This window comes from Cucumis melo, chromosome 6 (genome assembly GCF_025177605.1).
Source record: "Cucumis melo cultivar AY chromosome 6, USDA_Cmelo_AY_1.0, whole genome shotgun sequence".
Classification (NCBI taxonomy): Eukaryota; Viridiplantae; Streptophyta; class Magnoliopsida; order Cucurbitales; family Cucurbitaceae; genus Cucumis; species Cucumis melo.
Genome location: NC_066862.1, coordinates 7,721,532 through 7,773,193, shown reverse-complemented (window position 1 = coordinate 7,773,193; position 51,662 = coordinate 7,721,532). Strand labels below are relative to the sequence as shown.

The following is a 51,662-nucleotide window of genomic DNA, read 5'->3' as shown; positions in this document are numbered from 1 at the left end:
GAGTGCAATTGTCAAATAGTCCTTGAATGTGTCCTTATGCTTTGTGTATTCCATTATCCACACCCACTTCCACACTTGGGTCAATAGAAGATGAGTGGAAATAATCATTGGTAATGTGAAAATTCTACCAAAAGAAAGGTGATGATCACTATTATAATTTAAAGAAACAAAAATCAATTTTAACTCATAAATTAAAACTTTTAATTATCAATAAAATCTTTTATCAAATTATACTTTAAAGTTAAGTAAAAGTAGCTTTTAGCTTAGAAAAGCAAGGTTAAGTTTTCTCCACTAATAATTTTTCATTTGAAAGATCCTTAATAAAAAGTATTCTCCTAATATGTGTTCAATGAATTATATAAAACATATGTTATAGTAAAAAAAGAAAAATTGAACTCAGTTTGGTAAAACTGTTCTACCACTACTATTAACATTTGTTTCAGATATCAAAGTATTTTCTTGCATAATATTATTCCTTATGTGAAAATTTTTTGTTGTAATATTTTGTCCGATAATTTTTTTTTGAATTGCAATGTGGGGATTTTGCTTTCTTTTTGGATTAAGTCATTTAAGGATTATTATGATTACATTTTAGGATTGTTGTACTTGTTTATTGAACAAGTTGTTTTATGTTCTACGATCGAATTGTTCATCATTTTGTTTTTGCTCTTTGTTCACTATATTTCATTGTACTGCAAGTTCTTTTTCCTTTAGTGCAATACGTTGAAGATTCTTAGTCTTAGGGGAGCCTAAGGCTCAGCTACAAAGAAGGGGTTCTCTATCTTAAGGGAACCTAAAGATTCATCAGTGAAGGGAGTTAGTTGCTGACGTGAAGAAAAGACAATATTAAAAGGAGTTCTCATACACATTGTTGAAGCCAAAGTGTGCACCACTAATATTACCACTCTTATGGATAGCCTAAGCATGTAGAAAGTGAGAGGATGTCACACATAGGGGAGCCTAAGTACATCTGAGAGGAAGTCTTACATCTAGGAGGAGCTTAGGTGATCAATGAGTTGAGCTCTAGGTGAGTAACTGTAAGTGGTCGAGTATTGCAGATAAGTATTACATTGTAAATTGTTCGATTCTTTAATAATAGTGGATTATCCTTCCCGAGCAGGCTGCTCCCAAAATATAGCTAGTTTATTATCGAATTAGATCACTGACTTCTGTATCTCTTTCTCTATTAACTTGTTTTTTGGTATTTTATTATTACAGTTGTAGTTTTTGTTTTCTATTTGACACCCACAGTTCTATGGCGAGTCACCTTAGTGCTTTTTCATATCTAATATGTCCCTGTTCACAATATATTCAAATACCTTTTTAAACTTTAACATTCTTTATGAAAAAAATTTATTGACTAAAAGGTATATATATTTGGTAAGAAGTTGATAAAGATGGAGAGGAACCTAAAGAGTTGCCTTTGTTTAACTTAAAAAGATTTTAAATTTATCGTGGACTTCACTGTTTATTAACATCAATAGCAAACTTATTATTTCTACGCTAAACAGTTGAAAGGGTGAGATAATACAATAAAAATTATGATCGCATAAAATTGCAAATTGAAAAAAGAATAAGAACCCTCCGATCTAAACATAAGAGTAGCCATAAGCTTAGATAGAGATACGAGTCTCAAACAAATTAAATGAAAGTTTATAAGCTTAGATAGACATAAAAAGAGTAATTAATTAATTAAGTAATAATATTTTAATTAAGGGGCTGAATAAAATCAATAATTGGTTGGGACTTTTTGAAGAAATAAAAATTTGGTAAAGAAAGGGGAGGAGAAATAAAATGTTATGATAGGAAGGGAGTGATAGAGAAGCATGTGATGTCTCTTCTCATGTTATGCTATTCTTTCTTGACAAAATATGCGCAACAACTACAACGTATTACAATAACAACTGTCAAAGTTGTTATTTAAATTCTTACTTTCTTTTTTAGTCCTTCAATTCCCCTATATTTTCACTTTTCACTCCTCCCTCTCACTTTGCCTCCTCTCTCTCCATTTCCATTTTCCACCCACTTTAAAGCTAAGCTTCTTCTTTCTCTCCAACTCTCCGGCGCCTCCCATGGCCATCTTCAAATCCATCTTTCTTCCTTTTCTTTTTCTCTTCCTTCCTTTTCTTTCCGCTGATTTTGTTCCCTCTGACATTTACCTTCTCAGCTGCGGCTCATCTTCCAATTCCTCTTTCTTTAATCGCATCTTCGTCGGCGATTCATTGAAACCCGCCTCCGACTTTCTCGCCGCCGGTAAATCGGTGGTGGTTTCTGATCGAAACCCACCTCAGGATTCTCCTTCTTTGTATCACACAGCCAGAGTTTTCACCAGGGTCTCAAGCTACAAGTTCAACATCAAGAAGAACGGTACTCACTTGCTACGGTTTCATCTTTCGCCATTTTCGTCGACGGGATTCGCTTTACATTCTGCAAATTTTACTATTTCGGCTAATGGGGTTTTTCTTTCTAGTATTTCTCACGTTAACGATTCTGTAATTAAAGAGTTTATGGTGAGAATTGACACCAACGTGCTTGAAATCGAGTTCCAACCAGCTTCGAGTTCGGGTTTTGGATTCGCGAATGCAATCGAGGTATTTTCAGCTCCTAAAGAGCTCATTACCGATAATGGAGCTAAGCTTGTGGATTCTAATGGAGGTCGAGAATATTACAAACTCACATCGCAAATTTTGGAAACCAAATACAGAATTAACGTTGGGGGTCCCAAATTGACTCCATTCAACGACACTTTATGGAGAACTTGGGTGCCCGATGAGCCTTATCTGGCTTTAAAGTCGGCGGCAAAGCTCGCTGCAACTTTTCACACTCCGAACTATGAGGCCGGCGGCGCAAGCAGGGAGGTCGCGCCGGACATCGTTTATATGACGGCGCGGCAGATGAACAAGGACCACTCAATTTCGGGTGCAAAATTTAACCTCACCTGGAACTTTCCATTGGATTCTAATGGCGTGAATCACTTGGTTCGCTTGCATTTCTGCGATATTGTTAGTTCCGCTCTTAATCAATTATATTTCAATGTGTATATCAATGGCTATCCTGCATACAGGGACTTGGATTTGTCATCTTTTTCCCTTCAGCTTTCAACTCCCTTTTATATTGATTTCATTGTGGATTCTGGTAGTTCTGGGGATATTCAAATTAGTGTTGGACCGTCTGATCTAAGCAGTTCTTTGAGATATAATGCGATCTTAAATGGAGCAGAGATCATGGAAATGGTGAACGCTAAGGATATGTTTACAGAAACTGAGAAAAGGAAAAGAAATTTGTGGGTTATTGTAGGTCCTGTTGTTGGTGGATTTATTGGTTTATGTTTGATTGTTGCTGCAATTCTTGCTTTCGGATGCAAGAGGAGGAAGAAACCGAAGCCAAGGCGGGCAGAGAGCGCAGGCTGGACTTCAGTTCAAGCGTATGGAGGAGGCAGTTCTGATAGTAAATTATCAAGAGGATCAACTCTTGCATCTTTTGGGCCAAATGGATACCACAGCTTGAAGATCCCCTTCAGTGAAATTCAGTCAGCAACAAACAATTTCGACAAGAGTTTGATCATTGGTTCGGGGGGATTTGGGATGGTTTACAAAGGGGTTCTTCGGGACAATATAAAGGTTGCTGTGAAGAGAGGTGTGCCGGGATCACGGCAGGGCCTTCCTGAATTCCACACAGAGATTGCTATCTTGTCAAAGATTCGACATCACCATCTTGTTTCGCTTGTTGGATACTGTGAAGAACAGTCAGAAATGATACTGGTTTATGAATATATGGAGAAAGGTCCCTTGAAAAAACAGTTGTATGGCTCGGTTGTGTCACCATTGTCGTGGAAACAACGGCTCGAAATCTGCATTGGTGCAGCTAGAGGTCTTCACTACCTCCACACTGGTTTTGCACAGGGAATCATCCACCGCGATATCAAGTCGACCAACATTTTGCTGGATGAGAATTATGTTGCTAAAGTTGCTGATTTTGGTCTTTCGAGATCAGGGCCTCGTCTTGATGAGACACATGTTAGTACTGGAGTAAAAGGCAGCTTTGGGTATCTAGATCCCGAGTACTTTCGAAGACAACAACTCACTGATAAGTCAGACGTGTATTCATTTGGAGTAGTACTCTTTGAAGTTCTTTGTGCTAGGCCTGCTGTTGATCCATTGCTCGCTAGGGAACAAGTAAATCTCGCCGAGTGGGCACTGCATTGGCAACGAAAAGGGATGCTTGAAAAGATTGTGGATCCACATTTGGTCGGGCAAATTAATCCAAATTCATTAAAGAAATATGGAGAAACAGCAGAAAAATGTTTGGCTGACTATGGTATTGACAGGCCAACAATGGGGGATGTCTTATGGAACTTGGAATATGTTCTTCAACTACAAATCGGGCCATCAAACGAACCATCGGAACCTGTGGACATCGACGACTCCGATTTTCCAACATCCACAGCTATTCATCCAAGCAACATGAGGAGACATTCAGATGAAGGTACTGATAATTTTTCAGACATAAGTACAACCAAAGTTTTCTCACAGTTGCTTACTAATGATGGAAGATAGCTTATTAGCTTTATGATGGGTTCTAAAAAACAGAAGAAGCTTCCAAAATTACAATCTCAATAGTTATGTTCCTTCACTTACAACATATTCAGAAATAGGGTACTTACATTATACTGTAGAAAACTTACATCCAAGCCTTCTTACTATGTTCTTCTCAAGATCATACATTTCTTTTTTTTTTTTTTTTTTTTTTTTTTTTGCCATAATGTTGTGAATTCTAGAGTATTGTAAAGTTATCTCAAATTTAACGGGAAATTATAATTTATAACTTAAACCCTCTTTTCTTTTTCTTTTCCTTTTAGTTTAATTATGGATTTATCTAGTTGATGATTTGATTTCTATTTTATGTTTTTAGATTTATTGAGTTAAGCAAAGTTGTGTTTTTCAAACCACTCAAATTCTATTTTCAAAACCGTTTTCTAATTATGTTATCTCGTACATTTTAAAACAACATTTTTACGTTTTTTTTAGTGAATTTTAAATTTTAACTGCATAGTTATATTAGAAAAATAATTAAAACATTTATAGATATAATAATTCATCTTATAAGCTCAACTTTTTAAAGATTATAATACTTGTGTAATTTATTATAAATTATGTAATATTGCCAAACGATAATTAAACCACTGTTTAATCTAAAATATTAATAATTTGTTCTCAACTAATATTATAGCGTCTATGTATTTAAAGAACCTTTATTTTCTTCCTACTTATATGTTTTTTGGTTTCGTTACCTATTATTTTTTTAAAAAAAAAAAAGTAGAATTCAAGCACTTCCTTATTACATATATTATCAAACAGAGTTTGAAATTATTCTGCTTAGTGTTGCTAAACCACTGTGTGAATGCATATCTTGCCTTTTCTTTTAAAAAAAAAAAAGAAAGAAAGAAAGAAAGAAAGAAAATTTAAGTTTTAGATTTTTATGATCAATTTCTCAATCCAAAATTATTCAAAAAGAAAAATCTCGATCCAAAGCTACATGTCGGGTTAATTAAGTGGAGTGTTCTACATGTCGTTTGTGGGAGATGAAAAGAGAAACTTGGAGTGGGTATGAGAAGGTGGCCTCTTTCTTTATCTTTTCTTTTCTGTTGGGAATCTTTTGGTTTTGACCCAAAGTTGATGTTACTTCTATCCATACTTATAACTCTTTTTTATAAACTTCTACATTTATAATTTATATGTAATCAATTAAAATACATTACTATTTATACCTAGGATGATATAAGTAAAATGTGATATAACAAATGGATTCGTGTAGTAGTTTATCTTTGTCTATTACAGTACATATAAAAGGTAATATTTTTCTATGTTTCGTAAAATCTTTTTATTCATTTTTTTATATTTGAAAATAACACTATATTCCAAGTGATAAAATCAATCTTTCACGAGACCTAAATTAATGAGTAAATTTATCTTTTTTACCATTTTTTTTTTCTCGTTAAATTTAGTCAAAAGACAACTAGTATGTCATCCAATATCTTATTTGATTTAAATTCTATTTTGGGTTTTATTTAGGTTTGAACTTCTTAAAATACAATTTTGGTTCTTGCGATTATTTTTTTTTTCTAATATCTACGCACCTAATGATTTGTCTCTAAGTTATATGGTTTGAGATTTTGCTCGTACTAACACGGGTAAAGTTATAATAATAGTTTGTTAAAGTTAGAGACAAAGGTAAAGACTAAAATGATTTATTTTTTATAAAGCTCAAGTGGCGTTTGAGACACAAACTATCTTAAGATTTTAATAACCACCTTTTGTCTACACTATTTCAATTTTCATTTACTACAATATTTACTATTTGTTACCGTTCTTATTATTTTGCATTTATCATTTTTTAATTTTTTCCTACAGGATTTACTATTTCTTTTTAAACTAAAATAATTTATACCTCAAACATATACTGTTACAATTCAAACTAAAATAATCTATATTTCAAACACAAATTATTATAATCTAACTCTAATAATTTAGGACTACAATAACCAACTCCTATTTCTAAATGTCCTTTATAGACTTAAGTATATATTAGAGACTAAAATAGAACAAATTTAAAATTTTAAAGATTAATGTAGGATTTAAGCTATATGATTTATTTATAATAGTTTTAGTAGAAACAAAGATTACTAAATTTGAAGATATGTACTCATAAACTTGAATGATGTGGATAATATCTTATCTTTGCAAATATATATAAAAAAAAGAATTGATATACTATCTTAGTTATGTGATTTGCAAGATGGACTCCTCCTTGTCCTTTGGGGAAAATGCCAAAAAGTTTTCAACCTTTTTCCAAATTGGAGAAACAGTTGTCAATCTTTTCATTCATTGTGGGCTTAGCTTAGCACACATAAAAGATAAATGAAAGAAAAGTATTTTGAGATATGAAAGTTTTCTTTTAGTATAACCATTATGTTTGGAAATACATACAATCTTTTAACTTCAAACATTACTGTACACGTTTAATGGATATATTCATTTTAACATTATATCTTTATAATTTATTTATTACTTTAATAAAAATTATATAAATTCTAACTAATAATAATTGTAATTACGTTGTAAAAAATAATATTAAATTTTTATAAACTTTAAAAATGCATCATTCAAATTAAAATTGTAGTAATTATAGAGATTGGATCGTATATGATAACATTGAATGTTATAATTTTTACATTTATATAAATTTGAAAGGTTACGTATGTATATATTAAAAATATGCCAAAATTATATATTTATATATTAAAAAGCGGATATTTAATATAATTATTATGTAACAAAATTAAAGAGCCAACACGTTGTCTTTCATCTAGAGCAGGAACAGATTTATTAAGGGGTCAGTGGGACACGTGCCCCCTCACATTACCGGTTTTTGTATTTTAATATTAACTTTGAGATGGCAAATTACCATATATACAAAATAATACTTAATTTTATATAAAACAAGGTTGTAGTGTAGTGGTTGTGCCCCTTTGTAAATTTTAGTATTTGTGTTTATTATATAGTACCTTGTTATATAATTTTTTTGGACCCGTCACTGGACTAGAGCATAATTACCTAGTTGATTTAATTGGATATACATCAAGATTATTGCACCACATTGGAGGAAATTTACATCATTGATTTTGACCAACTACGAAAGTCAAAATTAACTCATAAAAAATAATTACAAAATTATTTTAAATAACAAAACCTCTAAAAGTATTTATAAATATGGTAAAATATCAAGATCTATGACGAGAATCTAAAACAAATATGTGGGAAGGTTAATTATTCTCCATCTTTCATAGGATAGTACTATATGTCAAATTGTTTTTACTATGCCCACGAAGCATGCCTTGAGAGATAGATTGTTCATTGATATTGTCTCCTATATATAGGTAGGTTATTGGTCCAACATGCCTTTGAATTCAGTTGAAAATGGCATCGGCTCTTTCTTTCCTTTACCTTAGCGTGTTTAGACTTAGGTAGAGATACAAATATGACATTGGATGGGGTCATATAGGAAAAGAATGCTCTTATAATTGGGATCAAGAAGAGAATTGTTTTGTATAATTCTAACAATTTTTCACATAGTAAATTTCTTTCTAGCGAGTTATGGTTTTTCTTTGAGTTGGGAGTTTTATAGGTAAATTCTTGTGTTTTTCACTTTCGTTTTTTTTTTTTTTTTTTTTTTAATTTCTCTATTATTATACTACTTATTTTCTACGATAGAAGTGAGAACATATTGAACCCGTAACAAACACTATTGATCGTTAAGCCTTTATACTATGTTGCTTTGTATTTTGATTCTAAAGATTTAAGCCACTAATTACTTGATCTTACATATACTATAACCGACTTTCTTAGATTAAAGACATGAACAGATAAAAAGGAAAGACAAACAAAAAAAACTATGACATTTACACTAGTTTATATGATGTCACGCTTTTATTTTATATTTTTATCGATTTTTGTTCTTCCACAAATTTTTTGTTATGAAATCAACATTCAAAGAAAAATATAAACCGTACAATAATAGAAAAATCAACACAAACTCTAAATATGGATAGGGCCTTTTGATCTTTTCAATATATTTTAATGCCACGGTATATTTCATTTTCTAATTTTTCCCTTTAAGAAAAAAGTTAATAGAATTATTGATAAATAAATTACAACTGAACTTAATGCCACATTTTGATAGTTAAAATAAATTTAGACTATTCATATTATAAAAATTTGCTTCTTTAGGTGCCATAATAGTTGACGAAGCACACCACAACAAATTGATTTGTTCATTTTCTTAAAGATTTATAATCTTAATCCACATCCCCATATTTTCTTTAAATTTTAATTGTTCTTAAAACACATGTAATTATAATTTTCCACAAATATTCAACATCCACATATTTCTTTTAAAATTAAAACCTCACCCACTCTCTTCCTATCCATATTTTAAATCTTGGTTTTAAATGATTTTTTAATGAAATTTTAGAGTGTCAATTGCTACCTATGTTGAAATTTCAATAAATCAACTAAAAAAATTGATAAACAAAATGTTTTTTACAAAAATATATATAGACTAAAATGAATCGAAATTTAAAATAAATTAACAGAATTAATATTTCAATTTAAATTGTTCTATGTCCTCAATGTTTATTTTTTAATCTTTGTGGATTAATAAAAAAAAATATTTTTAATTGCAAGGAAATTTTATTTTAAATATTAAAACTTATGAAAATAATTACAGGTTAAACGATCGTCTAACCCAAATAATTAAACGATCGTGTACCAAATTGCATTACCAAATATATTACGCTCATTGTTGAAGGGACATTTTTTGTATTTTACACGGTGGGTTCTGTACTTTTTTCATTTTCGGAATTGTTCTATACAGTGTAAATACTTTGCAACTTTTTTATATTTTTGAAAAAACCCCTATAAAAAATGAAACCACTACTTTTCCTTCCAAATCTTCATTTATTATCTATCTTTATTAATAATTTCAAAAACCAAGCAAAAGTTTGAGAACTAAAAATAGTAGCTTTTAAAGAGCTTGTTTTATAAAAGAATTCAACAAATTTACATTAGAAAAAGATGCAAATAATTGTATGAAATAGAGAAAAAATAAATTTAATTTTTTAAAATAAAAAAATAGAAGGTCAAAGAGGGATTTTTTTTTTCAAAAATAGAAAAATGTGCAAAAATGTTTACAACAATTTTGAAAAAGGAAAAACCCACAATACCACAAAGTGAAATAACAAAAATATTCCCACGATTAATCAATCACACATGTGCGGAAAAATTATTTTGTACTCAGTTTAAACAATCTTCTACCTTTTTATCAAGTTTAAACGATCTTGTACTCAGTCAAAGCGATTTTGTACGAAATATAAACGATTTTGTACCAAGTTTAAACGATCTTATACTCTTATACCAAGTCTAAACGATTTTGTATCTTTGTACCTAATCTAAACGATTTTGTACCCTTGTACCTAGTCTAAACAATTTATCCTTGTACCTAGTCTAAACGATTTTGTACCAAATCTAAACGATCTATTATTGATAGTGGTCTATCTCTATCTATTTGAGATAGACAACTAATTGTTCAAATATTTGATCATGTACCAATATCGTTTAAATTAAATTATTTCTTATTTTTTATGATAATAAATAATTACTGCATTATATAGTTTTGAACTTATAATAGTTTGAATCTATAATTATTACATTAAAAAATTCAAAGGAAATACTCATATCGAATACAGTCTTCACTAGTAGTTGTATATAGGAGGGATGAATATTAAATTAAATTATTGTTTCATATATTATACAAGTATCTGTTTCACGTATAGTGATCACGTTTTAATTTGATGTATTGGTCGAGTATTACGAAAATATGGTAGACTAGGACGAAGAAATAAAATGTATATGACATAATCTCATGAATCTAATGTTAGGAAGCCAAGATTAGTTATTCTAAAGTAATTTAGACAATAAAGATGTTAAAATTTTTGTTTGATTGTCTTCCGATGAATCTTCTATTTTGGTTTTTCTTAATTCTGTTGATTGGCAAAATTAAAGATAGACCGATTTTAGGGAAGGTTGAGATTTGAATATAAACTTAACTATTTGCATTATATTTGCCATAATTTTAGGAAATGGTCGATATTTGAAATTTGAATCCTTTAAATGATTTTCGATTACTTTTTTAATGTTTTTGCTAATAGTTAATTATTGCATTATCTTTGCCATTACTTTCGAATGATACATTCCAAAATTTCAACCATGAAGATTTGAATCATTTTTTTCGTTAATTTCTTTTTTTTTATGATAATAAACTATTATTGCATTATTTAGTTTTTGATCTATATTAGTTCAAATACATAATTATTGCATTAAAAAATTAAATAATTGGGGTTATGGTTCATTAATTTGAAGGTAAAAATCAAAATAATTAAGGGATATTGAAACCAATTGAATACGTTTAGGGATCTATCAAAGAATATAATAATTTTTTGATTTAGTTAATAATTATCATAAGTGAGCGTGTTTACAAATACACTATAATCGGACATGTGATATTTTATTTGATTTATCGATCTCATTAAATATACTATATTTGAATCTGGGCAGTTCTCATCCGTTGAGGGGCAATTTGGAACCTAGTGGGAAACTATTTCACTTAGTTTTGCCATAAATAAAAAAAATAACATTTGCTATTTTTCTATTTTCCATTCTTATATTTGCCATTAGCACGAATTTCCCTAAATTTCATGCCTTTAGATGGGCTTCAGTCAATTTGCATGTTGAGCTTGGACTTGGGTCCATTTGCTTGGTGGGCTCAAACCCACTTGTTTTGCGGCTCGAGCCTATTATTTGTTTGGCCCAATTTTTCATTTGGGGCTTGAATTGCATTGCATATGAGAAAACTTAGCTACCCAAATACAATTAAAGATATAACTGATCAAAATTTTTTGTTTAACAATGAGATCAAATGAAAAAGAAGAAAGAAATTCTTGAAGAGGAAAGGAAGAAAAATACGAAGAAGAGAAGAATAAAGAGTAAAAAAGAAGAAGAAAAAGAATGAGAAATGGTAGTAACAATAATCAAAACCAATAAAAACAAATATAGAATTTATAGAAGGGAAGGGAAGGGAAGAGAAAAGTAATGGAAGTGAATGGAATTTTCTTAAATTGATATTAATGAGGTAAATATTTAGTTTATTATATTATGGAAAAGAAAGTATTATTTGAAGGTGTAAAATAAAAAAAAGGAAGTGAAAAAGAAATGGAGAAGAATGAGGAGTGGGGGAGTGAATGGTTAATGAAAGCAATATACCAGACCACGTGGGGACCCACTTGTCCAACTCATTTTCAGACAATGTCCATCATCACCCATCCAGCTTAGCAACCTGCCACCGCACCCACTGCCACGCCACCTGTGCTTTCCTTCCCCCAAGCCCAAATTCGTAATCTTACCAAACTCCTCAATCATTTCGGGTAACAAAAACTTGTAAGCAAAAAACAGCAAAACTTTATCATTTTAATTAAATTCTTTATTTATTATTTTCTTTTTCTTTCCTTTTTCTTTTAAAAATAAAATAAAATAAAATAATTTTAAAAATGCAACCAACCTACAGCTTTCATTCGAATCGGAAATCCAATAGTGTATCTGTGTGTGTATTCGAAAACTCAATCTGAAAATTCCAATTTCCAATTCGCTTTTTTGGAGTTCAAGAAGGAATCAGATACAAAGGTTTTCGATTTTCGAGTCAAGCAAATTTTGAAACATCAACACACACCCACACACCAAATCATCATCATCATCATCATCATCATCATCTTCATCATCATCATAGTGAAGTAAAATAGATGACCGTCGCTGAAAGGTTGTTTTGATTCAATCAAACAATTTCATTCAACTCATTTTCTCCAACTCTCTGAAACATTCATTGCATTCATTGCCGCAATCAAGTTTCAGGTGGGAAAATCGGTCGTAGATTTAGGGTTAGGTTGATTGTTTTTGTTCTCAAATTCTCAAAGAAGAGGAGGAAGAGGAAGAGGAAGACTAGGTTTACGGGTTAGGGTTTTGGTTTTGCGTTTTTCTTGAAAAATGACTGACGTGATACTGCATATATACGACGTTACGAATAGCGGATCAGATAAGACCAATAATACAATTGTTAATATCAACAAGATCTTCAAGGATGGAATTGGTCTAGGCGGTATCTTCCATAGCGCTGTTCAGGTTTCTCCCTTTCTCCTTTGTTTTTCATTTTCCTTTTTTTACGTATTTACATGTTTATGTAGAGTTAGTATTGACTATTTCGATTGTTTTGTAATATTGTTTTCCTTAGATTTTATCTCCGGTATGTTTTTCAGTTTAAGATGAACAATTGGTATCTTCCTTGGTTTACATTGGCGGGAGCATATGCTTAATGATCCAGTAGTATTATTTTGTGTTGCTCTGATTCAGGTTGATATTGTTGTCTTTAGTAGCTTAAGACTTTTGAAAGATTTTGTTCTTTCTATCTTTTCAGTTTGAAATGGTTCTTGTACAGGAGATATTGGACTCTCCCCGGACCTTAAAACTCGATCTATTTGGTTCTTTCTAGATTGTGATATAGGGTCACTAATTTTATCTCTACTTAAGGAATGTGGAATTTTTTGCATTACATTGTCACTTTTCCGCTCATGTTTCAATCCCATTCTGGCCATGGATAATCACAGATTTTACTCTGAAATTCTGCACGGCAATGATAGTTTCCAAGATATTTGTTATTTCGTCTGCTTAACGTCAAACGAACTACAAGGCTGATGAAGCTTTCAGTTTCATTGTGTTGCTCACTGTGAATCATATTTTCCTACCCATAACTCCCCTACATAGAATTGTGTTTCTAAAGATTGAACAAAGTGTTGGATTAATTGTGTTATGCACTACAGGTTTATGGAGATGATGAATGGTCCTTCGGGTTTTGTGAGCAAGGAACTGGAGTTTTCAGTTGCCCCTCTGGACAGAATCCAATGTACACATATCGTGAAAGTATTAACCTTGGTAGAACAAACTGTTCAATTTTCAAGGTGAACCAGATTTTAAGAGAGCTTAGTAGAGAGTGGCCTGGAAGTTCTTATGACTTACTATCAAGGAACTGTAACCACTTTTGTGATCAGTTCTGTGAGATGCTTAATGTATCAAAGCTTCCAGGTAATGTTGTTGGAGTTCATACCATTATGATCTGTAATCATAAATCATAAGATCTTTGTTTTTGAGACAATTTCTCTGTGCATTAATGTTAATCATAAGATCTGTAATTATGATGTTTTACGGAGATAAACTCAGAAATACTCTTAAACCTATTACTCTATTAGATTTGCTTAATTTATGTTAACATGTTAGCCTTCCCACATTGGCCACTTAGTATATATCTGCTTCACCATGGTTTTAATATAATGTTTATATTGGTTCTACCTTTAAATGGAATCATTTATGATGAAGAGTGGCCTCTATTGGTCTAAAAAGCTCACTGAGTATGTATATCATTGGTCTCTTTGAGATATTGAGGCACACACTTAGGACCAACCTAGTCTTAGGTTCAATTCTGCAGCACTGCAAACAGAACATTTTGAAGGCTCACAGAATCATAAAACATGCTACAATTTTATATCCTGTGGGGATCATGACTCATAACTAAGTTTAGGGCCTATTTGAAGTATAGTTCTTATCAAATACATCTTCATTTTCTTGATATTTCATTTCTCTCTTTTAACATTAGTTTTAATTTATCACATAAACTCTTCTCTTCTCTTTTCTTCTGTGTCATAACTGATTTTAGGGCCTAGTTGTTACCTTTTTCTATTATTTTCATCTCCTCCTGACAATTGCTCGCCATTGATTTTCTTTTTCTATATTTTCCATATTTTTGTCTTTAATCTTTGTAATAAGCGGTGAAAGGTGTGAAAATAGTGTGAAATTTCAAGGATGTACTGGTTGTTTGATTAAGAAATATATTTGATCAAGATCTGAACTTGACAGTGAAGTCATAGGATATAATAGTGGAGGTAGACTTGTAGAGACTATTTATTTCTAGTTGAGATATTAGTTGCAAATATTTCGCAATAGTTCATCTGAACACTGATGGGGAAGAATTGTGGGTGTGTTGGGGAGGACTTTTTTTTCCTCTATCTGAACTACAGGATGATGATTATTTTTTCAGAGGAAAACTCTGATGATGTTTATCTTGTTGTAGGTTGGGTTAATCGGTTTGCCAATGCTGGTGATGCTGCATTGGAAGTAGCTGGAAACACTGCAGTTCGTGTAAGATTTTTACTTCATCATATAACCGCATAGCAATTTACATGTCATAATGAGACTCTTCTTTTGACTGAACAATCACGCATCATGTTGCATTTTCTAAGAGAATTTTACCAAAACCTGCATTACCTGGGTCCTTTGCATATTGGCATATTTCAAAATGTTTTCTGCTATGTAATTTGGTCAAATTTTTTGTTACCATTCAACGTCAAATGTCTTAGATCTGTGTGTTTTGGTTTTTAAGATCCTAAAAGCCTTTACAATTTAGTAGAAAATTATAAACCATAAGCAAAGAGCTTGGTAATTATAAAATATATGATGAAATGAACGTGCTTTGTTGCATTTTCCTTGGGGTGATTGCAGTTCAAACAAGCAAAGACAGAGATCATATCGGCCAGCAAAGTTGCATACCGTTTTCTTCTAGGGGCAACGAACAACGTCATATCTTCTCCAGAGTCTACTAGTAATTCAAATAGAGGAGGTACTCCTAGATTTCAAGCTGCATGGTTTAAGAATCTCATCACTACTGGTGCCAAACCATCGAGTAGTTCAGAAATAGGAAATCAAGTTGAAGGTACACAGCAGCAGCAGCAGCAACAAATCAAAGCAAATGAAGAGACACCAATATTGCTCAATTCGCGATCACAACATGATATGTGAAAGTGCATGTTGTTGTTCTGGAATATTGTTAGGTACAAGTGGAAGTCGTGTTGATGAACTTAGGTTTATTTGTTTGATTAAGTGTAAAATTTGATTTTTATTACTGGAAAAATATATTGATTTGTGTGCGTTTAGGGCACTGTCCCTTTGTTTTGCATCCGATGGTACTCTGCAGAATCCTACAAAGTCATTGCATAGGAAGTGGGCGAAAAGGTGTAAGGTTTGATCTTTTTCTATATAGAATTAGATAATGCGACCATTTCATGGTTTGTCTATTTTGCTTGAAGGTTCTGTTTCTAAGGTGTAGCTTTGTGATTTACACACCATTTTTGTACTGACCAATAATGCTTTTCGGTTAAAATATTGCCTGAGATCGAAATATCGACAAAATTTTGATTTATATGGATATTTCTGAAAAAAAAAAAAATAAACGTAGGAACAAAATTTAAATCATTAAATATACATTTTATATTATTAGACAAGTCAACATGATATCATCTATTTTTAATTTATATATTAGAGTAGTTTTATTTTAATAGTGAGAAAATACAACGGATGACGATTTATTGGAAAAACAAAGTTGATCTCATATGGTGTTCTTCCTTAACTTGGGCTTAGAGGATGGTAAATTTGACGATAAAAAGTCCATCATTGATGTAAATATTGCTACTAAATTCCACATTTTCTTCCAATTTTCAGTAACATTTCGAGTGGATATCTTGAAGATCTCAGAAGAAAACAATTTAGGGCCTTAAATAAATGACTGATCTACGCGGAGCAATAACTAAAATGAGCAAAGAATCCCATCCCAAGCAGCAAAGGCAATAAAGTTAAAAGTCATTGAAGCATTCATAACATTTCTATAATACAAATTCATATAAAACACAATTCAACAAGCCACAGGACTAAGTAACAATGATCTCAGTAAACAGGCTTGGCAAGAATGCATTAACTGCTGCTGGTCATGCCCTTAGAGCACGCACCAACACATGAACTGCACAAGGTTGGATTTGAAAAGCTTACGGTCTATAAGAACGACTCTGGGTACAAGATAACTTACAACATCCCCACAAAAACAGACAAATCTCCCGGGTAAACAGCAGGATTCAGGTCGACAATGAAGAGGCAAACAATTCTGCAAAACATGTACCAACCGAACTACTACCATTTCAAATGGTTTGGAGTAAATTACATACTCCTTCGCATTCGGTTAAGGACGTTGATTTCTTCATCCCCATCTACTGTTATCTGAAGTGATGAGACAGCCTGTGCCGCAATAATACCAGCAGAAATCTCGCTAACAGCACTGTCAACTTGCTCAAAACATAATGTGCGGTGATCTTCAGCATACGGTCCAGCTGAAACTGACCAGTAGTCATTCCTAAAACCATGCCACATTGATTCAAATCTATCGATATTAGAGGTCCAACCGGTCCCTTCAACGGAACATCTCCCAAACTCCTGCACTGGTATGCCAGGTCTTGTAACATTCATTACGTGGTCGAACTGCCCAGGGCAATCCCAAGGGTTGAGACCATCGTTCTTAAGAAGAATCTTGTATGAGTCATCCGAATCTTCACCAATCAGGACATGCAAAGCAACAGCTTCAGCAATGGCAGCACCTTCTTCATCTAGCCTTTGTTGCTCTTCCTTCTTCATTTGTTTTTTCTTTTCAAGTTCAGATATAATAGCTGCTGAAGTGGCAAGGGCTTTTTCTAATCGCCTTTTTTTCTTTTCGGCTTGTTTCTGACGATCCAACTCATCCTTCACCTGCTTCTTTTTTGCTTTCTTCACCATAGGTTGTCCTTTATTACCCATACTAGCCACAAAACTAGCCATATCTAACTAATCTTTTCAATCTCTTTTTTCAAAGAACTAGTTGTAAGTATTATATATATCCTCGTAATTGTTTTTCCATCCTTTCATCATGATACTGTAAATCTATAGTGGATCACTTTATTAAAATCTACTATATTATTTTACTACTATCCTAAACACTACACCCACTCAGGTCTGTAGGAATACCTCATTTTCCTGACAATGCAATCCCAAACAGAGACAACAGGTGACAACAGAAGAGCATACTTGTAAGAAGTCATAGAACCACCTCTCGGCACCAGTCTTCCTAGTTTTCCAGAACCTTTCCACTTATCCATTTTGTGCATATCAAATGAACCAAGAGATGCTTTATTAAATTCCAATGGTAGCGGAAAAACCCTAAACTGTCTAAAATCTTGAAACTCACATGAGCCCTTCCCTGATGACTGCGGATTGAATAGAACAAACCAGTCAATAAACTTCATTAGAGAAATGAAAAAACACAAAAAATTGCTTGTTATAAGCTCATTCAACAGCTAACTGGACAAACGTACTTGGAACATACCTTATGTGGATACTATAAAGAAAAAATAGTGCAAATTTTTGGTGAAATGATAGGAAGGAATGTTCAATAGCACTAAAAGCATATACTGCATATATAGCAATTATAGAATTGCATAGAGATTGACCGTGTGAGGCAGCCTCACAACTTAAGTTTGTGGTCCCAACCTTGCACTCTCATTCTCTTCTTTTTGCATGAAAATTCACTACCATCATCCATTATACACATATACCATACCACATGTGGTGACAATTTACACCCATGTCCCATCACCATCTAACTATGTATTTTGAACTAAACTAGTAGTAAACAAATTAGCTTTAGGTTCTGCATCTTATTGAGACTCAAGTACTCTATAGTTTATACCCATGAACAAAGGAAACATAGACGACCATCAATTCAAATTTGACTGAGACTTTGCACCCAACACCACTTGCAGTTCAACTGCTACCTATTTATGAATTGACTAAAAGCAATTGAATTAGTCTTAGGTACAACACTCTGATCAAACCATCAATTTGGGCAGGCATTAAACTAAACATGTTAGAAACCAGCAACCAAGTCTAGAAACTAAGCAATTGACAACGAGTCATTCATAGTGAGTAATGACCTCCATCAAATATAAAAACGTGAATTTTAGAACTTCTTAAACTACTCCCATAGACATTAACACCAAACCCGAATATACAGTATTCAAAATGAGGATTAAAAAACAAAACCAAGATAATTCAATCCTAATTCATCATCGTGTAAGAAATTATACACAAATTTCAAAACTTAAAAATAGATTGGGGGTTCAATCACATCTCTCTTGCCCGCTCCACTAAATTATAGTCCGGAATACCCAGATCACAGATTTTTAAAACCATTTGTTGGGCGAAGAAGTAGCAGCATAGGGAAAACGGCAACAAAATCACAGAAAAATAGATGAAAATGAATAAAACCTAAAGCATATAAGCATATAAAACACGAGTAGCAAACTAAGGATGCAATACCGGGTCATAGAAATTTGGGGATCGGATCCTGTAGCGTTGAATTCAGAAGCGATCCATAAACGTAGTGAAGAGAAGGAAAGGGAAATAGGGGAAACAACAAAGGAGTTGGAGAAGTAAAGTCGTGCAGAAGGTACATATGTGTGAGGAATACGATAAATATTGAAATTGAGGAAGAAATAAGTGAGAAAAGAGAAGCGAAACCTTTCAGAATGGTGGAAAATAGAAAGAGGTCCCCATCTCCATTATCGCGATCTACGAAGTGAAAACCCCAAGAAATTTAGGGTTCAGATTTTGCCGATTTCGGATCCACAGAGAGAGAGAGAGAGAGAAAGGGAAAGAGAAAAAATTGAGAAACGGAGTTATGTCGGAGAAATAGTAAAATACAAAAGAAAGAGAGAAAAAAAAAACTGACTTTGGTGAGAAGTGAAGATAATTCTTCACACACGAATCGAAATCCACCACGTGGCATGTAATGGCTGGCGTTGATGTAAAAGTTTGGACCATCTAAAATTATCTGGCTGACACCTTCTTGCCGGCTCGGCTCCAATCGGCTGCCCCACTTCCCTTCTTTCTTTCTTTCTTTCTTTCTTTCTTTTTCTTACGATTTTTCTCTCATGAATGAATAATAATTACACAAAATATTGTAATTTAGTAATCTACTAATATATTGATTTTCTTTTAAAGCAAATATATTGACTTCCTACCGTTTAATATGATATTTTGTTTGTCTTGTAATACGAGAAAAATTAACTATACTCCTTAGACCGATAATTTGTCAAAAAAAGAAAAAAAAGACATTAAGCGTACCAAAAAAGAAAAAAAAAAGGCATGAGTCAAAGCATTGGAACACAACTACCTTATCCGATCATTCTGTTTTTCTTTTTCTTTTAAACACTTCTAAATATGCTTGAATTTCTTAAAACTTAAACACTTAAACTTATATAGACGTAGAAATTGTAACAAAGGTATAGATTTGGATATTCAATTTACCATTTGGAGGTTCAATTTCAATCATTATATTATAGTAAGTTTGAGAGTCAAATTTTGATACAAGTGAAGATCTTTGGGTCTAACTTTTACAATTGAAAATTCCAGGAATAGTAATTACAACCATCATTATAGTTTAGGGTGATTTCTATAAGTTGGTTTTGTGGAACAACCAAGTTTTGCTTTTATCATAACCAAATAACAAAAAAAATTGACCTATTTTTAGAATATACGTATACATACACATTTATATATATTGAAACATGAGAATAAATCCAAGGTGAATAAGACATGACCTTTTTTTCTCTTTATCCTTTAATCTCATTCGGCCAATATATATAGATCTCAAAGTGCTCACTCATGGTAAGTAGCAAATGTAGGCTTTGCCTTAAAGGAACCATAAATGATAGTTTTGATATTCTATGAAGCAAGAAGTGACGTGATTCTTCCCCACTCTTTGAGTTGAGAATATAATGACACAAATCTTGGTAGGAGAACAACAATAATAATAAGAGTCTTTTTTTTATTGTGCTTCAAAGACAATTCAGGTTCTATTAGAAAAATTGCTATTTTTACCCAAATATTTTTCCATTCAAAAGTAATCTCATTTTTAAAATCTATTTTTTTCTATCATATTTTCAAAATTTTCACTTTCAGCGGAGGGACCTACGAAGTGAATGTACGAGTTTGACCCTCAAATAAATTCAAATGGCTTTACCGCTTCTCGATAAGTTATGGTTTCCTTTTCTTCTTGCCATTAAGTTAGTGTTTTCCCACCATTATAGACCATCTCTTCTCTCAAAGGCTCCTCTTTCTTTGTAAAAAAAGACTTCAATTCATATTCTAATAAATATAAAGAAGCATATTTAGAAATACAGTATGTCATGTTATAAACTCAATTCATTTGTTAAAAAACTTAATTTGTATTAGGTAAAGTATTATAAATTATATGATTTTAATGAATGATAATTATATAAATTTTGTTCACATAAATTCATACAAAAAGAACAATAGTTCATTGTAACTAAATATCAAGTAAACTATCGTTAATTGTATGATATACAGTATCAAAGTACATTTTTAAAAAACTATTTGATTTAAAATTCAATTTCTTAATCTACTATCAAACACATATCAAAAAACATGAAAACAACTCTATTTTCGTTGAATCCATCGTTTTCAAATTTTCTACCGAAAAGACCCTAATTATTTGTTCAATTTTCCAGAAACTTTGATTAATGTTCAAAGGAAAATTATTGTCATAAATGATAACTAAATTAGCTTTTTGTTGTCATCATAGGGTAATAGTTGTGAAATTCCAGTTGGTTTGATCATTGATGGAAGCTTCCCATGCATAGTAGAGTAGCTATTCATGGTCTACCTTCCATCTGCACCAATGAAAATCATCATGTTCTTCACCAGCATATTGGGTATTCATCTAGTTTTGTTCCCATTCCATCACAACAAATATGCAACTCAGAATTCCTCAACTGAATTCGCTAACGTTAAAAATAGGTAGACATAAAAAGAACAAGAGAAAAATTTTCAATAAGAGAAATGAAAATCATTTTTGGATATCAACAGCTGGAACTTGAAGCAATCTTCAAGCTAATGATGTTGTAAGGAGAAGTTACTTCTTGTTTACTTCACCTTTAAGAAGTTAAAGACTTGCATCGTGAATTAAACACGACAACTAAGGTTGTGGTCAAAATGCAATAATACCTCATTGCGTAGTCGTTTCCACTAAAGTCTTAATCAGTAGTGCTTGAGATTTCTTAAGTTTTTCTCTAATCATTATCATATAGCTTTGAATTAGATGAAACCAAAATTGGAATCTTTCATGAAATGCTTCAAGCAAGACGCATAATGGCACTATGATCAATCAAAGAAGAAAGGGATCTTCAGAGGTTAGACATTTTGGTAAAATGAAAATGGGGGAGGGTTCCTGAAAAACATTCTTTCTTCCAAATCAAAAGTATCTTGCATGTGTTCCTAAGAAACATTCGAACTTTTGACTTTTGGATTGAGTATGAGTTCCCTTTTCAAAGGCTTGAGCATCAAGGTTAGTCCCTTCTTCTTCCCCTAGAGTCATTCCTTGTATGTTTGCTAGGAGTTACCATGTGCGCTAGGGAGTGCCTGTTTAGGATTTTCTCTCAATTCCTTAGATTTCATATCATTACAACTCATTCAAAGGTTTAAAGCTAGTATTTTTTCATGAACTCAATAAAGGAACATGCTCCATTACTACGGTCATCAATAAGAATTAATAATGAAATAAATAGATTTTGAGCCAAAGAACCAAGCTGGAAAAAGTATTGATATAAATGAGCTTGGTGTTGTGGGATTGAAATACATTTTGTTTGTTGCATTAAATAAGCATTAATAATTTTAGGGGACACTCACTAGGAGAGTTCGTTTAGCTAGATGGTTCAACAGTTCTTCTTTTTATTTTTCTTTTTTCAGTTGTACCGATCCGATCTACGATCTCCTCGGATCTACCACGAACTAAGGCAAAGGCCGCCGGCCGGAAGGAAGACAAAAGAGAAAGCCGGAGAAAGTCAAGGCAAGGGGGAGGATTCCCCCAGAGGAGAAAGACCGACTTCTCAAATTCTTTGAACCGCGGAGTGGGTGATCTTTCGCGGGGCGAAGCGAGGTTCTTTCTTTTCCCGGAATTGCATTATCTGAACCCATGAATTCAGATTCCAAGATTAGGGCGCAGAAGAGGATCTCCGTTCCGCTGCGAGACCACACCCTCCTTTCTTCTCCTCTAGCTCTCTTCTTGCTTTCTTCGCTGCCTATCTGGATTTCTAGCACAAAAATTGTGCCACTTCCAAAATATCACGTCCTAGAATACAAATTCGTGCAGAAATTTAAGTTTACAATAATCGAATAATATATAATGTGTATATATATATGTATAGAACTGTTGTGCTGATACTAGCTGGTAAAGTAAGCAAAGCATACCATTGGTATCAACAGTATCAACCATACGACATTGACACCGAGAAAGGTAGGGCAAAGAATCCTACTCGGACTATTTTAACAGCATATAAGACATTTACAAACCTTGATACCTCCACTTCAAGATTATCAAAGTGAAACCTGTGATTTTGATGAGAAAATTTCTTTGAGATTCTTCTACAACTTTCATTCTCGGACAAAAAATTCTGATAAATAGCAAGACTACAACATACAAATGCAGAGCGATCGAAGAGAATCTGAAAATTTGAAGTTGGAGGCTAAAATGATTCAATAAAACACAGAATTGAAATCTAATTGAGTGGTCCCTACGAAAGGATTGTGGTCAACAAGGCAATTAGATTAGTTAAGTTAGCATCAGGAAAACTGGTGAGAAAGAACAGATAAACAAGTTTAGTGTCATGGTCATAACTTTTCAAGTGTGCAACACCATGATCTTCTCTCGAACATGGCCAACCTAAAGGCTAACTCAAGCCAATACATTCTTTTTCACGAGTCTTTTACTCTGTTGGACCTTAGGCAAGGTTCTTCCATCCTCAACTGAGCTTACTTCTTTTTTTCAGCTCATGACTTGCACTGCACATCCACTCAAACTTGTCGCACACATGAGCATCCTTTTGCTCATTCTCGATCGACCTTGTCTCAACCAAGTGTTCTCAACTTGATGCTTGCAATTTAGCTTGCTCTCGCCAATGTACATTGCCCCTTTCCATACATTTCAATGCTTTCAACCCCTCTTAACTGACTTACTCCATCTTGACCTTGCCTTTACTCTAGGGACTAGGCTAAGGTACTCTCAACAGGTTAAAACATCTTTTCTTTCATCTTAGTTCTCGACCACTGGGTTGTCCCATTTCTCGCATCAAGTCAGGACCTTACAAAGATGAGTCTTGTCTTTCACGGGGTCAATACTACTTTATCAAACTCACTTAAGGCCACCTATCATATCTTGAGTTAGGATTAGGAAGTAGCTAACACCGTGTCTGCCCCTATAGTACATTTGGAACATTTGTTCTATTGCCAAGCTTGAACATGGAAATTGACGATAAGTCACTTGCTTTCATGGAGCGCCCGCTTCAACTCCAATTCTCACAAAATCTAACAAGCTTACATCTCTCACTTCAATGCACTTAACTACAGAGTCATTTGTCCAGAATCTCGATGAAGCCCCAACTTTTGGAGCAATGACTAGGGACCCTATCTGGCCCATATAAGTGTGTTGTTGACCTTTTAAGCCCATGAACTCTTCTGATCCACTCATGCCCTATCTTAGCATTCCAATATACTTCATCATTGGTGTGTTAAACATTGTACCTTCTCCTCGATCACATCACGGTCCTTTCGTCAAGGTACTTGCTTATCTGTTTCGACGAGCTTGGTCATGAGAACGTCATAACAGCTTATATTTGGTTGAGGAAGAAACTAACCTAAAAGAGTACAACACTAAAATGTACTAGAGAGCAAAGAAAACGTTAACTCTGCCTTCACACTTCAGTTGTTATTTGAAGAAACGTTATAACTTGATCCAAATGAGAATAGAAATTAATTTCTCCATATCCATGTAGAAGTAAACAAAGGTGGATCATAGCCAGTAAGCATAAGATCATCGACAAATACAAGAATCATATGAACAGACCCTTAGATATGCAAAATCAACAACGAAATAAATGATTCAGAACACATTCCTATGTAGCCAATCGAAGTGCATACCATGCCAGCAACTTATAGAAGACAAAAACTGTTAGAATTAGCCACACAGATTGCATAACTCCTCACCAAAGTACCGAAGATCTCAATGAGATCCACTCCCAACGAATGGAGGCTCTTACCGCAGGATGGAGCCATCTAAACCTTACAAGTTTCCAAATTGAACGACGATGGACAGCTCTTGTTCGAAATTCTGCTTGAAACTAAGAATTGTTTGAGTTCCGAAAACGCTCGGTTCGGTGAGTAGGAGAAGTGGCACCGGGAAGTGAACGGCAAGCATGGGGGAACGACTTGGTGCCGTCGCCAGAGATTTCAGGCCGAATTTACAAATGGGAAATGGATCGTCAGACAAATTTTCTTCGAGGCCCAAATTTGAATCATAGGGCTTTCAGCCCATAGCGATTTTTCACGTGCCTCGTTTCTAGACGGGGGCGCTTGGGCCCAACTTGGATGGGGCGGAGTGGCCATGTCGGCCTTCAATTATAATTAATTGATATTTGATATTTTTAGTGATTAAATTTACACATATCTACAATAAAATAATAAATCATTTGAAACTTTCATCGTCTTGTTCTATAATTCATTGATCGCAAGATGGAGATCGAACTTCCGATCTTTAGGTAAGAATCTTATTACTATTGAGTTAAGCTCATTTTTTACTAAAAAAATGGATCATTTAGTCTTTAACTTTATAATTTTAAATGCAATATTAATCAAAAGAAAAGTTGTTTTTTATGTAATTTTCTATTAAAGGATTAGGTTTTCATTGTTGCATTATGGACTTCTTGATTACTTAGTAAAGTACAGGGTGTATATATATACATAAGACTACTTTAAGTATAGACAAAAGGATCCTAACAATATTAAACAGCCTGACACAAAATTTATATCCTAAACCTAAACAAATAATAATATTTAATACATTAACATTTCTTCAAACTCAAGGTAGTAGAGTAGAAACCAACTTGAGTTTATAATGTAACTGATTGAAGCAAGTAGAGGAGAGCGCCTTAGTGAAAATGTTTGTTGTTTGTCTGCAATGGATATGGATTAAAGACGGAGGGTGGAACAACTTTGTAGATGATGACAAATAAAAGTGACAATCATTATGTGCTTTGTCCGTTCATGAAGAACATCGTTATGACTATGATTGTCACAATAGAGAAGAGTGGTAGAGTTTTAGGGTGCAGAAGATATCGAAGCCATACAACCTCAAAAATAGCATCGGCAAGAACATTCATTTGTCCCAATATCCAAAAACAATCTTCAAAAGCAACTTTGCCTATATATATATATATATATACACATTCAAAGAACCCATTTGATTCCATACTTCAAAATAAACATTCTAATTCATAACAGACAAATTTTGGATTTTTAACCTATACAATTGTAGTACTAAGATTTTCCTCGTAACTCAACAATGATAATAAATACTAAATCCACTTGAATTCGTTTGACTTTGAACGTAGAAATTTACGTGGAATTTGAGGTATGAGTAAAAAGAAACTGAATTGAGTATTAAAAGACAAGGATGACGTGCACGTTTTCATGAATTCTGTTTTCCCACTAGCAAAAAGGAGAGGTTTTTATCACCACTTATGTGTAGGAAGAAAAAGGCCTAAAAGTGGTGACATGATGAAACCAAAAGCTTTGGAAGCTTTTAATGTGTTTGGTAAAAAATGGGAGACAAGATTGAGCTAAAATGGGACCTATTTTTATTCAAATCATTTCAGGCACTGAACATAGAGTACTATATGGAAAATGGATGGACCCAACATTTTTTTGATTAAATTCAATATGATAATACATACTTTTGAGCAATCTAAGGTCTAGGTCAATATATATCATCTCAACAGTTAATAATTCAATAATAAGTATTAAAAGTCATTCTACTGCAATTATTTTCTTTAAAGTTGACCTAAAAATGTTTTAAAATATTAGATATTATATTAAATTTTTTTGGTTGTTTTGAATTTAAACTCCTATACTGTTATTTTGTCCTCATTTAATATAATATCTAACACAGAATAACATATTACATAAATTTTTTAACAATAACATTTTAACAAATAATAATAATAACAGTGAAAGACCAAATAAACCTTTCTATTTTCTTTTTGACTAGTTACAACTAGCTGATTATAGAGACTAAGACTTGTAATTTATACTTTATAGGAGTATTTTCTAATTGAAAACTGAAATTTGAAAACTAAAAAAATAGTTTCCATAAATTTATTTTGGTTTTTGAAATTTAGTCTAAAGTTTATGAAAATCATGGGTGAGAGAACAAACATAATTTTTAGAAGAGGAAAAAAAGAAAACCAAATGCTTTATAGAAGAACAGTCATTTCTCTGTGTGCTTCATTCTTTGCTTTGAGGTTTATATGTCTTTTATTCACAGAAAAAAAAAAAAGCGTAAGAATTCATTTTGAACTTGGATTTAAGAATTAAGTCTATAGACTATTTATCTCGAAAATTTTTTATTTTTGTTATTTTAGAAAACAAGTTAGATTTCAAAAACTAAAAATATTTCATTTTTTGTTTTAAAAAATTAAACTTACTTCCTTCTTATTTTTCAAAATATAAATAGTCTTACTTATACGTATACTTATATATTTCTCAAGTACATTTGATAACTATTTTATTTATTTGTTGATTTTAAAAATTAATCTTATTTTCTTCAAATGATTTATATCTTTATTGAGTATAAAAGTTGAATTTTTAATGATAGAAACCTTTTAAAAACTATATATTTTTTTTATTTTAAAAATCCATTAATTAGACATTAATTAGTTTTCAAGAATTTGCTTTTAATAAGAATTTAACTGAATATTCAAGTATTTTTTTTTTTTTACGGAATTTAGGATATAACCTAAATTTCAACAACTAAAAACAATTTTATTGTCGAATGATTTTTAAATAATCGCCAAGCTGAATCTAATGTATAAAACATCGATTAACATATTGAAATCAATGGCTGGATCTCATTAAAGAAAAATAGAAGAAGAAGTACCAAAGGAAAATTTGATTTAATTTGAATCTTCTCAGAGTTCTCATCGTCGACACTCTTCTCGACGGTGAACATCATCATAAACGAAACAAACAAAAAACTCACACAAGGGTGTGAACCAAACAAAAGAAAGAAAGGAAGAAGAAGAAGAAGAAAGAAAGAAAGAAACCAACAAATAAAGCAATTAGAATTTGACAAATTGGGTCCTTAATGGAGGAAGAGGATATTATAAAATATCATTTAAAGAATTTGAAAGGACTAGTAGTGCATGAACGAAGCCTCCCACCACACTCCCGACCTTACGGGCTTTCGGTACTAATTAACAGAAATTGGTAAGCAATTTCCGAGGGGCTCCCAAAGGGAGAGTGACAATGGCAAAACGTGGGGTTGGGGAGATTCTAAGAAATTGACACGTAAAAACCCAATACCCCGAATGGAGACAACAATTTTTTTTAGGTTGATGATATGCTAAATGCAATCCGAAAAAGGGCACTTGATGGGGTTGACTCATCCCATCCCTTGCAAGTGCTTTGGTTGGGGACTAATTTTATCAAACAGGTGGAGTGCATTATCGAGAATAGATTTGAGTTTTTTAAGCCTTTTAGGTGTTCGATGAAATTAAAATAATATTGTTTTTAAGAAAAATCTAGAGATGAATTTAAAATAAAGATATCATGATGATCCAATACAGAGATGGAAGGGATAGAAAATCCCACAGAATTTGGTCATTTCTAGATTTCTTAGGCCTTTTATCGAACACATGGCGTGCAATATTTGGTTGAGTTTGTGCACAGCCTTACCCACAAACAAAACACAAAAACACTAAAACGCATTAATTAGAAAAAGGAACTTTTGTGTTTTTGCATGTGATTTAAGGCTAATCAGAACCTCAAAATAGGGATAGGTTTTGTTAATCCGAGAAACGTTTACCCTCTCCTCATTGACTCAATAATAATTCTTAAAATAATCAAAGGGAAGAAACTTTTCACCGACCTTAAATATGAAATTCCGGTGGACCCATTTCGGCACTAAACAGCTTGCTTTTGGGTCCGAAATTTCAGCATAACTCGGAAAGAAATCGGAGGAGATGGGTTTGAGGCGGCACCGGCAGGAAGAAAGTGAAAGAGAAAGAGAAAGTTGAAAGGTGTAGGTCATCCATTGCGTGTAAAGCAAAGTATGAACTCAATCTTCCTTGCACGGCTCCACTTCCAGCTCCTCACCGAAATAGAATAGAATAAGAATTTCAAAATCCACGCCATTTACATTTTTGTTTTAGAAGATTTTGGTAATTCTTTTCTAAGACCGGATTATTTACAAATGAGATTTTCTAATTTGAATGTAGTGATCTAATCTTCGTTCTCAACTAATTACGACATATTTTAATTTTTAAGGTCGGTCCTAAATTCCTATTTCAAACGGTTGAATTCTAATTATAATTTCTTACCTTTTTTTAAAACTTATATATTTTAAAGTGGAATGCACTCATATATTGCTATTTTCTTAACAACTTTGTCCCATTAAAATTTACTTTTCTTCATAGAATTTTGGGAAAGAAGTATACATTTATTGCATGAGCAATCTCATTTTTAAGTTTTGTAATGTTACCCTTCTTAGTTCTTAACTTTTAGATTTGCTTTTAACTTTCTTCCCGACTTCTAAAATATTACAATTTTAATGCTAAATCTTGAGTTTTCTTTTATATTTACATTTATAGTCTAGATTTTCATATGGTACATTTATTTTTTTCATTTTAGCTTTAAATGTTAATTAATTAATTAAAAAATTGTAATGAATTTTACTTTACTATTTTACATTATTATTATAATTAAATTTAGAATCGAGGAATTTTTTAAAAAATGGTAGATTCGATAAAATATTTACAATATATAGCAAAATTTTAGATTTTATTAATAGTATAGATGAATAAACATTGATATGCTTTTATTAAACATATTGATATACAAAAAGTTTATCATATCTATCATCGATAAAATCTAAAATTTTACGTATATAGTAAATATAATGGTTTATTTTATTATATTTAAAAATATACTTTTAAGATTTCACTTCATTATGATATTAAAATTGAAGGAAATAATATAAATTATTCGAAAAAAAACTTAAATCTCAAACTTAAAATTAACATTTTAAAATTTGTGGAGAAATTTGAAAACAAATTGATCAAGTTTTGCGGTCTAATTATATTAGATTTTGAAACTTAACAAGGAAATAGAAAGTAAAGACAAAATTTAAAGAGGAGAAAGCATTTTCTCATTTCTATTCGCACTATAATTCAATAAAGGTTTTTTTTTTTTAAAAAAAAAAAGAAAAGTATAATTGGTTAAAGTTGAATATTCAAAGGGCGAAGCAAATGACTTTCACGTGTGGGCTGTGGGTGTACCCTTTATACATTTATCCTCGCTGCATATCCATCAATCTTGACCCCATACTTCAATACTTCAATTAAATCATCCATTCCAAATACAAAATTCTATAACAAGAGATGATTTGTCTCTTTCTTTCCTTTATTATTATTTTCTTTTACAAAAAGAAAAAGAAGAAATATTGTCTTATTCATTTATATGAACAGTTACACCATCATCAATTAAACGAATGTAAGAATTCGTAATATACGCTACCCTACTTGCTCAAATAATTACATATTTTTACATAAATATTGAGTGTGTTGTTTGTTTACGTTCGGCTGACGTGTATTTTTATTTGTTAACTCAGTATAGAAATTAGGAAAAGGTAGAGTGAAACATTTGTGTACCCAATTCACTATACTCATTCTTTTACTTCTTTACTTCATACACTAAAAAGAAAAAGCTCTGAACTAAATAATATTTGGCTTTTTAATATTAGAAAAAGAAAAAAGTTACTGCTCAGGTAAAGCTTTCTTTTTCTTCTTTTCTTTTTTAAATTTTCACATAATATTGGTCCATCAAGAACCATAGTTTGATTTTGGCGCCGTCCATTTTATTCTTCGGTTGATTTCCTTCTCCAATTCTTCTAAGCCTCCCACTTCCTCTAGTTCCTGCACACCCACCATTTTGATTTACAATAAATTAATCTATTTATTAATCCAACATTTTTAAATATAACAAATTTAATAAAAAAAAATATTTACAAAATATAACCAAATTTAATATTTATCACCAATAAACTCCATAGAATTATTAATATGCATGATAACAATTAAAATTAAAGAAAATACGAAAACGTACCTTGGGACCTAAAAAAAGCCCGTATGGGACACCATTGAACTTGTCCGAATGGTGAAGCTAAAGCAAAGGAGAAAAAGAAGAAAAAAAGTCATAAGCTTCAATTTAATTAAATTTAGATTTAGTCTAAGATATGGGGAAAATGTAAGTAGTTTTAACTGTAAAGAAAAGAAATCTAATGTCACATCGTACAAACTTTTCAAACTCCATGGCATCTTATTAATTCAATTATTATTATCGGAGTTATTATTTCAACTATTATGTTGGTTGATTTAAAACCATATTTATTGAGTCGACATTTATATGTTTACTTCATCATGATATTTTTACCTTTTTCGGTCTTCTTAAATTTAGAAATGAGGACATCTAGAAGAATTTTATTTAAACCCACTTTTCATATAATTAATTAGTAGAATCTACATCTAGTGATCCAAATACGAAAAGTCATTAATGAAAAGTCAACACAGTATCAAAATTAAGATTTAAATTTATAATTAATGTATTTTCTTTCTCTCAAAGATAAATTATTTTTTTTAAAAAAAAAAATAACTTATTAAAATAACACACTCCTGTCCTGTGACTTGTGTTCAAATTTACTTTCAAAATGTCTCATTTCCTTTTTCGGTATTCTCCAATTTAACCCATCAAATGAACTAAGAGGTGATTTGAGTTCCTTGGGGAGATTTACCCCCATTTCAACAACCCATATAGTTTACAAAAATCTCAATAACTCAAACTAGAATAGTTCATACTCAAACACAGACTAACTCATTGTCTATAAATAACTAACTACTGACTATAGCAACTAACTGAGGATTGTAATCAGACGGAAGATATGCTAAAATAAAACTTTAAAATAAATAAAAGGGACTAATTAAAGTTGGAGAAACTTATCTGGGTCGAAATTAAAATTATACCTGGTGAGCAGCAGCAACCTTTCTGAAGTAAGGGACGTTGGCAATGGGACCCACAGGGAATCTTTTGTGAACGAGACCGTCGTGGACGAACATGTAGGCCATCCCAAAGACCGTAATTCCAAGACCCTGCCACAACCCGCCAGCGTGTCAAACCCCCTTTTCTCAATACCACAAAAAGGGAAAAAAAATTTCTCTAAAGGCTATTTTCGTCATTTTGACACTCTTGTTAGCACTAATCCCCAGTGATTAAACAAACATTAAACAGTTGGGAGTATGAACAAACTGAGATTCTCCAAAGATAATGAGAGAGAAATTGAGAGATTTACTGCGCCAAAGCAGAGTCCAGGAACAAGCCCTTTATGGAAGAAGCCGTAAGAAAGAAGTGCTATGGCCGGCACAGCGTTGATTATGGCGAAAATATCGTTCAGTTCGAATGGTCCTTCTCTTGGTTTATGATGCGACTGTTGTAATAATCAAAATATTCAACATCAATAATGTCAAACCCTCAACGATTTTCTCTGTTTTATTGTAAAAATAATTATATGGAACATGAGATATGGATGGTTAAATCTATAGAGAAGAGGTTTTTGATTGTTTGTTTGGTATGAAATTAAGCTTCAGAGTTGATTTATGTAAACAGAAATTTTCTCAGATGACAAAAACAGAAATCAAGAAATTATATAGTGAAGAGGGATTAGAAACCTCGTGCATATGCCATAAGGAAGAGTGCCAGAGAGCTCTATGAGCCCATCTTGCCCAGAACTCCATGCCGACCTGATTAATTGCAAATTGATTGTGAAGAATCAGATTAAAGCAAATGGAATTCATTAAGAAAAGTAGAGAAGACAGAGATGAATGGAAATTGAAAACGTACAGCGGCACCAACAGAGAGAGAAAATGTACCAAACATTTCAGAGAAAGGAATCTCTCCGCCCTACACACCGCCAAAATCAAACAACCGCAATTCAATATTCAATCAGAAGAAGACGGCGCCAATGAGAAAAACAAAACAATTAAGGTTTCTAGGTAGATAGAGGAAGAAGAAGAAGAAGAAGAAGAAGAGAGGACCTCCATTTGCCAGTAAAATCGGTAATAAACCGCCATGACAGCCATGGATGTAATTCCGAAACTAGACATAATCGCAGCAACAAGATAAGTGAAACGCTCCGATTTCTTCCTAGCTAATCTTTCGGAAACGTGAGGCGATGGGATCTGAGGAACTACAATCGGCGATTCTTCATCGGAGAGACTGTGTACCTCGCCGGAACTATTTTGATCCTCAACGAGTACGCAGACAGTGAGCAGAGTTTTTCTCCGCATCTTCCATTGGAATCTACTGTTCGGGAAGACAGAAGGTGGAAAAAGAAAGGGGGTCGGAGGTTTAAGGGAGAGATGGGAGGAAGAGAGGAAGAGATGGAATGGTTTGGGGAGTAAGGCGGCGGAGAGGGCGGCCGCCATGGGAGAGAAGAAGGGGTGAAAAGTGAAAAGAGAGTGGAAGAAGAGGAAGGTTCTCGGAGAAAGGGACGGCGGAGAGAGGGGTATAAAAATGGAGGTCGAAGGAACAGAGGCCACAAGTTTGTTTTTGTTTTTCTTTTTATTCAGTTCTGAGTGTGGGAGAAAAATTAGAATGAGAAGGAAAAAATGAGGAGCTTTGTTGGACCATCTCCTGCCCTTCTTTCCATTATATACAAAACTCAAAACAACAAAAAAAATTCCCTTTTTTTATCTTTCATTTTTAGGAAAATTTAAAATTCTCTCTTACAATTTTTTAATATTAATTATCAAAAATAGAATCGTTTATAAATATTTATACTTTCTAATAAAATCATTTGATTTATTTGTGTGTTCTTAGTGTTAACAGTTTGTCAACTTTTTTTTTTTTATTTTTTTTTAAATGTATAATATTGTAATAGTAACAATAATAATTGCTTTTGTTATTTTACTGTCAATTTTGGTTTTTTTTTTTTTTACATGAATATTTTTTATAAATGTTTATTTTGATTTTATTATTTTAAATTTAGTTCATATTCTTTTATATATTTTTAAAAATGTAATGCTTGGTTGCACCACTTTTGTGCATCCTTTAGCATTATTCACATCAAACAAATAATAAAAATATTTCATAAAAAAATAAGAAATTTTTTTAATTTTGGTTGGTTTGGTCTTTATACTTCTAAAAAGAATAGTACTTAAGTACAATTCAATATATACTCATCTTTATATATATATATCTTTCTCATCACTCACATCAACACAAATAATAAAATATTTCATTAAAAAATAAAAAAAGAAGAATTTACGACATAACATTATTTGATTGAACTATTTGATAGGATGCACGTAAATGTGATATTTGGGTTTCTCCTCCTAAATGGAAATTGATCATTTTGGTCCATTTATTTATATTTCATTTTAAATATGATCAAAATAACCATTTTTTAAAGTTTCGAGAAATGACCAAAGTTGAAAGTACAATAATCAAAATGACAAATTGAAAATATAAAGATCAAAATGAAATAGAATATCTTGAAAGTATAAAAACTGAAATTATGTGGATCAAATTAGTTTGCTAATTAGAGTCTCTTTGAATTGTCTATGAAAAAATAATAATTTTTTAAGAATACGTTTTTGAAAACAATATTTTTTTTCTAAAATGAGTTTTTAAACATTCACAAGTTTGGTTTAACCTCTCTATAAATGTTTACATGCAAAATTATGTTTGGTTTAGTTTGTCCTATACTAACAAAATGTTTATACTTATGAACTAATTTCATAAAAAAATACACAAATTTTGAATCTTCTTTTCATAAATATATTTTAAAATTAATTATACGTTATCTTGAAATTATTAATTTTTTAGTTACTTGAAAATAAACATTAATTTCATTTTTTGTATTAATTTTTTTTGAAAAATTTAATTTAGAAGCACAAATATCTTGAAATGTAAATACATAACCATAAAAAAAAAAATTGATTTCCATTAACAAAATATAAATAAGATAAATAATTATTTCGAGACAAAAAGATGTACAATTCAATCACGTCCTTCATTTATCTTTATTTCACGAACTGAATGATCACGTTCTTCATTGACGTCCTCATGATTTCTTTCAAAGATGTTAAGATAAAGTAGATTTGACTGAGAGAGAAACATTTGCTAATTTTTATATTTAAATGTGTGTTCATATACATTGAAAAAATATTTAAAGTATTTAAAAAAAAAAAACGATGGAGTGAAAAATAGATAGTAAAAAGGAATAGAATAATTAAAAGAAGAAAAATAGATATTTGGAAGAAATTTTTCATTAAACATCAAATAAACATTTATTTTAAAATTTGGTCGTTTCTCTGAAATGATTTATTTCATAATTTTATTTTTCTAAAAATCAAACAAATGTCAAACATCTCAATTTAACTTAAAATGAATTATTTTTAAAATTAAACACTTCAAAAACCAATCCAAATACACCCTTAGTCGTTAAATAATATTAAATATAATGTTTGGAAGAGCGTTTTTAATTTTTTTATCCATTTGATCTTCTTAGATCAGGTCGCTAACATAAAATCAATTTAGTAAAAGTAATTTTTTAAAATTCATTTTTATTCATTTTTTCCTATGAAAAACAGTTTAAATTTTTCTTTAAACTAAATAGTGATTAGAGTAAATTTTAAAAATAAATCTACTCTAATCAAATAACTGATTTTAGTATATTATTCGGAATTATATGAAGTAAAATAGAGAATTAGATAAAAAAAAAAAAAAACAAAACAAAATAAAACGTGTAGAGAGATGATGATATGTTAGCACTTCAAACTCTTAGTTGGATAACACTTTTCTTAATCTAGAAAATGGATCAAACCATAGTCTGTTATTAGAACATTTCCAAAAAAAATTAAATATACCAAAACCGTTTTGTCCCTCCTTGTTTATGTTTAAGTATCCTAACTAAAATTTTGTAAGTGAAATGTTTTTAATGATAACTACAACCAACCAAATGGCCATTATGTTTTTCCAGTAGTTTATAGCAATTGAACTTCAAAACAAAAAATTAGTATCTATGAGTTTAATAAATTTCAAAGTTTCAACTTCCAAATTTATATGTTAAATCACATAACTTACTTCCAATTACAATAAATTATTTTATTATCATTTTGGTTTATGGATATTCTACTTCACTTTCTAAACTTATATGCTACAAATAACTTCATTTATATACAAAAGTTATACTACGTCAAGTTTGAAATATCTATATTTTTTCTTTTCCTCCCAATTTTTTTTCTAGGTTTTGTGATTTATCGTGGAAATAATTATATGAAATTTCATAAAGTTTATTTTATACCTACTTATTTTATTTTTCTGATTTATTTTACCTTTAACACTAATATGCTAGCTCTTTTTTTTTATTTACTCAATGGTCTATTAATTTTCTTCGAGATTCCAATTTAAAATAAATAAATAAAGGTTGAAAAAGTTAAGAGTATATGCGAGAGATTTGAGTTTTGAAGAAAAAAGGAACAATATAATATGTTGATTATGTTTCCATGTTGTGCTGATGTAAAAGATTTATAAAACAAATTAACAGGATTTCTTGATTATTTATCCACACATGAATCTAGAATTTCATCATTTAAATATAGAAAGAATCGAAAATACTTAGGATTATTCCTAATTTGAATAAATAATAAATAGGATCAACGAACAAGGTGATCGCATCATCCTTCCGTTAGAAAAAGTCAATAAAATCTTAACGAGGTTTTTAAAATTTTAAAAACCAAAGTAGAAAGATATACAAAATTTAAGAAATAATGCATTTTTTTTTTTGAATTAAATAGTATTTCGCCGCGAACGTTGTTTTCTTCTAAACCTCTCTAATTGTTTTCTAATTAGTTTTAAATTAAATTAAGAGGCTATTGTGTTGTGTTGATGAGTGATCATCATTTTTCTTTTAATATATTTGCTTCCTTTATTCTTTTTTTTATTCTACATTTAGTTTTCATTATTTTTTATTATCGACTTTTAATTTTGGTTCATCTTTGATATTTGTATTTTTAGAATTGATCCTTTGTATCTTTGATTTAATTTTATTTTAGGCATCAAAATTATCCATTTTCAAAAGTTGAGAAAATAAAACAAATCAAATTTGAAAATGTAATGATTAAAAATGAACGATTCAAAAGTATAAAGATGAAAATAAAAATACAAAAAATGAGAATGAGCAAAAACTAAAAGCATATGAATCAAAAGTATTATTTAAACCTTTTTTTAAGTTAAAAGTTTGCACCTTAGTCCTTATCACTTGATGAATTTAATGTTTAGAAGAAAATTATCAATTTTCTTATCTATTGATCATTTAGTATGGTTGGTGGCTAACACATCTAACATTTAATATTGTGCTATTTTTTAATTTTTGTGTGTACTAAATTATTAACTAATTTTATCTATTTATTTATTTATTTTATAATCTATAAACCTACTAAATATAAAATTGAAATATTGGATCTTAATTAATAAAAAAAATTAATTTATATAATAATCGATGAGTTGATATTTTAAAGAAAAACTATCATGGATAACGAAAACTATTTACGAAATAGAAAAAAATTTAATTAACAGACATTTTGATGGATCGTGCTATAATTTATAAATAATTTCGATATTTTATTATTTTTAAAAATATCTTCAATAAATATATCTAAGATTCATTAAACGTAAAATTTAAATTCTAAATATCTATTAGACAATTACAAAATTTATTAATTTGTGATACACTTTAATTTTTTTTCTAACAAAAATATTTATGTATTTACTATAAATATGTGCTTTTTAAATAACTAAGTTTAAGATCTAAAACTGAATTTATAGGAATTAAAGTTTTAAAAAATTTGTAACTGGAGTTTCATAAATTTCAATTTTAAACTAAAAGAAAATTTAGTGTTTTGTTAAATCAATAATAAATTGTTTTTTACAATAATATTAAGAAAAATATTATAACTAACAAAATTATTAAAAATATTTATAAAATATAACAAAATTTTAAATTTTATAAATGAATAGACATCATTATTCATTTTGCTATATTTAAAAATATCTAAAATTTAGACATGAACAGATAATTTGAGTATGAACCCAAAAATTGCACTATTGATCATCTCTTCTAAAATATTAAAAAAAAACCCTCTAACATTCACCCAAAAATCATCACTAAAGTATTCTCAAATTTTCAATGGCATGTAAAATCTAAGCCTTCGTACAAATTGAACTTCAAACTACGAGCCGCAAACTTATACAATCATTACATATTTTTTCCTTTTACAATTTCATAAATCTGAGATAATTGAAAGTTTGAAGATATAATTGTAATTACCATCGTACTTTAGAAGAGCTTTTGTCATTTACTCTTATTTTATTTACTATTTTACTAAAATCTCAATTAACTTGAAAAACTCACCAACAAATAAGTAAGCCTACATAATTTGGTAATGAAATCTAATAGAAATAATTAACTTAAAGGTTTAATTTATATATTGACACAATTATCTTGCATTATCAATCAAATGTAGACATGAGTGTGGCTTAACTAAATAATTTGAAAACCGAAACCAACTTTATAAATTATAAACATTTGTAAAAGCTTTTATACATCAAAACAAAAATGTTTGAAAGTACAGAAAAGAAAGTCTAAGAAATTAATGAAAAGAAAAATTGAATATAAAGAACAGTGAAGAACAAACTTTAATATTATTGTATTTGTTGAATAGTGAATTGTAGTTTTATACATGAATTTGAGCACAAGAAAGGTTCAAGATTAATAGGAAAGTGTGTTGAATACAAAGATGTAGATAATGTTGATAACAATAAGTATATAATTTTATTTGTTATCCGTCAAATTATTTAATTGTAGTTAGTAAGGTGATAAATACTTTTATGATCCTCTCCAACATTTAATCGTCGAACTATAAAATATATATATATATATATACGTGATCATTGCAATATAATTTGCTTACAATAATATTGGTTTATCTAACCATATTTGTTTAAAATAAGAAAAGAAGAAAAAACTTTGGAATGATATATTAAAAAAGACCAGCCGAATGCAATCTATGAACATTCATTAATATTTTAAAGCACATAAAGTGGCAATTTCATTATTAAAAATAAATAGAGAATAAGGGCAAGATGGGGGTGGTTGAGTCTTATAGCAATAAACTTCTAAGTATGTCAAAACGCCTCTTCTATTCAAAAATTAGTTTGTGCCTAATATCATTTTAGACTATATTTAAGTATTAGATTCGATAGTTTTTCAAATTTGGGTCTAATTGTTCACACATCTCCCTCTCCTCTCCTCTATTGGGGTTGAATCAAATGTCAATGATATGATGATCAATTTCATTGAATTCAAGGATGCAGTTGAGGAAATTTAGGGATTAACGGGAAGGTTGTATCCTATCACACCTTCTAGTTTTGCCCTTATGTTTGTAATAAGGATGATCCCGATTATGTAGTTTTGTATAATATCGGGCTCGTTAATTTCTTACTTTTTTCTTATCTTTCAATTCGAAATATTTTAAGTATAACTAACTTTTGAGGACAGTAATTATTTGGTGACACTCGTTTTCTTTACCCTGGGAGGTCGGTTTCCATGATATATATCCATTAAAAAATGGGGAGTATTATACTAATTAATTAACTTATTTCCTTATTCTCAATTTCTTTCTTTTCTTCTCTATGTTTATGTACATACAAAATTGTGTTTAAATGATAAAACCCTTGAAAATATTCATAAATATCGTAGAATTTTTCTTTCTATTACAGTTATGTACGAATGTTTCACATACAAAAAGTAAATTTTTGTAATATTTATAAATAACTTAGCTCATTTGCTATTGAGATTGAACATTTGACTTTGAGGTTAATGGTAATACAAATTGATGCCAAAATCTAAACTTAGAAAAATTCATTTGACTTTCACGTAAAAGCAAGGGAAAAATTTATAACTTGAGGAAGAGAAAATCTGCAAAACAAAGAAAAGAGGCTTCAATGTGAAAGTAAAAGATGAGGAACTCCAAAATAAGTTAGAAGTTAATTATATTTCAGACTAGAATCATAAATCTCAATTTAAGTTTTAGTTACTATACATATAAAGTTATAATGATGATTAGATATGATTGATTTTTGCTCATCCTACCTCACTTAACATTATATCGAATTACACAAGTATATGATTAGTTAACATCCAAATTTATTTAAATCTATAGTCACTTAAGTTTGTGATTATCATCGTTAACTTTTCATGATTTTTTTAATTGATTTGTCCAACCCAATATCATCTAACACATAAATTTACGCCCGTTAAACCACGTTTGTTTTAGCATTAAAAAACTACATTTAAACACCAACAAAGAGCATTATTATGTATATAACTAAGCAAAATTTCTGTATATCATATTCCATAAATGAAAATGTTAAAACTAGATTATTAGGCTGATCAAACCATGTTCGATGAACATCATAGTGTTATTTTGAAAAAAAATCATATTTTCAAAAGTATTTCGCAATATACTCTCTATAACTTAAATTTAAATCTGATTATATAAACAGTGCCATATTTTAAATATATAAAATAAAACATTAAACTGATTTTAAAAGGTTTATTTATATACTAACATAAAGTATTTAAAATATATTCGGTTATAAAAAATGAACCAAAATAAGAAGAAAGAATTTTTGTTGCTTGGAATTGAAAATAAAAATTCATAATAATAGAATAAATAATTTTCTTTTTATTTTTTAAAGAAAGAGAACAAATCAAAAAGTTGAAAAATAAGTTCAAACCAAAGTTAAATTTTCATTTTAAGAAACATATATATATATATATATAAAAATAAGGATCGTAAGACTCAAAACATTGATGGTATTATACTTCAAAATATTTAGACATGTCTTCAAAATTCAAATAATAATATACTCATTTGTTTAAGTTTACGTATTTAAATTCTAAACAACATTGACATTTCATATCAAATTTTCAAAACATATCTTTTTAATGAATTGAAAATCCAAATATTTGCGTTCAGGAAGCACTTGGTTGTGCATTAATTGTAGGAGTTTTCCTCTTGTTTATTTTTTATTTTTTGCTTTTCCCATTTGGTTTGGTTTGTTTTGTTTGTATTTACCTGACACCAATTTGCAATATAATGGGTGTTATTGATTGGTGATTCCTAAAGAAACACATAGCCTATGTGGTGAAAACAACCTATTCCATGACCTATAATTCAGCCATTGTCTTTAGACTATTAAACACACTAATTGAGGAAAGAGAGAACAACGAGGATTCCGTTTGATAATTATTTCGTCTTGTGTTTTATATTTTTGAAAATTAAATCTATTTCATTTCCATATCTTATAATCGATCATTTAATGTTTCTTAAATATAATAATTGAATTCAAACATGAAAATAAAAACGAACTTTTTGAAAGCTACTTTTTTAATTTTTAAAGTTTGATTAGTTTTCTAAACTATTGGTAGAGTGTAGATGATAAAGGAAAAAAAGTTAGAAACAAAAGTAGTGTTTATAGGCTTAATTTTTTTTTTTTTATTTATTTAAAAAATCAATTTGAAATTGTTTCTAACCATCCAAAATCCATCAACAATATGAAAACTATATTTAAAAATGTAAAACCAAGTATTGAGTTGATTTTACGGGTGTTTCATGACCCATAATGAGCTGAATATATAATGTAATGTAATCCAAAATCCATATTTGAATGAAGCGTTTTTTTGTTGAATCTATAACACTAAACTCGGTTATCAATTAAACCCTCTTTTGTAATGTTTTCATCAGACTTGAGAATCTTGTTTATATATCATACATAATAACTTTTCAGTTTTAAATAATGGTAAGTAAAAGATGGTTAATTAGGAATGAAAATAGTGAAGTGGTTAAAGTTGATGCGGAAGAATGAGGAAAGGAAAGCATAGGAGCAGAAACGAGAGGTTGGTGGGGGTGGTAGAAACAGAAGGAGAAGACTGAGAGGAAGAAGGAGAGTTTTAAAACGACAAACCACTTTTCCCCACACCAAAAGAATAAAAAAGCAAACCAGGTTAGGACACGTGGCGTGCATTCTGCTCCACAAAAAGAGCCATAGGCCCTGAGGCCACTCTGTTATTGGCTCCAACGCGGATCTCCTCCAGTTTTTTCTTATCCCTTTTGACACGTGGCAATTTGGAGGATGTTCACTAACTTCCCTCAGCTTCAACGGTTACCCTTCTCTCTATAAAATAATTTCATTTTATCAAATACTATTTTATATTTTATAGAGAAGAAAGAAAGGATTATTAAATTAAAAGGAGTTCAAACATACTTAGTATTTGATTTATGCTAACAAGGTAGAGGTAGAAGTAGGAGGGAGAGGTTGAATTCTTCACCAATAATTCAATACATTTGAAAAGTAAAGGGGGAAAAAATAATCACATCCCATTTTAGTCAAATAAACTCTTTTTAATTTAATGAAGTAAACTACCCAAACCCAAACCAACCAACGTATGACTTAATCTACTTCAACATATGTTTTTCTTTTTAACTTTTAAAAGTGTCTATACCATTCTTTGATTTTGAATTTTCAACTTAAGTTTCAAAAATTTCAATGTATTTTATACATCTTTATATTCTCAATTTCTTTTATTTAGTATACTTTTTTGCCTTTTATTTTACGTCCAATTGATTCATCATTTTTTCAATTGTTTTGTTATTGATTTTTACGATATATTTTCTTTTCAAATTAATGAATCTACTAAACATAAAATTGAAATTTCAAAGTTTGCATTGTACATAAAATTATTCATCTAACTTTTATAAAAAAAAAGTATTTTAAAAAACTGGATACACATGTGGTCAACAATATACTAATTTAAAATTTTAAAAACTTTTTAAACATAAAACTAAAATTTAAGGATTTATTAAACACAAAATTTAAGGGGTCATTTGTTATTACGGTTGGGTTGGGTTGGGTTGGGTTATAGTAACTCAATCTTTGTCTTGTTTTAAGGTTATCATAACCCCTCTTCTCTCTCTTTCCTTCTTTTTCATTTATTTTTTAAATTTTACTATTTTATTTATCAAATGTAATTTGTTTTTAATTAAAATATAATGATTTAAAGAAGAATATTATTTTTTAGTTTAGGTTTTTTATGAAATTAATTTTAATTAAATATTAATTGGGATTAGTTTACACATTTAATCCTCATATTTAACTTTATGTAAAATAAATTTATTATTTCATGTATTTTTTTCTTCGTATTTTCTTCGTATTTTATTTTAAAATTAATCTATAATATATATAAACTATTTCTAATAAATTTAAGCTAAATTATTTTTTTAAAAAAATTATTAAATTTATAAAAAAATAAATCAGACAATTTAATATTAAATTAAATAACTTTAGAATCCTTAAATAACCTAAAAAAATGTCTAACAAATATTTTAAAAAGTAATTAAACTTTAAATGTATAAGACTTTTCTTTTAAAAAATTTAATTTAATGATAAGATTTGATTTAAGATTTATTTCAATTAAATTTTGAATCTAAAATTTTTATCCATACTTTTTCAAAATATAGTATTTTTCTCTTTCTTCTTCTTTATTTTTATATCTTCATTAACTCATTATAATTTTTATTTTAAAAGGAAAAGCAGTAATTTATTCAAATGTAACCATTATTTAAAAAAGTTGAAATTTCAGGTCGTATTAAAGAAATTGACGCAAGTTTTTTTTTTATGTAAACTAGGACGATTTGTTAAATTAAATATACAAAATTCGTGTACTAGATTTAAAATATGAATTTTAAAAAAATTATTCTCAAGTAACGATTACTTAAAAAATATTTGGCAAACTATTTTATGAAAATTAGGATGATTTCGTAAATTAAATATACAAAATTTGTGTATTGGAGTTAGAATATGAATTTAAAAAAAAAAATTAATAATTTATTCGTACGTAACAATTGTGTAAAAAACGTTGAAAATGGACATCATATTTAAAGAAATTACTAGAAATTTTTTTACGAAAATAGGATATTTTGAAAAATTAAATATACGAAATTTGTATATTGGATTTATAATACATTTTTTTTAAAAAAAAACAACAATTTATTCGCACATCTTGTAGAAAACATTGAAAATGGACGTTACATATAAAGAAATTACTGAAAATTGTTTTACGAAAATATAACAATTTCGTAAATTAAATATACGAAACTCGTGTATTAGATTTAAAATACGAACTTTAAAAAATATATAAAAAATAAATTTCATAACACTACTTACTTAATTCTTCTCCGAAGCACATCTTACCATAACACTATATCATAACCCTATCTAGATAACTCTTTCCCCCAAACGCAATCATTCTCCAAATGGCCCTTAAAAATTAGAGGTTACGTACTATATATTATTGGATTGTTTATTTTATAAATAAAATAAAATCTAAAAAAATTATATGCATAAATTGCAAATATCAATTTCAACTTTAGAGTCATACCAATTTAAATCATAAACTAATAATTGTATCAATTTAAATCCCAAACTAATAGCTATATCAAATTAAATCATGAATTTTTATAAGTGTGTTAATTTAAATTTTGAACTTTTATAAATATATCAATTTAAACCTTTAAAGTAAAATAATAAACGGTTTTTATAAATTATTATAAAAGTTAAAGCTTTAGATTAATGCCTTTATTAGAGACTAATTTGATATAACTATTAATTTAGGATCTAAACTAATATAATTATTGGTTTAGAGTTTAAAATTGATACGACCTCCAACGTTTAAATCGATATTTTTCCGATTCTTCCGGTCAACTTTTGGATGTAATCAATTTTGAGAGTAATGTAAAAGAAAAAAAAAACGTGTGGAAATACATGGGGCAATGATTTTCTTTTTAGTTAACGAAAAGATAAGTTGTCTTAAATGGTATTTTATATTTTGAATTATTTCTGTGTAAGTTTGAATTTGATTATGTATGACAACACAATCATTACATCAATTATTGTATTTTGTAACTGACATTTATATAATTTTTATTTTCAAACTTATTATATAATTAATGTTTTGTTTATTTGGTATGACAGACAGTACAATACTTGAATATTAGTTTTATTTTTAAAATGTCGTTGAAAATTTAATTAATTAGAGTGAGTATTTGTTATGAATAGAAAAAAAGTTAAACTTACTTCTGTATCTTCAAAAGAAAAAACTAAATTAAATTAAACTAATTAGAAAGAATTTAATATGTTTTTGTTATATTTTATAAATAGTTTCAATTTTGTTCTGTAATCTATATCTATAGGATATCTAAAAATTTCACGAACAGAGTTTTTTTCTCTATTATACCCTTGAATTTAGTTCTTTGTAATATATATAATTGTAAAAGGCATATCCTTTCTAACTACTTTTTAAATTAATTATACTTAATTTTACTGTAATTAAAGTATGCACAATATAAAAAGTTGAATGCAAATGGTTTTTCATTTAGCCACTACTTTTTTAATTAATTATACTTAAGTTTAATAGAATTAAAGTATATGATGAAAAGAGTTGGAATGCAAATGATTTTACATTTACATTTTATAAATTAGTTACAAATTAAATATTTATTAACTCTAATTAATAATACAAATTTAAAGACTTAAAAAAGTTGAAAATTTTTTGTAACATTTTTTTTCTATTATATAAAACGCGTCCTTGATTTTTTTCTACCAACCTTGTTATTGAAAAATTTGGATCCATCCAATAGATTGTGTAATGAGACAATATTGGTATGTCGATCATTTAGCAAAAATATTATACATGCTGAAATAACAATCGATGATTTTGCACGAAAACAAGTTTTTCTTCCATAAATACCATTAAGCCCACCAAATGACAATGGATATCTATTCAAGTTCAAAAGAAAATACTTCTCTATTCATTTATACTTTGCAATGACAATTAACGAAGCACAAGGACAAACAATTCCTAATGTTGGACTATATCTTCCTGAAAAATGTGTTTTCTCATGAACAATTTTATGTTGCACTATCTAGAAGAATTTAGTAAAGACAACAAAAGTTTAGATCAAGTCCATAAGTGACAATAAGTTATCTTCAAAATGTACAAAAAAAAATCCTTTATAAAAGAATTCTTTTTTTATATATGCAAGTCCTATATTTAAATTCTTATACATCTAATTCTACTATATTTTAAATTTCATACCTTTAAATTTAGTACAATCTAAACATACACATGCATTGTTTACTATAATTTTTTACTAGTCTATCTAAGAGGACTAAGAGAGAGAAACATCAGTTTCCCCTTTTGTCCATTTTAGCGTACATTTATATTTGTAATTTTATATAGTATAGATTTGAACAAAATGTATCAACGAGTTCAAAGATGATATTCTAAAAGTAAAAAAAAAAAAGTAATGTTTAATATAAAATAAAAAAGTGTTATATGGATAAAAAAAAAAAAAGAAACTATTGGATATATATATAAAAACTTAAATGAAGTAGAGATTTAGAAAGAAAAAAGAAAACATTATACTAATCTACAACAGACTCTTATGTGAGGAGATTTAAAGAAAAAAGAGTTTATATCCCTCGCTAATATATATATATATATATATATATATATATATATATATATATATATATATATATATATATATATATATCTGAAGTAAAGGGGGAAATTACATTTTATTATATTTTATAAAATTTTATATATCTAAACTTTTTTTTGGAAAATAAAAAAAATTTAGATATCAAAGTCTAACTTTTAAATACTTCACCTAAACATTTGTTTCTATAGAGCATAAAATCTCCATTTCTTTTACTTTTAGTTTTAATTTTGTTAACTTCCTCTTCTAATTTTTTGTAGTTTAATTTTAAGATCATTGCAACATATTGTATGCTACATTTTTTAATTTTTTCTATAATTTATTATTCCTTTTTGTTTTAACTTTGATGTGATTGAGTTTTTTAATAGTCTTTTTACTATTTTTTTATTTTGTAGTTCAAACTATTATTTAAAAATGTCTCATTTAAAGATTTTAATACAATTTAAAAAAAAAAAAAAAAACCTACCTCATTACAAACAACCCAACCCGTGTTCACGTCTTCACGAGGCCTTTCTCGTAAATTTCTTCTCCTTGGCAATATTTTACCCTTCATTCCATGATTTTCATTAATATATTTCTTAAAATTTTTCAATTTATACCCCCAAAATTTTAGGGGTTTGTATTAATCTATATTCTAAATTTTTTTATAACTATATCAATTTAGACTATAAACTTATATAAATATATAAATTTAGACCCTTCAATATACTTTACTTCATATTATTTATGAAATTTAAGAACTTAAATTAGTACGTATATAAAGTTCTTTAAATTGATATAACTAAATTTAATTAATAATTTAAATCGATAAAGTCATAATTCTGGTGAGACAGGGGATAGTCCGTTGGGTTTTATTTATTGAGAATTGACATTTTTATTTTTGTTTCTATTATTTTCTAAATAAAAAGCATCTATGTTATATAATAAATGTTTTTTCTTTCTAAATACCAACTATACTCACCTATAATAATTAAAATATTAAAAGAAACCTAATGAAAAAAATCTTTAGGATATATATATATATATATATATATAACAAACATTAGTTCAGTTTGATTTTCATTGGTTTTTCAAACAAAAATTCAAATCCAACCAATACTCATTTGTTTTTTTTCAAATACAAACCAAAAGACTAAATCAAATCATTGAATCAATTTGGATTTATTTGGTTTTAAAATTTTTCAGTTTATAGTATCACCTAATTTAAAAAATATTTAAGTACTAAATATTGGTACATATGGTTGAAAGAAAAAATACTACCACATATAATTATTTTATTTTTTAAAAAATGATAGAATTTGATTAGCAGAAACTTATAATCCAATAAATTAGGAATATATACAATCAGTGTAACAATATTTTATTTTGATTATATAACTCTTATCCTTTAGGAGAGGGGAGAATAAATCTAAAAAAAAACCCTCAAATTAATTAAAAAGATATATATTTTTATTTAATAAATAAGGAAAATCTCAATAATGGAATGGTAAACAATCATCCAAAGCTTCACAAGAACTTACTCATTCCGATTTGACATCCCTATGAAAGGTGTACATAAAAAAGAAATAAAAAGAAAACAAAAGCATGTTAGTAAAAATATGTGTAGCTCCGTTTTCCAAAACAAAATGACAATGACACGTTTGTCTCAACCTTAAAAGAAAAAACACACACATAATACTTCAGCCTGGGTGCATCTGTTTCCCATCATTTTGCCATACAAAAGTAGATAGGTGCAATCTCTCTCTCGTACATTATACACAAACAACTGGATACTCAAATTTGTTTGCCCTATCTCCAACGTTTAGTGTTTAATGAAACTAATATGTTTAGTTGGTCTAATAGTTAGGAGCACCATTGCCCAATAGGATCATGCCATACGTGTTGATCTACTCAACGAAAAAAAAAAATCCATTCAACTCCGAATAGATCATTAAAACTCAGGTTTGATTTTTTTTTAAAAAAACTTGTAAATATAAATTTAGACCCTTCAATATACTTTAATTGATAGAGTGATAGAGTCATCCTTAATTAGTCTATATAGTTGATATACAATCAATAGAGTAGTTCATCACGGACAAAAATTTATTATTTATAGATTGTATTATACTTGAAATTATTTTAAAATGCCGCAATATTTAATTATTAGCCTTGAAAGTGTTAGTTCTAGTAATTACCTATATATTTATATGCATGTATGTGCATGAATGAATATATATGCTTATATGTACGTGTATGAACGAGTATATAAGAAGAATATATATACATGTAGAGTGTGAATGACTGTAAATACGTACATCGGTGAGTAAAATGTCGTGAGGTTGAAGCATGAGAAGGATTTGGGCCATAGTGGGCCTATGCTGTATGTCTGGATCAACACAGCGAAGGGCAATTAATAGCATCCGTTTAAGTTGCTTTGACGATGGTTTTTCTTCCATTTTGGAATCGACTGTTTCAAATGGCTGTTGATGCCCAATCATTGACTTCACCCACTCTATCAAATCTGGCTGCATTTTTAATTCAAAAACTTCCATCAATATATCTCCATTTCTGACACATATTCCGTATATTAAGTCTTCATTTTTTCATCAGATATCATATGACAAAAAAAAAAAAAAAAAAAAAAAAAACTATTCCGTCCCACAAAGAAAAATGTGTCAAAGCATACTATACTTGTGATTGATTGCAGTCCGAAGGAGGTTTTCCAGTTATCATCTCCATGAGAAGTATTCCAAAGCTATAAACATCATTCTTCTTTGTGAATGGACTAGTTGATTCATTCTGATCAAGAGATTCATACCTGATAGTTATCAACAAATTATTTCCTTTGAATAAATGGAGCTTAGAAGTTAAAACAGTATTAGAAAGGAAAAAATATGAGACCCCACTAACGTTTCTCTAACCAAAGGTCCAGGCCAGTAATCCAAAGGCAAAAGCTCAACGAGTCCGAAATTCGCAATCTTGGGATTCCAGTGTTGATCAAGTAATATGCAGCTGGATCTAAGCCTGCCATGAAGAATTTGTGGTTCTACATCTTCATGAAGATATGCTAATCTGCAGAACACAGATAAACCCTCATTGTAAGAGTACTCTTAACTCAAAGATAAACATTGACAATTGACGTAGATAAATTTGTTTATGAAGATTTCTGTCAGACAACTTCCATCCCTATTTCATTAATCAAAACGATTGAAATTGATCTTTTCCTCGGATATAATTGAGAAGATGGAGACAATACAGAAAGATAAAAGTACTCATGTTAAGACTTAAAGTGCGTCCGTGTCTAACAACAACAATTACTAATGTGTATATAAAATACTTGTTAGATAGTCTAAAAAGAAGATACATATATGACAATAACAATTACTTGCAAGTATGAAATACATTGGTCCAAGGGTTTTATGCATATAAATACGTCAATCCATTGAGCTATATATTACTTGAGCTAGTGTGTATATAGACATTGAGCTAGTATGTATATATTACTTGCCTACTTTGATAAATTTTTATTTCTTAAAAGTCAAACGTCAATTCTTCATCATGTTCTCAAAAAATGTCAGAGCTAACTTAGCATACACTTGTAGATACGTGCATCTTACCCTTTTGCAATTCCTTGAATAATGTTCATCCTAATGGACCAAGTCAGAGGGCTAAATGGTTTCTGTGGATATCCATGAAGCCACTGATGCAAATTCCCATTGTCCACATTTTGATAAACAAACATCCTGAACACAACAGAAGTCATGAAGGTTTTCAATATAACATTCTGTAGTAATAATGGAAGACTTGTGATCTCTTAACAACAAAAGAGATTCACATTCATCAGAGTTCTGAGTAATACCTATTATTAGGAATTCCCTGGGTGCAGTATCCAAGCAACTTGACCAGATTTTTATGGCTAATATGCCGAATTCTCTCTGCTTCTCTGATGAACTCGTCGTCTCCAAAACTGATAACATGAGAATATCAATAAGAAAATTATATTGATCTTACATCAACACAACAACCTAAAGCTTAAACACGTGAATTATTAATATTAAATAAGGGGAAATCGACAGATTCATACTCCCTGTAATATTAGGGTGAATTGAACCAAAAACTATCTAATTTTGACGGAAAGCTGTTAATAGAGATATTAAATAACCTCAGGATTTAGTTAGACACAAATCGAATTTGGCTCACTTATACGAGATTCAATTACCAAAACAGAACATACCTGTAATTTGCATTGAATATCTTAATAATCACTTTTGTATCATCAGTCATGTTTCCGAAGTAATCCACACCGTAATCTTCGGTGCTAATGAGATTCTCTTCGTTGAATCCATCGGTCGCGAAATCAATCTCTTCCAGCGAAAATGTGCTCCTTCTCCGCCGGTCCTTAAACGCCTTGGGAGAGTATTGGCCGGCAGAATACTCCCAATCTGTGACAATACTATGCTGAGTAGTCAGACTACCCTGGCAGGAAAATTGATGATCGGAACCCTTCTTAACCTTCATCTCCATCTCCGGACGAACTTCGGCCGAAACCGCAGCTTCAGGATCATTGTTTGGACGGTTCCGATTCCAATTACGGTTCCTCCGGCGACAATAGACGCGAAAAATGAAGGCGAGAATGAGAAGGAAAAGAAGAAAAAGGAGAAGAGAAGTAAGAATGAGAACCCATAGTTTCACTCCGAATGAGGTCCGGGTGGAGAGCCACAAGGGAATGGAAGATGAGTTGAATGACATTGGAGAGAAATGGAAGGGTTTGGATGAAGAAGAAGATGCAGTTATTGAAACTTCGGATCAGGGAAGGAAGTTTTCACAATTCCGATCTCTTCGGTCACTAATAACTAACTATAGATTCAGTAGCGCCAAACTTGAATCTGAATATAAATTTAAAATAGATTAAATTATCGGAATTATCAAATATTTGTTTCTTAAATAAATATCTTCTCTACATTATATTACAACTTTTATAAACATTTCAAAAATACCTTGGATGATATTGTAACTTTTGAAAGTATTGGGATATTTTTAAGATAAATAGTGAAGTTTTACAAAATCAATGTATAAAATTCGAAATTTTGCTAAAAATGTTTGTAGCAATTTTGTCATTTATAAATGTTTTTTTCGAAAAGGTCATTTTAAGTACAACTAGGAGTAAAGATTTGAAAAAAAACTATACTTCTCGACCTCGAGAACATACCGTTGCCAGTTAAAATTAAGCTTAGGTTGACATTTAAAAAAAAAAAAATTCAACATAGAATATCTTATTGCTAAAAAATCAACTTAAGTATGATAGGAGAAA

At 29.9% G+C, this 51,662-nt stretch overlaps 5 protein-coding genes and 1 long non-coding RNA gene across 8 annotated transcripts; 2 read left to right on the top strand and 4 right to left on the bottom strand.

Annotated features, from left to right (window-relative positions):
* The first annotated feature begins 1,963 nt into the window (after positions 1-1,963).
* LOC103484118 (probable receptor-like protein kinase At5g24010) lies at positions 1,964-4,794 on the top strand. Its single transcript, XM_008441067.3, has one exon. It carries the CDS (start codon positions 2,073-2,075, stop codon positions 4,554-4,556), a length of 2,484 nt encoding a protein of 827 aa, XP_008439289.1. The 5' UTR covers positions 1,964-2,072; the 3' UTR covers positions 4,557-4,794.
* Positions 4,795-12,069: 7,275 nt separating this feature from the next.
* LOC103484117 (deSI-like protein At4g17486) lies at positions 12,070-15,795 on the top strand. The gene is made up of 4 exons (XM_008441066.3): positions 12,070-12,785; positions 13,481-13,742; positions 14,785-14,852; positions 15,213-15,795. The coding sequence occupies exons 1-4, from the start codon at positions 12,651-12,653 to the stop codon at positions 15,507-15,509; spliced, it is 762 nt and encodes a 253-aa protein (XP_008439288.1). The 5' UTR covers positions 12,070-12,650; the 3' UTR covers positions 15,510-15,795.
* A 539-nt stretch (positions 15,796-16,334) lies between these two features.
* LOC103484116 (uncharacterized) lies at positions 16,335-19,263 on the bottom strand. Of its 3 annotated transcripts, XM_051086719.1 has the most exons (3): positions 19,086-19,260; positions 18,885-18,912; positions 16,335-17,773 (listed from the first exon to the last, which is right to left on the bottom strand). In XM_051086719.1, the coding sequence occupies exon 3, from the start codon at positions 17,346-17,348 to the stop codon at positions 16,698-16,700; it is 651 nt and encodes a 216-aa protein (XP_050942676.1). In that variant the 5' UTR covers positions 17,349-17,773; positions 18,885-18,912; positions 19,086-19,260; the 3' UTR covers positions 16,335-16,697. The 3 variants fall into 3 exon arrangements, with proteins under 3 accessions (XP_050942676.1, XP_008439287.2, XP_016899083.2); XM_008441065.3 differs by lacking the exon at positions 18,885-18,912 and having other exon boundaries at positions 19,086-19,263; XM_017043594.2 differs by having other exon boundaries at positions 18,885-19,261.
* Positions 19,264-22,154: 2,891 nt separating this feature from the next.
* Positions 22,155-25,158, bottom strand: LOC127150026 (uncharacterized). Its single transcript, XR_007821958.1, has 2 exons — positions 24,561-25,158; positions 22,155-22,973 (listed from the first exon to the last, which is right to left on the bottom strand). It is a non-coding gene; the product is annotated as an uncharacterized LOC127150026 (long non-coding RNA).
* A 5,181-nt stretch (positions 25,159-30,339) lies between these two features.
* On the bottom strand, positions 30,340-33,352 carry LOC103484113 (beta-carotene hydroxylase 2, chloroplastic). Its single transcript, NM_001328470.1, is given in 7 exon segments — positions 30,340-30,607; positions 30,798-30,854; positions 31,712-31,837; positions 32,038-32,172; positions 32,414-32,485; positions 32,586-32,645; positions 32,780-33,352. Coding segments are annotated over 7 exon segments (933 nt in total). The 5' UTR covers positions 33,170-33,352; the 3' UTR covers positions 30,340-30,514.
* Positions 33,353-47,645: 14,293 nt separating this feature from the next.
* LOC103484112 (probable serine/threonine-protein kinase At1g01540) lies at positions 47,646-51,207 on the bottom strand. Its single transcript, XM_051086718.1, has 6 exons — positions 50,586-51,207; positions 50,211-50,318; positions 49,969-50,094; positions 49,262-49,423; positions 49,043-49,169; positions 47,646-48,876 (listed from the first exon to the last, which is right to left on the bottom strand). Exons 1-6 carry the CDS (start codon positions 51,098-51,100, stop codon positions 48,547-48,549), a joined length of 1,368 nt encoding a protein of 455 aa, XP_050942675.1. The 5' UTR covers positions 51,101-51,207; the 3' UTR covers positions 47,646-48,546.
* Between the last annotated feature and the right edge of the window lie 455 nt (positions 51,208-51,662).

What these genes read in the sequence shown, in the direction of transcription:
- LOC103484116 (XM_008441065.3), bottom strand. Translation starts at nt 17,348, where the DNA reads ATGGCTAGTTTTGTGGCTAGTATGGGTAATAAAGGACAACCTATGGTG.
- LOC103484118 (XM_008441067.3), top strand. Translation starts at nt 2,073, where the DNA reads ATGGCCATCTTCAAATCCATCTTTCTTCCTTTTCTTTTTCTCTTCCTT.
- LOC103484112 (XM_051086718.1), bottom strand. Translation starts at nt 51,100, where the DNA reads ATGTCATTCAACTCATCTTCCATTCCCTTGTGGCTCTCCACCCGGACC. An exon ending in CAGGGAATTCCTAATAATAG is followed by an intron (nt 50,095 to 50,210) that starts GTATTACTCAGA and finishes TGTTGTGTTCAG; the next exon opens with GATGTTTGTTTATCAAAATG. An exon ending in GGACCTTTGGTTAGAGAAAC is followed by an intron (nt 49,170 to 49,261) that starts GTTAGTGGGGTC and finishes GATAACTATCAG; the next exon opens with GTATGAATCTCTTGATCAGA.
- LOC103484117 (XM_008441066.3), top strand. Translation starts at nt 12,651, where the DNA reads ATGACTGACGTGATACTGCATATATACGACGTTACGAATAGCGGATCA. An exon ending in TAATGTATCAAAGCTTCCAG is followed by an intron (nt 13,743 to 14,784) that starts GTAATGTTGTTG and finishes ATCTTGTTGTAG; the next exon opens with GTTGGGTTAATCGGTTTGCC. An exon ending in CTGGAAACACTGCAGTTCGT is followed by an intron (nt 14,853 to 15,212) that starts GTAAGATTTTTA and finishes GGGTGATTGCAG; the next exon opens with TTCAAACAAGCAAAGACAGA.